This window comes from Typopeltis vanoorti, chromosome 6, assembly GCF_054136105.1.
Source record: "Typopeltis vanoorti isolate ZY-2024b chromosome 6, IOZ_Tvanoo_1.0, whole genome shotgun sequence".
Taxonomy (NCBI): domain Eukaryota; kingdom Metazoa; phylum Arthropoda; class Arachnida; order Uropygi; family Thelyphonidae; genus Typopeltis; species Typopeltis vanoorti.
In genome coordinates this window covers 142445044-142517132 of record NC_143554.1, presented here as the reverse complement: position 1 = coordinate 142517132, position 72089 = coordinate 142445044, and the positions used below count along the sequence as shown (strand labels likewise).

Sequence of the window (72089 nt, the reverse complement as noted above, 5' to 3'; positions counted from 1 at the left end):
AAGTTCAAAAGTCACGTAGCAAAAGTTTTGCAAATACAACTCAGAGGATAATTTCTATGCTGAAGCGAACCTTGACATGTAAGGATAAGGAGTTATTTTGCCTTTTTATAAGGCTCTTTGATAAGATCACACCTAGATTATTGTGCGCAGATTTGGTCTTCCGGATTCCAACGGGATAAAGAAACCGTGAAAAGGGTGCAAAAAAAAGTTACAAAGAATATATCCTGATTAAGGGATTTAGATTGAAGATAGATTGCGAGTATGTGAATTGCAGAATCTGGTTAACAGGGGAAAACGGAGTGATATGATAGAGGTCTATAAACTTTTAAATGGGTGTTATAGCATTTTCAAATTATGAAATTTTTCCTTATGTGGAAGGCGGGGAGAGAACACGGGGGCATCCATGGAAGTTATGTTTATTCACAGAAAGAGGTAAGAGCTAGGTTTTTCTCCCAGAGATCAATTGAGTGAGTGGAATAGTTTGCCTTTAGGGGTAGTGAGTGCATCTAGTGTGAATGAATTTAAGGGAAGGTATGATAGCGGGTTTGAGTGATTTATAGCCTCCCTCGATGAGTCCTTGACTCTTTGGAGGTTTCAGATAATAATAATAATATTATTATTATTTTTTATTTATTTATTTATTTTTTTTAACATTTTTATTATTTCTCAGATAAATTACATACATTATAGGAACACAATTATGCATAACAAATACTTTCTCGTAAATAAAGTTTTTTTAAATAATAATAATAACAATAACTTTTAGAACGTATATTATTATAATATTCATAATGGTGATTATTACAGATGTTTCTTTGCAATTTCTACACTCTCCATATACAATATCAATGGATATAATCACTCTATATTGCGTACTTTTGTTACAGTTATTACATACATTTGATTTAATAACTGTATTACATACAGTTATTACAAACATACATTAAAAGTGTCCGATGCCGATTTTTGCAAACGCATACAAAATTCAATCGCATAAAGCTGTTCCAAGGACGCTTCCATTTCGACGACTGGTCGCGGTTCGCAGGCGCGCGCAGAAACAAGCTTGCGTTTAGTCACGTGACACTCTGGCACATCAGCCCGTATACGCCACCTATCAACCTCTTTTGTTAATACAGACAGCAACATTTCTTTATTCCACAGAAATTAATACTGTGATGAGTGGTTTCGCGACAGTAAAATTAGTCTTATTACTTATTGAACAGCCCTCGTATATAAAGTCGTTATTTTCTCTTTGTTCCCAAAAGATCAGTTTTAATCATTTTGTACTGTAGTGACATTAATCTGTTTATTTGTAGGGTGCACAGAAAGCATACATTGTTATAGCGTATCTTAGTATATTTTGGCATAGTGCTTTGTATATTAGTGTTTTTAAGCATATGGGAACTATGTCTTTTAACCTGTAGAGTTTGCCACTTATTGTTCGGAGTTTGTTGTGTAGATGGTTTATGTGGCTATTCCAGTTCATATCTACATCGAAGTAAATTCCAAGGTATCGTATTGTTTCAAACTGAGTGATTGTAGTGGTTTTGCTGTTCTGTGTGTTTTTTATGTTGGAAAGTGGATGTTGGATGGTTATATATTTGTTATCAACTGGTCGAGTCAGTGGATTTCTGAATATCATTAATTTTGTCTTTTCTGAGTTTAGGTGTATGGAGTTTTTCATGAGCCAGTCTATGATCAGATTTATGTCATTTTGCATATTTGTTTGGGCTATGCTTGCGTTATTATCGATGGATATTATTGCTGTATCGTCTGCGTTTTGGAATAGCTTAGCTTTGAGTGGTAGCTGATTAATATCGTGCGTGTAAATGTTGAATAGAGTTGGGGAGAGTACAGCTCCCTGTGGTACTCCACAGGTTACTGGTAGCTCTCTGCTTCGATTTGATCCGATACGTGTGATATGCTTTCTATTTTGAATGTAGTTTGTAAACCACCTGTGAAAAGGCTTGTATATTCCAAAATGCCTCAGCTTTTCTAACAAGGTTTGATGTGTGAGTGTATCGAATGCTTTAGTTAGATCATTAAAGACTACCATGGCAATTTTGTTTTTGTCTAAGGCGGTATTAATTACGTCTGTAAAGTCTTCCAAGAGAGATGTTGTTCCCTTATTTTTCTGAAAACCATATTGTGTTTTGGGGATAATATGAAAGATCTCAGTGTATGCAGTGAGTTTCTTCAGTATGATCCGCTCCATAATTTGATTGATAATTGGTAATGTTGCTATGGGTTTGTAATTGCTGATTAAATTTCTTTTTCCTTGTTTGTATATGGGTGTGATTATGGCGGTCTTTAGCATACTTGGTATCTGTCCTGTTTTAAATATTTTATTTATTAGTTTTAGTAGGATAGGACTTAAACTAGTTGCATGTTGCTTTATATCTTTAGGTCTGATACCATCAATTAATGGGCCTTTGTTTGGTTTGATTTGATGTATTGCTGAGAGAAGTTTTGCTTCTTTTATGGTTAGGAACCATAATGTCTGTTTTGATTGTTGTCCAAGTGGAGGTTCACGTTTTGTGATTGGGGGAATATTTCTGTGCAGTTCTTGGATGGAGTCTGCAGAGTATTGGTTCAAGTCATTTGCTAGTTGTTAGATAGGTTTTGCGTCTTTCATGAAGCTGTGTTTTATGGTTTCGGAGGCGGTGGTGGTGGTGGGAACACAATCTAGCATCTCATTGATCAGATGCCAGGTTTGTTTTGTTTTGTTCACAGCTTATTTTGTCTCTGTAGTAGCTTCTTTTTGCATTTCTGATTTGTGTTGTAAGACGATTCCTTGTTATCTTATATTCAGTTTTTAAAAAAGTGTTTAATTCTTTCCATGAAGCGTCCTTTCTGTGTATTTATAGGATTAAGTTTTGTATTATCCAAGGATTTTGTGTTGTTTTTGAACGAATTCTGACTTTCTTTGTAACTTTCTTATATATTGCCTCCAGTGTGAGTTTAATGTTGTTGTATAAGATATCTACTGAATCTGATGCCAGGTGTTCCCAGTCTGTTTTTCTTATTTCGTGGTTGACTATTTCTTCGTCTATTATTGTTTTCTGTCGCTTTTCTTCTGTGGGACATTGCATGGATATTGTCTTGGTGTGCAGGTTTAGAACGGTGAAGTAATGTTCTGCTACTTTGCAATTTATGACTGATGCAGTGTAACTGTTTGGTGGTGCTCGGACGTTTATATGATCTAGACAGGAGGCAGTGATAGTATTTCCGAATATTTCTTCTCTAGTGCATGTTATTGTTGGTATTAGATTATACATGGATAGCGTGTCTAGGTTTTATATATAAATAATAATAATAATAATAATAATAATAATAATAATAATAATAATAATAATAATAATAATAATAATAATATATGGCTATGCTAGTCAAAGTGCTTTCCGTCACAGATAGGAATTAAACTGAAATTATTTGCACTAATAATCAGAGAGTGAGAGAGAATGGCGCAGTCATCGTATTACGAAGCACCACAGTCATGAAAAGAGACAAGGCAGGAAATTAATAAGTTAAAATTCCGTCTATTACATGAAGAAGTTTTGGAAGGTTTTTCGATTAAATATGAATCAGGTATGCAAAATCCTACTATCTCCGTACGAGTGTCAATGAGATGATGTTGGAGGTCATTTGACCATGATATTTTCAGAACTGGATGCTGTACGAACATTTGAAATTGCAGAGGGATTGACTATGGTGGCACAGTGCTTTTCCGCCTATGTTGGTCCAGACCTGATGGAGACGTGAATTCCTTATTGCAAATGTGACAGATATGCTGTTTCTATGAAAAAGGCTGCGATTGAGGTATGTTCATTCTAGGATTCATTGATGATCTAGTGTATGTTTCCTCATGGAGATGACAGGAGCTCATATGAAAACATTGCAGAGTCGTCGTCACCACTATCAAGAGGAATATTAGCCATATGGGGGGAGTATATATGATATTCCATAGTTCCTCCCTGACTAGGTGATCCTCATTTTGCTTATTTGAACTCGTAGCAGTGGAACAAACCTATGGGACTGCTATTCCTAGAAAATCCTTTTCATCGTCTATTGGAAGCAATCATTCGTTGAGGCAAATCACAGTTACCACCAATATTATTAAATATTGGTCAGAGATACTATTTATATTCTGATAAGCTCTCACTCTTAATGTTCGTAGCCATTTACCAGGTCAATAATTCCCTATTTAAAATGAAGTGCTAATCGTAGTAGCTAATGTCTCTGAGCTACAGGAGAATTCATAACATTTCTGATCTTGGCTTTCTTTATTGACTAACTTAAGATCGTGATTTGATTTTGTTTTGGGGAAGTCTACTCCTAGCGTTGTATTTTTGCTTCAAAGCCACACTTTGAAGCAGGTGATGCTTTGATGGTATTGACGAGTATGTTTTAAAACGCCATATACGTCAGACAAGACAACAACAGCCTTGGTTTGCTTGTAGGTAAATTGGGTGTGTTTTTGGTTGGTTTGCATGATAATGATAAAGGAAATAAGTTGCTGGAGTGGGAATCCGACAACCTTCGTATGAAACCGGACAATTCATCTTAAGTCGAAGAGGAAGAAATCTAAATTTCGCATATGAATTGCTAAGGTTTAGTTTCTTATTATATTAAATTATTACTAGTAGATTCATATCCAAACATGTGGGATATATATCCTTATATTTCTTTTACTATGGTCTACGGTCTCTGTGTGCAACAACTTTAGCAATCTCTGCTAAAGTTGTTGCACACTTTATCAAATTAGTTGAAGATAAATATCATCAACTAATTTTCAGTCCGAAAGACGATGATTTCCTCCTTAAATATTATAGGACTGAAAGAAAAAAAAGTTTGATCTCTAGAGTTAAGCTGATGTAGAGAGGGAGGATTGCTATTTGTGATGAGACTATCAATTATTTGACTTATTTCACTACATAAATAAATAATTTATTTAGTTTTCTAATGAAGGAGTATTCTAACTTTGAGGTTTAATAACGAGATGATTTCTAGGATTAAAAATTAAAAATAATTCAAAGGAAAAATATTATTGGAAGAAAAATTATTATTAAAAAGTATTAACTAATACTTTTACGATTGATTCAAATTAAACGGAATTATTTTGATGACTTCGCTTTATGAACAAATTCGAAAATATTATTAGGCTTCATCTTAAGAATGTATCATAATATGGTAAAAAAAACAAACACAAAATTAAGAATGTAGCAGTGTATTATGATCATTTCAAAATACTAGTGGTATTGAGAAGACAAGCAGTGCAAAGTTTATCATTAACTTCCCAAAATTTTAAAAATAATAATGATAAATAATAACTAATTAGTATAAACCGCATTTGTTGTTATAATATACAGTGTATTCTTGGTACACATTTTCAACGATTTTTTTCTCTTGTTTTTTAAAGCACTTTAACGAAGCCTATCAAAACAGGCTTCGGAAATAATTGCCGCCTAAACATGCAGGACTTTGATACATAAACGAATAACATTTCTGACTAGGTGGGTGAAGCAAAATCGCTTTTCATATTCCCCTTTGTCTGTAATGAAAGAACTTTGAATGGAGTGTTTGTGAGCTATGTGCTCGCCCTGTGAGGGCAGTGAAATTAGTTGTGTTCAGCTGAACTTAAGATAGACTTTGGTCTTTTATATTTGTAGCTTTCAGCTTCATTATATTCCGAAGCTTCCTTGATTAACGGGTTTGGATGGTTGCTTGTCTTGGTAAAGAACTTCTCAGCTAGATCTAGGAGAAGGGAAGAGATATAAGTGATATTACCTTCTCTATGGATCTGGGAGTTTCTAATAAACCAAGGGGCATCCAGAATCATCCTAAGGCAACTATTCTCTAATCTCTGAAGTTTTAGAATATTTGAATTTACGGCGTGGCTCCACGCTGGGGATGCGTAAGTGATGACCGGTCGAATTACTATCTTATAAATTGTTAATTGTGTTTGTGTATCCAGTTTACTTTGTCTGCTGATCATAGGGTAGAGCTGTACTAAGACTTTGGATGTCGTCGAGGTAATGCAACTTATATGTTTGCTGAATAGGAGTTTACTATCAAGAATCACTCCAAGATATTTAACTTCAGTCCGCCATGGAATCTTTACTCCCAATAAATAAATGTCCTCCATATTATGGATTTTCTTTCTTAAGCAGTATGGCTGAACTTTTCTGGGGGTTTTCCGAAGAAAAGCATTTACCGACAAAGCCCGTCACCGGCCGTGCTGAAAACAAATTTTTCCGAAGACTCAAATTGCTCCCTTAAGGCAAACACCTTAAGAGAGCGAACTCATATTAGCCCTCCCCCACCGGTTTCATCCCCTATTTTGAGGCCTCATCAGTGAGTAGATAGACTAAATAAATACCAAAGGGTATAGCGAAAAGAACTTATATACTCTGCTATACGAGTTGTCAAAAAGGTGCACCCATTAAGTTACTTAAATATAAAGAGCCAATAGGCTTCATTTCGGCGATATATAAACATTATTTAAATTACGGGGATATTAAATCCCACACAATCCCAATCAGAGAGTTTCATGCCGATTATAGTATAATAAATTATAAAAGTATCGGCGACTACTAGTGTGAGCTAATGCACGTACTCCAAGTACATAGTACAAACTCGGGCAACTCGCAGCAAAGGTGGTAAAGTTCTGATCGCTATTCTTGGTATTTTCCATAATGTAAAACACATTTCCTAGGAAATGTATGCTGTTATTACATTATGGTGGGAGGTCACTACACAGACCGGTTTCAGCCTTTATTGAGGCTTCATCAGTGAGTAGCTAGACCAAATTAATACCAAAGGGTATAGCGAAAAGAACTTAAATACTCTGCTATACGAGTTGTCAAAAAGGTGCACCCATTAAGTTACTTAAATATAAATAGTCAATAGGCTTCATTTCGGAAGGTGTAAGATATTTCAAATATCTTACACCTTCTTTTGAAATACCTGTGGTCTCAGCAATTTCACGCCTTTGACTCGCTGGTCATCCAGTCCCATACTGTGCACTGATCAATGATTTCTGGTGTTGTTACACTTTTTGAACGTCCTTCACGTGAATCATCATCAAGGCTGGTACGGCCAGGTTTAAACTCGGCAGCCCCTTTCTTAAATGTCGAAAACGAAGGAGAAGAGTGCCCATAAACTTTTATGAACTTCGAATGAATTTGTATTGGCGTTAAACCTACCTTTACAAAGAATGTTATAACCGCACGATACTCCCTTTTGTCCATTTCAAGGGATACAGACAACACGTTTGCTTCAGTTAGCTGTATAAAAGAAACTGCTTAATAGAATGACTTGCAATTTCACATGGATGCTCAGGACAGATGTACCAATTTGGAACAAGAATCTTGCCGATAGTGTTGCCGTATATGATCGAGAACTTTTCAGACGACCGTTGTATTACTATCTGAAGTATTTTCTCAAGAAGAAATACATTATCTTAGTTTTCCTAGTAAGGGCTCGGATGTTCACATAAGATTGTCATTATGTAGAGAGGCTGCATATCTCGAGAAGAGGCAAACAGTCGAAGAGTAAAAATTACAGTCATTAATTTAAAACAATAATCATTTGTTCGAATTCGAGCTATATATTTCAATAATACATGTTATTAACAAATACTTGGCAAGGAATAAAATTAAGGATACAAAAAAACTGCAGTTTAAGTTTTAGCTTTGCAAATGGAGCGTCTCCTGTGAATACTCGAATAACTAACAGGAATTAGTGTAGATGAAATCATTAACATATAATTTTGTAATAAAAATTCGTCTATTATCAGATATTCATCTCCTTCAAATAAATAAAACAAGATAAAATCAAGGTAAATACCGAACCTCATTCATCCACTCTTAACAGTACTTTACAATCAGTACAATACCAGAGCAGATATGCATTTAGAATATTTTTTCGGCACTGTCTAGAGTATATTTTTTTCCAGTCTTCTTAAGTGAGACTGACATAGAAATATATTTTTGAAATAATTCCTGTGGATTCAGTATCTATCTTTTATTCTCGTGATAGCATCAGTGAATGAACTCTGGTGTTTCACTTGATTTATTATAATGAACACTAATCATCGTTTGGGTCTGCAGTAAACGATATCTCTCTATATATATTATTTTACGTGACACCTCCAAGGAGTACAAAGGCTCATCGAGGCACGGCATCTACTCTCTCTCTCTCTCTCTCTCTCTCTCTCTCTCTCTCTCTCTCTCTCTCTCTCTCTCTCTCTCTCTCTCACCCCTCACAATCCACCAACTGCAAAGAACCGCAACTACACCAACGCCATATACCGCCCACTACTAGTATTTTCACAGGCAATCACAATATAGAATTAGGGCACTGGATCTGCCCGTAAATTACTGAAGGTACTAACATGATCTTCGATCAAATCTTCTCTTTATCCGTAATATGAGACAATGTAATTACAAGAAAAGCTGTAAACACCTCTGCACTTGTAAGGGTGCTGTTTTAACTTCATTTCATTGAGGGGGGGGGGAATCGCAGTTTAACTACAGGTGTGAATGTATTACTGATTTTATGCTTCTTAAGATTGTTTTCTTAGTCGTAATGGAACTGACGTACAGAGAGTGATATGCCCTTTGATCTCACAGTTAACATTTATTTTACCATCCTCGTGGATGAGACAGATGTCTTCGTTCAGATCGGTAAATATGCTTCAGAAATGGCATATTCGATTCCGTACCAAGGAATCGAACTTATCTAATTCTAACTGGTTTAATGAAACTGCGATCTCAGGCTTTTGTTATTTTTATGAGTCACCTTTTTTTTTTAATGTCATTAATTATGAATGACCTTGAAAGTATCTGTTAGTGTGTAATGGTTTCTGTGTATGCTGAAATTCTGGAAGTCAAAATCCTGGATAACTCCTTGAACCCATTGCATCCGTGATGAATATTCAGAAGTGAGCTTACTTTTCAATAGAAGCTGTTCGCATTAAAACAAAAAGGAAATCCGTTCTCTATAAATTACTATCCAAAATTCTCAAAGGAAATTCATTACTTTCGATAGAAACCTAAACAGCTTCTAATATAAAATATCAGTTCTATTCTCAGTGTGGTAGAACGCACTCGGTTCAGTCGTTTATGATTTTCTTTAACCATAAAATATTTGAACCTTTCCAACCTTGATTTGTTTAATCTTAACTTAACTTGGTGCTATTTAAATATATCAAGCGCATGTCTAGCAGTGGAAGTGGCATGTGCCGTCCATGGCGCTAGATCGCCCAAAGAAAGAGCGTCGTAAGTTCAATTATAGTTACCAACTACAGCAACTTTCACTAAGCCTTTTTTCGAATGGTTCCGTAGTTAGTCGATCTCTTGCAATGGTAAGAGTATTTCTTTTTCTCCCGGAAACTGGGGTTTTCCTTTCCGTCATTTTTAATTTATGGAAATGAGAGATAAAATTAAAAGAACAGTGGAAAAAGGTGGAGTGTTTTAATTTGAATTTGTTTCTTTTTTTACATAATTTATTGCGATCCTTTAATATTTTTATTCGTGTTATTTACTTTTATTTCATTCATGCATCTCATCATTCGATGTGTATGTTTTCTTTTTCTTTTTCTTATCTTAAAAATGATTTCCATACTATTCTTTTTGGCTCACTATCTAAATATATTGGACTAACTTTTATTTATTTATTTCATTTTTTTAAAAAAGGAGAAAAGATATTTTTTTTTATCTTTTCATGAGTTGTGAAAACCAAAACGAAGGAACTGTTTTACATACTAAGATTCATATAGCATCTTAGTATGCGTAACTAAGTGCTGGGTTTGAAACATAAGCAATTTAAACCTTAAGACAAAATAATTATATTATACAGACAAAAGAAGTGAGTGACACAACCTGCTTGTAATCATACTTTACTTCTATGTTTTTCGAACTGCATTATTAAAAAATAAAACCGAGATTGTTAAAAATTGATATTAACAGAAATCAAATGCTTCATTATTGATTTCATGGGTGTTCCAGAAAAAAGAACCATTATTGCTGATTTCTCTTCTTAAGTAATTGATAATTTACGTATATACGTATATGATAAACATTTACTTCACTCATCTAGCAAAAAAAAAAAAAAACATACAGATAACCTTGAATGCTTTTATTATTTGAAATAGATATTAGGTGTATGGTGTAAATTGTAAATTTTTAAGACTTTTAAGTTGTTTTCCATTTATATGAAAAATTCTAATAGCATTAAAAGGATAAATTATTTTTTATTAACTAGGTATCTGTTGCTAAATTTCTGGAAAGCTTTATACGTTTTGTTGTCACATTTCTCTATACTACTTGTGTTAAATAACAGTATCGGCAAATACTGACATGTTGTCATCAATTACATTCCATTGTTAGATTCACCATTCATTTTACTGTTTAAACAAGGAGACCTGCAAGAACACACACAAAAGACAATTGCCTCTGTAACACAGTTTGGAGAAGACAAGATTCTTGAAATCGAAAAGATACGAGTTCGATTCTCCTTATGAGGAGAGTAATCTTTTCATGATCTTTTTTAGATGAAAGTTTAGCCAATGTCATACTAGTATCTCCTGAAAACCAGAGTTTTCAAGAGAAAGAAAGTAGTTGGGAACCAAGTAGAGAAAACTTAGTTGTGTCTTCACACAACTACTGCCAGGAGGCAATCAGAATAAGGATAGTTCGTCCGAGCAGCACATGAAATACTACCCGCGATTTAGGTAGTTCTGGCAATAGTTGTGTGAAGATAGAGTATCCTTTTGCAATGAGTTCTTAGTATTACCAGGTAATAAAGATGATGATGATAGTATACTACTAATAATAGTACTCTTGACTTTGTGTCCTACAGTATGACTATAAGGAGATGGACGCTCATTTACCCGTCATGAAAGCAGACAGTTTGAGCATTTTCCAACTTGGTGTACACATAAAATAAAGTTTCCTTGATGTTTACGAAATACTCGTGCACATATGTTTATATATATATACACACCTATACATACACCTATACATATACATACATACAGGAGAAACAATAATAAATAATTTGTGAGTTCAACGTATCTCATCATTGGCCTGTGGAGTAAGATAGGCTGAGATTCAGCAGATAGTAGGAGAGGAAATAAAGATAGAGTGCATAGTAGTAGAGTAGATGAAAGAGGCCTCAACTAACCTGACCTGTTTTAGCTGTTGACCCCCCAGGGGTGCTTCTAAAACGGTCGTTGATTTTTCACTTTTAAAAAGGAAAAATCCTGAAAAGGAAAAAAAAGGAGAGACTAAGCAAATTTAACAAGTGTAAATAAATCTAAAGACTATGTGGAAGACAATTCTATAGAGGAATGAGTTTGCCGAGCAAACCTAGAACAGTATGTACAGTGAAAAATATTAATTATAACCTCACCAAAAATTCTATCACTATTTTATTTTATAAATAGCAGTCTTTTAAATAACAAATAGGTGTATAAGAAAAATTTAAAGTTCATCAATTTCCTTATAAACTTTTTAATTTGTTTGAATAATTTATATAACTTTCAGTAGATATCAAATCCTTTTATAGAAGTAATTTACTTATTTTAAAATGTATACTATTATTTACATAATAAACCTTTCAGTGTATTTCTCGAGTAAATATCATTTAGTTCAAATTGCTCGAACATATTTTTCTACATTTGTAGTTAAATCTACAGGGTGTTCGGGATAAATTTGACAGTTTCGTAAGGAAAAAGAAAATCTTCTTTGTATCTATTAAATTTAATGAATTGACAAAAAAACATTACAGGCAGAGTTAATTACAATACTATCAACAAGATTTACTCAAAATAACCACCATTAGCATCGATCACAGCTTCAATTCTGCTTCGGAACCTCGAACAAGCTGATGCTACAGTCTCCCTGGGAAGGGCCGCAAAAACTGTTTTAATTTTATCCATTAACTGGGCTTTTGTATTACTGGAAGTGCGATTGGTGTCTTTTTCAACTGCGCCCCATACAAAATAATCCATGGGGTTAAGGTCTGGGGAGTTTGGAGGCCAAACATTTGGACTGGTGAAGTCGTAGAAATTTTCAGACAACCATTTTTGACTTTTCCCAGAGGTGTGGCAAGGGGCCGAATCCTGCTGCCATACATACGGCCTACCATTGGCTACCCTTGTTATCCAGGGCTTGACTACAGTTAGCAACTCCACGAACAAAGCCCGAATTCCAATGCCAGGGTTCTTCAACACCTGTTCCTGCAGATTTGCGAGGAATTCTGCTGTACGAACGCAATCAGATCGTCTGCTAGGGATCTTTCTTCTTGCTACATCCTCGTAGTCACCATTGCAAGTCTCTAGTTCATGCCTGATTGTTTTTACTGTATTCAGGGAGCATTGGGCAGCAGTCGTAATATCCTTATTTTGATGGCCGGCACGAATCATCATGATACAAGTTATTCTCTTCCATGATTCAGGTGGGATCCAGCTATCCATCCTTTCTGACATCTTGTATATGAATGAATAAGGGTCCAAACTTTTAAATGAAGAGAAGTGTGTGTTAATACATGTAACTTACGGAAAAATATAATTAATTATAAATATGTCAAATTTATCCCGAACACCCTGTACATTGACTTTTGGAATTATCATTTTGTATTTTTACAAGTAACAATATAATCTAAAGTGAGAAGATGTTTATTTCTCGCATTTGAAAGTTAATGATGTGGTCACCATAACAATTTTTCTGGAAAAAACTCTGATTTTCAGTAAAAATATCTTCATAATTCATAGTTATACTGGCGCGAAATGTTGTTTTCAAGTTTTATTTTATGTAACTTCATCAGTGCAAATGGTCATTGAGACTTGTTCTGTACTATTTTAGAATATGCTGTAAGGTGTACTCACCACAACGAGCAATTTGTATATAAGATTTATTTTTTTGCCTATATTGGTTATTGTAAGTTGATTTCGTGCCTAATTTTCATTATATTTTATTTGCATGTAAATGAAATTTAATTAAAATGACAATATAATTACTTCTGATAAATATCTTCCCCGCCCCCCACATTGCAATAATGCGCAAATTGCAAAAGCTATAGCGCATTTTTACTACATGTGAAAAAGGTTTGCTGACAGCTGAAGACCTGCTTGGTTTTACTTAGGGTGTTTGTTCTACTCATCCTCATTTACCCAATCACAAAAAAGTAATAATATATCAAAAAAGGGATATAAACGTCAGACATGAAACTATCACCCATTGCCCTCACATCTGTACGGGTGAAATGGTTGTCCGCAGCTGTTTTTTTTATGTTGGTGAACAGCACCTCTTCGTTTGTGCCCAGATCGGGCTTTTCCAGTCAATGTTGTCAAAATGTTTTCAGTACAGCTTGTTTAGGCTGAGCTGAAGTACTCGAACTCCATCCGTTGCCATTTTTTTTTAAAAGTTTGCATATTGTGTAGTACCACTCTGGCTCCATCTCCGCACATGGTCCGGCGTGGCCAGTGGTCCCAAAGTAGGGTAGGAAAAACCCTAAGAAGTATTTAATCAGATTGCCTGAAGGGTGATTTGATGCCAGTGCTTTCCGTATAGTCTGAGAAGTGTTGGTTAGGTGGCAGTATTTGAAATTTGGCAGGGCGAATCCTCCTTGTGTGGGGGAGGGTGAGAAAGGCCCTGCGCACCTCGTGTTTTCTGTTGTTCCAGAAATAATTAGTGATCTGTTTGTGAATGGCGTCGTCTTGTGTGCCTGTGATGTTTGTGAGGTTAATGGTGTGCAGTAACATCGGTTTTAGGACTGTTTTGATAACTGTTGCTCTACCTTCGAATGATAGGTAGTTGGGACTGAAGGGTTTGAGTTTTTCGCGACATATTTCTATTACGTTTTGTGTTTGCAACACTGGGATCTCTAGGAAGGGAATTCCTAGTATTGTTAATGGGCCGGTTGTGGGTTTCAGACCATACGGAAGACTGGCAGGGCCGAATTTCCCATAAATTTTGATTCTTGTTTTTTCTGGGTTGGTGTGAAGACCACTGAGCACGCTGAACTCTCGCAGTATGCCGAAGAAGATGTAAATCGATTCGGAATCCCTAAAGGTTCCGACAATGTCATCGGCATATGCGACAGTTTTGCTCTGTTCGGAGCCTAAGGGTAGCAGTATTCCTCTTACTGCGCGCGTCTCATCAATTTTTTTTTAGAAGAGGCTCTAGTACTAAAGAGAAAAGAAGGGTCTAAGGGGGCAGCCTTGCCGAACCCCTCTGCCTATGGGAATGGGTTCTGAAAGAAACCCATTAATCGCAATGTGCGTTATTATTTTACCGTACATGCTTTTGATTGCTTCCCTTACGCAGGCCGCCACTCCGACTTGCTCTAGGATATAGTGCAGGAAGTTATGCTTTGCACTATCGAACGATTTATCTAAGTCTACTGATACGAGTGCAAGTGGGAGTTCCTTGTTTGTCACAAAGCGATGAAGGTCTCTTATCAGGAAGAGGTTGAGCGCCATCGATCTTCCCGGAACTCCGTATACTTGTGTGCTGGTTAGCACATTCGCAATGCCCAACTTCAGACGGATACACATCACGCTTGCGAATAATTTGTAGTCTGTGTTAGTCAAGGAAATGGGCCTCCAGCCACCCATGCTATTCATGTCTCTCCCTTTCTTTGGTATGAAAATTGTGTACCCGCTAACGAAGTCAGCAGGCACGTCACCAGTGAATAGGAATCCGTTGAATAATGAGACCAGGATAGGCAAAATGAAGTTCCAGGCTGAGCGATAGAGCTCAACGCCCAGCCCATCCAGGCCAGGAGTTTTCCGTAGCTTAAGCTGTTTATAGGCTCGAGTAACCTCTTCCGAAGTGATTGGTCTCTTTTGAAGAGTTCTGAGGTGTTCAGGCATGTTGTCAATGTTCCACACTCCGAAGTCGCCTGTCTCCTCAGCTTCGTCGGAAAAGGTTCTCGCGTAATGCTGGGAAAATTGCCGCAGGATGTCTCCCTTGGTTGTGAGTGTTTGCCCGTTAGCATGAATTTGCCGAACTGCTTTCTCGTCTTGTGCTGCTATGCGCTGCAGGTTATAAAAAGCGGCCGAAGGTGTTTCCGCCTGCGGGAGAAACAGTCTGGTGCGAAAATCGAGCTCGGCGACTTTTTTTCGTCTAAGTGCCTCGAGTTCGATTTCCACGGCTTTAATAAGCGAATCGCTAGGAATACCGTTTCTCTGATTAGCGCTGTACCACCCTAGCTCTCGATACAGCTCTCTCATTTTTTTCCTTTGCGCGTGAGCTCTTTCTCTGGAGATGTTTTGGAAGAGCTCTTTTGCCTCTGTTTTGTACTGGGCCCACGCGTCCCAGGCCCAGTGGGCCCTTTTCTTTCCTTCGCATAGCAGCTGCAAATCCTTGCTATAAATTTTGTGGAAGCTTGGAGGCATTTCCCAGGGTCCTCTCGATGTTTCTACGAAGTCGAGTAGTTCGATGTTGATCAGAACCATTTTATGGTCTCTGTTATCGAGCTACCAACCGCTATAAGCCTGACCGAGATTACTCGTGGCCCTAGGTTCCTGGAGATATAAAGGCGGTCTAGTCGGGACTCCTCCTCTCGCCCTTGTGGTACCCACTGTGTCTGGATTATGTTCCCTCCAGATGTCGATGAGGTCGACATTATCACAGCAGAGTTGCAGTTCCCTAGAGCCACCGGTACCGTTGTTGATGTTGCCACCAACTTTGTCAAATATTACATCAGCGATGCAGTTCCAGTCCCCCCCCCCCCGGCAATGATATACTGAACCCCGTGTAAATAGGGTTCTAGGGACATGAAGAACCCGCTTCGCTGGTGGGCGTTGTTGGGGGCATATACATTAAGGAAGCGGATGACTCTACCTCCAAATTTCCAGTCTATAGAGACTAGACGTCCTGCAGCATCTTTCTGTACATTGAAAAACCCGCCTAGAATAGGCTGACGAACAAGGATTCCCACCCCCCTCGCACAGCGCTCTCCGAAACACCAGAAACTCTGAACGGGGATGCTTCTGGAGAAGTTTTCTATGTCCCAGTACTGATAAAAATGCGTCTCCTTAAGAAAGAGTACATGAACCTCGTGCAGTAAGAATAGGCTCCAAACAGCGCGTTGTGCGTTGACGGAGCGCAGACCGTTAATGTTGAGAGTGGCGACGCGAAATTTGTTGTTCATGTTAACAGTTGAGTTTTAGAAGGTACGGTTGAGGTTTAGTACCCCCCCCCCCCCAGTTAGCTATTTCAATTACTGCTTGGTGTAATGATGTTATGTCACTTTCATGTAAGCCCAGATTACTGGCTACGATGGAGTTCCTGAAGGAGTCCTGTTATTCGCTAAGAATGTCAGCCACGACGAAGTTTCCCCATTCCAGATTAACACAGTGTTTGGATGCACCCTCCTGGTGATGGGTAAAGAAACGTGGCTCGCCGCCCCTTTCTATAGCGGTGACAAACCTTTCATGACCTTCTTGGTCTGTTTGAACGAGTTGGAGAATGGCAGCTCCCCCTTTTATTATTCTGGGAAATGGGCGGGGTTTTGTTCCTGTGTCAGTTGTGGGGGGGTGATTGGATTTCCCCGAATGGGTAGTCTTTTGCATGTAGCCTGCTCCTCTTCCGCATGCTCCCTCTGGCCTTTGACAGTAGAGGTTTCCATTTCCTCTATCTGTGTATCTTCGGCTGCGTCTCTGTTTGTGGTGGGGTTCTTGTATTCTGCTTTTCCTTGGCATTTGGGCTTGTTTCTTGGCACCGGTATGGTCTGTTTGAAATTCTCCTGTTCTTCCCCTTTAGATTTGGACCCTGTTGTGGGTAGAGGAGGACAAGCGGAGGTGCATTCTATGTGTGTTTCCGTATTGTCTGTATCAAACCCCCCGCACGTTCTGCTAATGATCTATGTGTACAGGTGTTGAACCTGTGGTCTGCCTGGTGGCATTTTTTGCAAGGGTTATTGCATTGTTGTAGGGAATGCCCAGAATCACCACAATTACTACATTTTGCCTTACCGCATTCTGCTCCCAGGTGCTCATAGGAACCACACCTAAAACATTGCCTCTTCACACCTGGGTAATTACCCATAACTCTAGCTGAGCCAATAGTGACAAAGGTCGGAACGGGCGTCTTCATCTCTATTGTGAAGGTGACGTCTCCTGATTTCCATTCCGGTTTGTCGGGATCGATTCCCAGTTTTATATTCTTGACCGTTCCCCATTTAGAGAACACCTTGTGAATGACATCATCACTTTTTTCGATGTATTCAAGGGGGAATAATAATAATAATTTGTGAGTTCAACATATCTTCATCATCGGCCTATAGAGTAAGATAGGCTGAGAGTCAGAAGATAGTAGGAGAGGAAATAAAGATAGAGTGCATAGTGGTAGAGTAGGTTAAAGAGGCCTCAGTTGACCTGTTTTAGCTGTTTGCCCATCAGGGGCGTTTCTAAAACGGTCGTTGATATTTCACTTTACAAAAAAGGAAAAATCCTAAAAAGGAAACATGTAACAAAACAAACAAACAAAAAAAGTACACAGAAAAGCAAAAATTGAAAGTTAAACTTAGAGGTGGAGGAAGGATCTGGCCCGAGTGATGCAGCTCACAATCAAATGCACCGCCTCGCTGTAAGCCTTCGCTGCTCGGGTTCTCAGGTCGTTCCCCACCTGTGATAGCTGAAACCGGTGAAGCTGTGTACAGAAACCCCACAAGCTGTTACTGTTCCTTTCTTTTGTTGTGAGCAGTTATTATTCTTTTGGCCACCTCACTTCCCTTGGCCATGTCTAGTTTGCAGAGAGCTATGAAGAACGCCGAAGCTGCCTCCTCGTCTAAATCCTGGGCTACCTCTACCTGCTCAGGGGTGACTTTGCTGATATCATCAACAAAAATGTCACCCCATTTTGCGCTGACGATGTCAGATCCATGTTCCCCTGTGAGGAGGAGTTCAGGTTCTCCTATTTTTTTCATTGCTTCATTGAATTTTTCCGCCATCCCTGGGATACCTCTGACGAGATGGCTGAGAGTCTCCCCTGCTTTCGCGTGAGGGACTTCTGGGTGGGCGGTCTCAGGTCTTTTGCTGTTTTGGGCGTTACCAACTCTTCTTCGTGTGGGCTTAATGGCCGATTGGAGGTGTTGGTGTTCACCTCCATCTTTCCTTCTTTCATATCTATATCTATATCTGTATTAGTATCTATATTGGTATTGATGGTTTCAATAACGACTGTTTCTTCTTGTTGGATTTTACTGCTTGTGGAAGTTTTTTTCTCCTTACGGTGTTTCTTAGTCGTGGAGGTATGGGTTTCTGTTATATCAGGAGCACCCTCGAAAGGAGGAGAAGCTTCCTGTGTTGGCGTGATTGCACCACCCATCCTCTCAGCAAGGGTTCTGGATGGGCATGTGTCCACTTTGTGGTCAATTACCCCACATTACAGGCAAGCTGACTCACAGTTTTCTTGGTTGTGGCCTGCTTTAAGGCAGTTTTTACATTTCACTCTAGGACAGTCCGCCCCCAGGTGAGTGAAGGCACCACATCTAAACCATTGTTTTTTTACACCAGGGTAGTTTATCATTACTCTAGCAGATCCAATAATAATGAAGTTGGGAACGGGCGTTTTCATCTCGAGGGAGATGTGGACTTCACCCGACTTCCATGTGGGGTTTTCTGCGTCATTTAGGACTTCCACCTTATGTAGAACGCCCCATTTCCCGAATATTTCGTGGATGATCTTTACATCAGTTTCAATATATTCTAAAGGGAATCTGGGGATTCTAAGTAGTTTGGTAATGCTCCCTACCAAAAATGGAACTATTGTTTTTCCATTACATTCGAATCCTGCAAGTAGTTTGTCTCTTGTTTGTTCACTCCTTACTACTACTTGGAAGCGGCCACCACCAAAGAGAGTAAAACCAAAAATTTGCTCGCCGCCGACGCTTTCGATGAGGGCTTTGGCCAAACATCGAGGTCGTAGGTCAGCTTCAACTTCGATTCCAAGGGTCCGCGTACGCGGCAAAACCATGGCTCGTGAGGGGACTAAGCTATTTCCACCACCGAGTGTGTTGTTCTTGCCCCAGTCCGCGGTTTATTCTGTATCTGCTGCTGTAGTTGATTATCAAGTGCCTCTATGAGACGCTTTGTCGATAATAACCGTGCTAACATATACTATACTACAATTTGCGCTTAGCTAAACAATTTGCTAATCAGCTATGAGAAATGTTCACAAAAATGAACGCTAACCACACTACTGAAATGATCCTGTGAAGTATGATACATATACAGAAATGATCCTGTGAAGTATGATACATATACAGAAATGATCCTGTGAAGTATGATATATATATATATATATACCTTATCGGCATTAGTTATTCATTAAGGAGATAGAATGGGAGTTCATATCATCTCATCATTGGCCTTTTAAGAGTAAAAAGTTGTGCTGAGAGCCAGCTTGATAATAAGAGAGGAGTAGATAGGTAGAGTTGATAGTGGTAGTTAGGTACAGAGGCCTCAGTCGATCTACTTGGTCTCACTCAGGAGTGAGAAACCAAGCAGATCTCCGACATTTCCTCCCTCCATCCGTTCTTTTTCCCAGCCCTCCCCGGCCAGTCACCTCTTCAGGTGGCTGTCCGGGGAAGGTGAGTGGAAAACAAATGAATAGAGGACTCTTACATACACATACATACATTTACACACACATACATACATACACATACCAGGCTCGGGTTCTCAGAACTTCCCTTCCCTATGTGAACTAGATATATGGACCTTTTTTTTTTTTTTTTTTTTTTTACAGAACCGTCCTTATTTCTTCTTTGAGAATTTTCTGACATATTCATTCAGTTTTAGGTGGCATTGTACTAGAGCTGGTGCAGCCTTAGTGATGTCAGCAAAATAGAGTTCTCCCCATTTGAATCCCGTGCTATTCTTAAAGAATATGACCGATGGTTCCCCATCTGTACTCATTTTTTTGAACAGTTTGTCCTTTACATACTGGGGTTGCTTGGAATGTTTCAAGATTACAGAACCGTTCGTGACCGATTTTTCGGTTGGTTCTGTTTCCTTATTCCGTTGTTTGCTTCTTCTTCTGAGTCGGATTCCTCGTTTGATGGGGTTTCTTCTATTACGTCACTAGTATCTGCTGTTTCCTTAGATATTGACATACTTCTCTAGTATGTCAAATATTTGTCTGGGTGACATGTTTAACTTATCTGTCTGTCCGCTGCAAAACAATTCGTCTAAGATTTCTGGGTCTATGGGGGTAGGTTCAATATGGCCGTTTCCATATTTTCTGTTCCATTTTCTTCAGCTGGTTCTGTTTGAGGTGATATATTGTCCGACTCTTCTAGGGTCTGAATAACTTCTTGTTCTCTGTTGTTGCTATTTCTTCCTTGGGTCTCTGGTGGTGGCTGCGTGACTGGTGTGATGGTGCCTCCCATCTTTTCTGCGTAGGTTGTCGAAGGGCAGGCGTTAATCTTGTGCTCCTTAGTGCCGCATTTTAAGCATGATGCTTGGCACTGTTCAATGGTGTGGCCTGTTGATAAACAATTCCTGCATTTCGATCTGGGACAGTTTGCTCCCAGATGCTCGAAAGCTCCACATCTGAAGCACTGTTTCTTTACCCCGGGATAGTTGATCATAACCCGGGCAGATCCGATGAAAACGAAATTCGGAACTTCGGACTTCATCTCAAGAGAGATGGTCACCTCTTCCGACTTCCATCCGGGGTTATAGGCATCGTTATGTACGTGGATCTCTCGTACCACGCCCCATTTTGAGAAAAAGCTGCGGATGATTTCCTCATTTTCCACGTACTCTAATGGGAATCTCTGGATCTTGAGCGTCTTTATGATGCTCCCAACAAGGAAGGGAGATATTTTTGTTTCTCCGCAGTAAAAGCCTAGGAGTAACTTATCTTTGGACTCCATATTTCTCACTACCACCTGGTATCTTCCATAAGGTGTAAACCCAAAAACGTTTTGGGTTTACACCTTTTGAGGGTAAACCTGACGGTCAAATCCCTCGCAGTCAACTGTGTAGACATTATACTAGTGGAGAGTGGGGGCCTAGCCCTACTCCCTACCCCCAAGTGTTTTATCTCTTGCCCCGGTCCGGGGTTTGCTGTAGATCTGTGCTCGACGCTTAGATATCAAGGTTCCTGACGGGACCCTTACTGATGTCAAGCGTCTACGAACAGATACTACGTTTTGCTCGTAGCCTAGAGCTCTCGTTTAGGTGCGCGTGATTAAGCTTATCCAAAAGGACAAGAGGCGATCTTCGTTAATAATAATAATTTGTGAGTTCAACGTATCTCATCATTGGCCTGTGGAGAAGATAGGCTGAGATTCAGCAGATAGTAGTAGAGGAAATAAAGATAGAGTGCATAGTAGTAGAGGAAATAACGATAGAGTGCATAGTAGTAGAGTAGATGAATGAGGCCTCAGCTGACTTGTTTTAGCCGTTGACCCCCCAGGGGTGCTTCTAAAACGGTCGTTGATTTTTCACTTTAAAAAAGGAAAAATCCTGAAAAGGAAAAAAAAGGAGAGACTAAGCAAATTTAACAAGTGTAAATAAATCTAAAGACTATGTGGAAGACAATTCTATCGAGGAATGAGTTTGCCGAGCAAACCCAGAACAGTATAACCAGGAAAAGAAGGGAGATGACCTGGCCCGGAAGACCCCGCCCTGAAAAGGGCTTGGGACCACCTCGATGTTGGCCTTCGCAGTCCGGGTTTGTTCAGGTCAACCCCAACCTGGGGGACAGAAAAACTTTCAACTGCGAAAGGACTAGACATACCTGTGGGTTAAACGCTGATCGGGAAGGTAGATCGAGATAGCGTCAACACCTACAACTTGAAGGTGTTATAGGAGCAGACACAACCGGATTCCCCCTGTATGATCTGGAAGATGGTTGGTGGGTCGCACCATCTCTTCAGGAACCGCTCCTCACCACGTAAGCACCTTTCCTGCTCCAGGAAGCTGCGGAGGTAGGCTGAGAGGCAGTTCCTAACACGGAGATAGATGCGATCCTCCTCGTTAAGAAGGTGTTTTTTCCTGATTTTCCAAATGTGGTGTTTGATCACATTTATTACGAAAATCAGGTGTTTCTTGTTTTTGGTTACTGGGGGAGGAAACTGTAGAAAGACTACTTCGGCGAATATGAGCGCTGGGATCGCAAGCACCTCAGCCAGTCTGTGCCAAACACGCTGTGCTGGCGGGCAGTGAAAGAAGAGGTGCTCTACCGTTTCTATCGCACCGCAGACGTCGCAGAAGGGGTTGCATGGTCGCGGGCTGTAGGCTGATATTACCAGTTTCACCGGGAGTCTGCCGTAAGCGATTCTCCAGGCTAAGTCCCTGTGAAATGGTTGCCCCCAGCTGTTTTTTATGTTGGTGAACAGCACCTCTTCGTTTGTGCCCAGATCGGGTTTTTCCCAGTCAAAGCTGTCAAAAATTTTCCAGTACAGCTTGTTTGGGCTGAGCTGAAGCACTCGAACTCCATCCGCTGCCAATTTTTTAAAAAGTTTGCATATTGTGTAGTACCACTCAGGCACCGTCTCCGCACATGGTCCGGCGTGGCCAGTGATCCCGAAGTATTTATTCAGATTGCCGGAAGGGTGATTTGATGCCAGTGCTTTCCGTATGGTCTGAGCAGTGTTGGTTAGGTGGCAGTATTCGATGATTGGCAGGGCGAATCCCCCTTGTGTGGGGGGAAGATGGAGAAATGCCCTGCGCACCTCGTGTTTCCTGTTGTTCCAGAAAAAATTAGTGATATGTTTGTGAATGGCGTTGTCTTGTGTGTCTGTGATGTTTGTGAGGTTAATCGTTTGCAGTAACATCGGTTTTAGGACTGTTTTGATAACTGTTGCTCTACCTTCGAATGATAGGTAGTTGGGACTGAAGGGTTTGAGTTTTTCGCGACACATTTCTATTAAGTGTTGTGTTTGCAACACTGGGGTCTCTAGCAAGGGAATTCCTATTATTGTTAACAGGCCAGTTGTGGGTTTCAGACCATACGGAAGACTGGCAGGGCCGAATTTCCCATAAATTTTGATTCTTGTTTTTTCTGGGTTAGTGTGAAGACCACTGAGCACGCTGAACTCTCGCTGTATGCTGAAGAAGATGTAAATCGATTCGGAATCCCTAAGGGTTCCGACAATGTTATCGGCATATGCGACAGTTTTGCTCTGTTTGGAGTCTAAGGGTAGCGGTATTCCTCTTACTGTGCGGGTCTCATCAATTTTTTTAGAAGAGGCTCTAGTACTAAAGAGAAAAGAAGATGGCTAAGGGGGCAGCCTTGCCGAACCCCTCTGCGTATGGGAATGGGTTCTGAAAGAAACCCATTAATCGCTATGTGCGTTGTTGTTTTATCGTACATGCTTTTGATTGCTTCCCTTACGCAGGCCGCTACTCCGACTAGCTCTAGAATATAGTGCAGGAAGTTGTGCTTTGCACTATCGAACGCTTTATCTAAGTCTACTGATACGAGTGCAAGTGGGAGTTCCTTGTTCGTCACAAAGCGAAGAAGGTCTCTTATCAGGAAGAGGTTGAGCGCCATCGATCTTCCCGGAACTCCGTATACTTGAGTGCTGGTTAGCACATTCCCAATGCCCAACTTTAGACGGTTACAAATCAGTCTTGCGAATAATTTGTAGTCCCATGTTAGTCAAGGAAATGGGCCTCCAGCTACCCATGCTATTCAGGTCTCTCCCTTTCTTGGGGATGAAAATTGTGTACCCGCTAACGAAGTCAGCAGGCACCTCATCAGTGAATAGGAAGCTGTTGTATGGTGAGACCAGGATAGGCAAGATGAAGTTCCAGGCTGAGCGTAGAGCTCAACGCCTAGCCCATCCAGGCCAGAGGTTTTCCGTAGCTTAAGCTGTTTATAGGCTCGAGTAATCTCCTCCGAAATGATTGGTCTCTTTTTATGAGTTCTGAATGATCTTCTAAGGATGTGGAATGAGGATAACTTTTTATGCCCTGACAGAAATCTGCTGGGGAACAATTTATATCAATATTAGTTATGTATAAAATAAAAGGGTGTCTCAATTAATAGCTGTTACGCAACTTTTTATCAATAAAGAATTGAACAATAATATTTGCATTTATTAAATTATTATGTGTTTATATAATATTATAAATGAATATTCTGAAAATCAAGTGGAAGCTCTTTTCAATTCTGATATTCTAATTGTACATCTTCATCCATTTGATCAACTCCTCGAGGTTTAGCAATATCTACACTCAAATAGGAGCAAAGTTCTCCATCTACTAAATTCGATATTATATTATTTAATGTACGCACATCATCGTTATGGCAAGTTAATATGATTCTATCCGATAAACCAACGTTTAATGAAATAGTCTCATTGTAAATATCTTGAATTATGTCTGAAGATTTCCAGTTATCTGGAATTTCTAAAGTCTCGATGATGCCGTTGCCGACGTCTAATAACCAGTTTGCATATTCAACATCAGACGATCTCATATTTTTTGTTAAATTGAATCGAGTACCATGTGGCCATATTGATGTTGATTTTAAAGTGGATTTAGCTATTATCTCTGGTGAAGCATATTTAATAACAGGTAAAACCTCACGAAATTCTGCACCGAAAATGATGAAATTACCACCAAAAGGCTTACTGTCATCACAGATATCTTGAAGTAATTCATCGACCATTTCAACTGCTCTACTTAGAATCATTGAAGCTTCGTCCCAGAATTATTTCGTCTGTTTCATATAACTTAAGTTTATCTTTTGCATTTTTTAAATAGCAATTTGCACTCGTGTCTATTTTTATTGGCAATTTAAATACACACGATGCGATGTTGTTCCACTTGGAAGCAATATTGAAGCAATACCTGTCCACGCAACAGTGATGATTTTTTTTGTTATGTGTACGCAGAAAATGGATTAGACAATTATATACATAAGTTTAACCGGTTCCTTCAGGTCCATCCAAAATGTAGATTCTGTCATTCGTTTCTGTCAGTACCGAAGAGAGTAACCAATTCAGTATGAGAAGTTGATGCGTATTACAATTTTCTTTCATTTCAACAGCTTTTTTTAATTCATTTTCTATCATCATTTTACTTTCACCCTCAGTTTCAACGAATCGCTAATCTACATCATGCTCAGGTAGATTAAAGTATTTTCATGTTAAATTTTCCCCTTCTATAATGGACAATATATGCTGTAAAGCCAGGTCTTCATGAATGTCTCGAAATCCTTCACAGAAGTGTTTTTTTATGTTTTTCCCAAATATTCAAAGCGGTGGCTGGTTGTTCACCTGTAAGGTAGGTGGCGTAAAATAACACTGGCCAACAGAATTTTTTTTTTCTGCTGATTATGATCTGACACCTGTTTTTTTACTAATTTGTGTGCGCTGATTTCAAATATCAAACCCATTTTTCTCTATCACGTCAGATTTTTCCTCTATGGCATTTTCTTTTTTGCTAATTTGTAAATTTTTGATATTTTTAAGGAGGCAGTACTATTTAGAGGATCAAAAAATCGATTTTTTAATATTATTTTCTGAAAGTATGTACTTTTAAAAATCTGTTCCTAACTTTTTATCATGAAATTCGAAAAATACCCGAAGATATAGCTTATTATTCAAAGCGGTGCGAAGAGCAGAAATGGAGCGCTCACCGCTCTCGCTTGTTAGTAAACGTATAAGTGCCTAAGAACTTGCAACGGTACGTACTGGCGCATTGAATGCGAGGGAGGCCGATAATTAGATACATACTTTTCTAAAATTTCCGTTATTTCACCAATGTAACGGTGTAAGCTAGTACCTGATCAGAAATTTGTTCTATAACGCACAGCAACATCAGATCCATACATATAAATCTTACCACAATACGATTTATTAGTTGCATGTGATCCATAGAGAGATGTTGGAGTAATATGATGTACCTGTTCCTGTACTCTCAGAATCGGCAGCCGTCTGTCTGAGGTTACATCTGCTTGAAACGTAGCAAAAGCAAACATCGAGTTGAATATACGAATATCATTTCTAAAGCTTCCAACACGAAATATTTGTTATAATTCAATAGGGAATGGAGATAATTCTGACAACCTCACTTTACTATTATGACAGCAACTCTTCTTTGCAAAATTAATCTTTCCAAAATGTTGCATTAAAATTTTGGCACTTTTCAATCATATCCCCGACATCGTGAGCTGCTACTGAATCGAGGTTTGTAGTCTGACCTGATGACTGTCGTTCCCTGCTTTCTCTCTTACGTTCAGCAGGTGTTTCGCTAGCTGTTTGTATGGCGGACGATTGTCATCCGAACTATGATTACGTTTTCTTCTTATCAGATAAGGCATCATTATTATTTTAAGAAAAATTAATTATTAAAGGTTAAGTAATGCGTCGTCTGTAATATACGTCTGTAATGCGGGTATCCTTTTTCATTGATTTCTGTTTGATGTATGAACCTTTTACGAAACGTTTTAGAACATTCCCCGTTTTCGCTTAAACACGATGAATCATCTTCATGCGTGTGGTTTAGTTATTAAATATATGTAACGCGTGTAATATGTATTTAATAACTTTCTCTAGTCAAAATCACGAAATAAAAATACGTTAGTAATGAATACTGACTTTGAATTGATTTGACAATCAAACTCACTGTTCTAATGGTCGATAACGAGTTTGATTGTTGTATTACTGAAGCTGAAGTTATAAAATACATGTTACACGGACCGCACACAGATGATTCATCGTGTTTAAGCGAAAACGGGGAATATTCTAAAAGGTTTCGTAAAAGGTTCATACATCAAACAGAAATCAATGAAAAAGGATACCCGCATTACAGACGGTATCAGAATACGCCCCCGTGTAATGAAATCAGTTTCACCACCCTGGCGCCTACGTCGCCGACCCCCCCGTCTTCCGGACTGGTAGGCCGGTTCTCCTTGAATTCTGATGACTCGAATTGTGAAGATTCGGAAGGGAGTTCCGCCCCTTCGAGTATGACTCCGGCTAAATCACCGAATGAGATCAAATAAATATTCCTCACGTCATGGACGGCAATGGAACCCAGGTCTTTCTGATCAAAGGGATTCTTCTGTACGGACTGACCCGCAGAGGCTGGATTGTACGACGGTCAAAATATTATTAATATTCATATCTGTTATTTTCTTATAACCGCGGTTCGAACTGTTTCCAAGAAATCAAAATCATTTTTTTAAATTAAATATTGGAGTAAAAATGAAAACTGGAAAGACCTAATTTTCATGACAGCTATTTTACAGATTTTCGTTATTACAATGAGACTGTTTAGTTTTTCTTAATAATTCCAACAAAGGCAAAAATTCAACTACCCGTTCCCGCCCCATCCCCGCCATCTCTATGTTTAAGTTGATGTGATTTAGCACACACAGCTATCCGGTAATTAAAACTAAAGATATGTATAGGAACGTATAATATTTATAATTTGATTTATAATTTTTCATTATTTTTCATATATATTTTTTGTTTTTTATTAAAATAATTAGAAATTAATTATAGTGTTCTAAAAATGAAGTAATTTTTATGGTTTTTTAATTTTGTTAAATACTTTCCAAAATTATAATACACCATTATAAAGTTTACGTAAGTCCCCATAAATAAAATATCTATTAATAATAAGTGTCTGGTTAATTCTGCAACCTATTTCGACTTTTACAACAAACTTTAAAAGTGAGAAGCATTTTTCAAGTGAAGACGAAAATATTTTATGAGGAATCAAGAATAATGGCTGGCTTTTCTTTTAAAAGAGCTAGCAAACACATAGACAGGAATGATGAAAAATCAAATTAGTTATTGATTTGTAAGGAGTCAAGTGCTGTCAGATTACATTTTTGGTTTTCTAAGACACTTATAACTACATCAATCTACCAGGGCCTCAATCGTGCTATGGGTATCTTACTTGTCATCTTTGCAACTCCTGTTCATTTATCCTTTCGTCTCTCATCCTGTTTCAATGACAATACCATCTTAGATTAGCTCCGCTGAGCTACACTGCTTGGAAAGAATCAACCAAACATCATAATATGTAGAACAATTAGACATGACGCCCACCTTAATAAGATGTAGGACCTTCTTTCGCTGCGATGACCGCAGCGTTATTATCCTATCCTCTCATGTAGTCCTTAATGGACCGTTGACCCATTCATGGCGCTGAGCCATGAATGGGCCAACGCTTTTATTTAAATAGCTTTTATTCTAATAGCATCAACGCTTTTATTCTAATAGCATTAAAAGGATAAATTAATTTTTATTAACTAGGTATCTGTTGCTAAATTTCTGGAAAGCTTTATACGTTTTGTTGTCACATTTCTCTATACTACTTGTGTTAAATAACAGTATCGGCAAATACTGACATATTGTCATCAATTACATTCTATTGTTAGATTCGCTATTCATTTTACTGTTCAAACAAGGAGATCTGCAAGAACGCACAAAAAAGTCAATTGCCTCTGTAACGCAGTTTGGAGAAGACAAGATTCTTGAAATCGAAAGATACGAGTTCGATTCTCCTTATGAGGAGAGTAATCTTTTCATGATCTTTTTTAGATGAAAGTTTAGCCAATGTCATACTAGTATCTCCTGAAAACCAGAGTTCTCAAGAGAAACAAAGTAGTTGTGAACAAAGTAGAGAAAACGTAGTTGTGTCTTCACACAACTACTGCCAGGAGGAAATCAGAATAAGGATAGTTCGTCCGAGCAGCACATGAAATACTAACCGCGAATTAGGTAGTTCTGGCAATAGTTGTGTGAAGTTGCAATGAGTTCTTAGTATTACCAGGTAATAAAGATGATGATGATAGTATACTACTACTACTAATAATAATACTCTTGACTTTGTGTCCAACAGTATGTCTATAAGGAGATGGTCGCTCATTTACCCATCATGAAAGCAGACAGTTTCAGCATTTTCCAACTTGGTGTACATATAAAATCAAGTTTTCATGATGTTTACGAAATACACGTGCACATATGTTTATATATACATTACATACAGGAGAAACAATGATAGTACAGTGAAAACATAATACTTATAACCTCACCAAACTTATAGTCCTTATAAGGACTGGCTTAAAGGGGCGAAGCAGGATTGCTTTTCATATTCCCCGTTGTCTGTAGAGGAGAGTGTAAGGATAAGGTGTTATTGAGCTATAAAACTCTGATCATGGCAAGAGGGTAACAGCAATAGCCGAGCCTCAGTTAGAACTTCATTGGCTACAACATTGCGATCCATTACCCTCAAAGGGTACCAATTTTAGTCACCTCGTACGACATGCATTAGCTATATTGGTGCTATTCTTAACCCGGCAACCACACGGGTTCCTCACCAAACTTATATCCTTATAAGGACTGGTTTAAAGAGGCGAAGCAAGAATGCTTTTCATATTCCCCGTTATCTGTAGAGGACAGTGTAGGGATAAAGTGTTATTGAGCAATTAAAGCTCTGATCATGGCAGGAGGGTAACAACAATAGCCGAGCCTCAGTTAGATCTTCATTGGCTACAGCATTGCCATCAATTACCCTCAAAGGGTATTGGATTGAATGAACCAATCACCGACTATGTAAGTAAAGGTGAAATCTCCAAAATACGGACGATCTATAGGCCACTCCATAGCGGGCGAAAGGCCGTCCTAATCTCAGCGTTGGTTCCACTCAGTGACGGGCTCCCCGAGCAGAACCGCTCAAATTCCGAGGAAAATAATTCACCGACAAAGCCCCTCAGCGGGCCGTGCCGGAGAACACTTTCCCCGGAGACGCAAAGTGCTCCCTTAAGGCAAAAACCTTAAGAGAGCGAACTCAAAAAACTCATCGCCCAATGGGGCAACAGCAACAGCCGAACCTCAGTTAAACTTCATTGGTATATTGGTACAGCATTGCATTGTTGCCATCCATCACCCCCAAGGGCATTAATGAACCAATCGACTATGTAAGTAAAGGTTCAATCTCAAAAATATCGGACGATCTCTATCTCTATCTCTAGGCCACTCATTCGTGGGTGAAAGACCGTCCAAATCTCCGCGTTGGTTCTACTCAGTGAAACTCGATTACCGAGCAGAACCGCTCAAATTCCGAGGAAAATAATTCACCGACAATGCCCCTCAGCGGGCCGTGCCGGAGAACACTTTCCCCGGAGACTCAAAGTGCTCCGTTAAGGCAAAAACCTTAAGAGAGCGAACTGAAAAACTCATCGCCCAAGGGGGTAACAGCAACAGCCGAACCTCAGTTAAACTTCATTGGTAGAGCATTGCATTGTTGCCAGCCGTTACCCCCAAGGGCATTAATGAACCAATCGACCGACTATGTAAGTAAAGGTGATATCTCAAAAATACGGACGATCTCTAGGCCACTCCATAGTGGGCGAAAGACCGTCCTAATCTCAGCGTTGGTTCTACTCAGTGACGGGCTCCCCGACCACTGAGCAGAACCGCTCAAATTCCGAGGGAAATAATTCACCGACAAAGCCCCTCAGCGGGCCGTGCCAGAGAACACTCTCCCCGGAGACTCAAAGTGCTCCCTTAAGGCAAAAACTTTAAGAGAGCGAACTCAAAAACTCATCGCCCAAGGGAGTAACAGCAACAGCCGAACCTCAGTTAAACTTCATTGGTACAGCATTGCATTGTTGCCATCCGTTACCCCCAAGGGCATTAATGAACCAATCGACTATGTAAGTAAAGGTTCTATCTCAAAAATACGGACGATCTCTAGGCCACTCCATAGTGGGCGAAAGACCGTCCTAATCTCAGCGTTGGTTCTACTCAGTGACGGGCTCCCCGACCACTGAGCAGAACCGCTCAAATTCCGAGGAAAATAATTCACCGACAAAGCCCCTCAGCGGGCCGTGCCAGAGAACACTTTCACCGGAGACTCAAAGAGCTCCCTTAAGGCAAAAACCTTAAGAGAGCTAACTCAAAAACTCGTCGCCCAAGGGGGTAACAGCAACAGCCGAACCTCAGTTAAACTTCATTGGCACAGCATAGCATTGTTGCCATCCGTTACCCCCAAGGGCATTAATGAATCAGCCCACCGCATCTCACGGTCGATTTGAGTCATTCAGATCCAATCTCACCAAACTTCCTTATAGTCCTTATAAGGACTGGCTTAAAGGGGCGAAGCAATATTGCTTTTCATATTCCCCGTTGTCTGTAGAGGACAGTGTAAGGAGAAGGTGTTATTCAGCTATGTAGAGGACAGTGTAAGGAGAAGGTGTTATTCAGCTATAAAGCTGTGATCATGGCAAGAGGGTAACAGCATTAGCAGAGCCTCAGTTAGAACTTCATTGGCTACAGCATTGCCATACATTACCCTCCAAGGGTACCAATTTTAGTCGCCTCGTACGACATGCATTAGCTACATTGGTGCTATTCTTATCCCGGCAACCACACGGGATGTCACCAAACTTCTATCACTATTTTATTTTATAAATAGCAGTCTTTTAAATAATAAATAGGTGTGTAAGAAAAATTTAAAATTCATCAATTTCATTTTATACTTTTTAATTTGTGTGAATAATTTATATAACCTTTAGTAGATTTTAAATCTTTTTATAGAAGTAACTTACTTCTTTTAAAATTTATACTATTATTTAAATAATAAACCTTTTAGTGTATTTCTCGAGTAAATGTCCTTCAGTTCAAATTTCTCTAACATATTTTACTACATTTTCAGTTAAATCTACATTGACATTTGGAATGATAATTTTGTGTTTTTACAAGTAACAATATAATCTAAAGTGAGAATATGTTTATTTCTCGCATTTGAAAGTTAATGATGTGGTCACCATAACAATTTTTCTGGAAAAAACACAGTGATTTTCAGTGAAAATGTCTCCATAATACATAGTTATATTGGCGCAAAATGTTGGTTTTAAGTTTTATTTTACGTAACTTCATCAGTGCAAATGGTCATCAAGACTTGTTCTGTACTATTTTAGAATATGCTGTAAGATGTACTCACCACGACGAGTAATTTGTATATAAGATTTATTTTTTTTGCCTATATTGGTAATTGTAAGTTGATTTCGTGCCTAATTTTCATTATATATTATTTGCATGTAAATGAAATTTAATTAAAATGACAATATAATTACTTCTGATAAATATCCTCCCCTCCCCCCACAATACAATAATACACAAATAAAAAAACCTATAGCGCATTTTTACTACGTGTGAAAAAGGTTTGCTGACAGCTGAAGACCTGCTTGGTTTTACTTGGGGTGTTTGTTCTACTCATCCTCATTTACCCAATGACAAAAAAGTAATAATATATCTAAAAAGGGTGATAAAAGTGAGGCATGAAAATATCACCCATTGCCCTCACATTTGTATGGGTGAAATGGTTGTCCCCAGCTGTTTTTTATGTTGGTGAACAGCACGTCTTCGTTTGCGCCCAGATCGGGCTTTTCCAAGTCAACGTTGTCGAAGATAATAATAATAATAATAATAATTTGTGAGTTCAACAAATCTTCATCATCGGCCTGTAGAGTAAGATAGGCTGAGAGTCAGCAGATAGCAGGAGAGGAAATAAAGATACAGTGCATAGTGGTAGAGTAGGTTAAAGAGGCCTCAGTTGACCTGTTTGCCCCCCAGGGATGTTTCTAAAACGGTCGTTGATTTTTCACTTTACAAAAAAGGAAAAATCCTAAAAAGGAAACATGTAACAAAACAAACAACAAAAAAGTACGGAGAAAAGCAAAAATTGAAAGTTAAACTTAGAGGTGGAGGAAGGATCTGGCCCGAGTGATGCAGCTCACAAGGAACTGCACTGCCTCGCTGTAAGCCTTCGCCGCTCGGGTTCTCAGGTCCTCCCCCACCTGTGATAGCTGAAAACGGTGAAGCTGTGTACAGAAACCCCACAAGGTGGTTACTGTGTCTTTCTTTTGTTGTGGGCAGTTATTATTCTTTTGGCCACCTCACTTCCCTTGGCCATGTCTAGTTTGCAGAGAGCTATGAAGAACGCCGAAGCTGCCTCCTCGTCTAAATCCTGGGATACCTCTACTTGCTCAGGGGTGATTTTGCTGATGTCATCAACGAAAATGTCACCCCATTTTGCGCTGACGATATCAGATCCATGTTCCCCTGTGAGGAGGAGTTCAGGTTCTCCTATTTTTTTCATCGCTTCTTTGAATTTTTCCGCCATGGGATATCTCTGATGAGATGGCGGAGAGTCTCCCCTGCTTTCGCGTGAGGGACTTCTGGGTGGGCGGTCTCAGATACGTTTGCTGTTTTGGGCGTTACCAACTCTTCTTCCTGTGGGATTAATGGCCGTTTGGAGGTGTTGGTGTTCACCTCCATCTTTCCTTCTTCCCTGTCTATGTCTGTATTAGTATCTATATTGGTATTGATGGTTTCAATAGCGACTGTTTCTTCTTGTTGGATTTTACTGCTGGTGGAAGTTTTTTTCCCCTTACGGTTTTTCTTAGACGTGGAGGTATGGATTTCTGTTATATCAGGAGCAGCCTCGGAAGGAGGAGAAGCTTCCTGTGCTGTGTCATTTCCAATGCTTGGTGGAGTTGCTGGCGTGATTGCACCACCCATCCTCTCAGCAAGGGTTCTGGATGGGCATGTGTCCACTTTGTGATCAATTACCCCACATTTCAGGCAAGCTGACTCACAGTTTTCTTGGTTGTGGCCTGCTTTGAGGCAGGTTTTACATTTCACTCTAGGACAGTCTGCCCCAAGGTGAGTGAAGGCACCATATCTAAAACATTGTTTTTTTACACCTGGGTAATTTATCATTACTCTAGCGGATCCAATAATAATGAAGTTGGGAACACGCGTTTTCATCTCGAGGGAGATGTGGACTTCACCCGACTTCCATTTGGGGTTTTCTGCGTCATTTAGGACTTTCACCTTGTGTATAACGCCCCATTTTCCGAATATTTCGTGAATGATCTTTACATCGGTTTCAATATATAAAGGGAATCTGGGGATTCGAAGTAGTTTGGTAATGCTCCCTACCAAAAATGGAACTATTGTTTTTCCATTACACTCGAATCCTGCAAGTAGTTTGTCTCTTGCTTGCTCACTCCTTACTACTACTTGGAAGCGGCCACCACCAAAGGGAGTAAACCCAAAAATCTGCTCAGCGCCGACGCTTTCGATGAGGGCTTTGGCCAAACATCGAGGTCGTAGATCAGCTTCCACTTCGATTCCAAGGGTCCGCGTAGGCGGCAAAGCCATGCTGGTGAGGGGGGCCTAGGCTATTCCCACCACCGAGTGTGTTGTTCTTGCCCCAGTCTGGGGTTTATTCTGTATCTGTATCTCTGCTGCTGTAGTTTATTATCAAGTGCCTCTATGAGACGCTTTGCCGATAATAACTGAGCTAACATATATACATATACATACATACAGCTAAACAATTTGCTAATCACTTATGGGAAAAGTTCACAAAAATGAACGCTAATCACACTACAGATATCATCCTGTGATCGAAGAAAGAGGACTCCTTGACTCAAGAGCGAAGAAAATGGGTAGAGGATAACTTTTTATTCCCTGACAGAAATCTGCGGGGAACAAACTATATCAATATTAGTTATGCATAAAATAAAAGGGTGTCTCAATTAACAGCTGTAGTGCAACTTTTTCTCAATAAAGAATTAAGCAATAATATTTGCGTTTATTAAATTATTATGTATTATTATAATATTATAAATGAATATTCTGAAAATCATGGGGATTCTCCTCTTATCATATGGAAACAACTTCTTCATACACTGAAAATGCCAACTGGCGCAAAGTACTTTCTAGTTAGTCATAGAAATCATTTTGAACATAACCTTATCGTTCAAATACGAATAAAGAAAAGGAAGTTGAAGACAAATGAAAAAAAAAAACCGCTGATACTCGTATAATCAATTCGAAAAAAAAAACATATACAAATGTAATGTCTTCTTTATACAATCCAAACACAATTCAAAATACACTGGTCTCCAAAATCTAAGGACGAACCATATTTTACCTATGCTATAGTCCTCCCCAGTTTCAGTTAATGCGGTCAACATCGGTCCAAAGATAATAAATGGAAAATTCCAGAAATAAGCAATTGATAATTAAATAGGAAAATGCATATTAAAGATCCAACATTATTTCAAAACCGAATATTTGGAGAAACAATGAAAGTTTCGTAAGTTGACCTGAGATCTTACGAAAATACAATCATTCCCGAGTTGCCTTAGATGCTGAAATCAAATATGTAGTGCAGTCGAGGATTTGATGGTTGTATTCTCGTAAGCTCTCAGGTTAACTTACGAAACTTAAGTAGATTCTAAACATTCTGCTTTGAAATAATGTTGGATCTGATATCTTCTTTGCCTCAGTAATTTTACATCGTCGAATGAAGCCGTATGGCTCGTTCTTTTAGTAATAGACAACTCGACTGATCCCGGAGGTAGTTCAACACCAGGGCAACTCCTTGCAAAGGTGGAAAAAGCTACAAGCAATATATTTCCTACGTCTAGGAAATCAAGAATATCTTGAATTGCGCTCCGTCCTGAGTAGTTCTCGGTTATCAGTTCGACTGTTGCGATATCGCACTGCTTAAGTGTTCAAGTAACACTTATTTTACTAATGGCCCAAAAGTGCAAGAATAGTGATGCTGGCAATTCGGATATTCCAAAGAGAAGCCTAAAAAAAAGTGCTCAGATTCCTAAGTTTACATTTACATTCAGATAACTTTATTACAATATGTTGTTATAATTGTTCTATTATATTATAAGTTATTGTAATTAATCTCTTACTATGTGTAATTTACATAGGTATGCATGTATGTATAGGAACAAACATAGTATTTATAAGCTACGGAACAATCCGCGGGATGTCTTGGAACGTATTCCTCTCAAATAAGGTGGATCTACTGCATATGAAAAAATTTTCATGACTACAGCCAAATGTGGACATACATTTATTGTGAGCATACTAATAAATTATATCACACAAGAACGCGTTATAAATTTCCTAAAGAAGTAGTTAAGGAATTGATGTACAGTATTTATAGAAAAGTAAGCGGAGAGACATTTCAGTATGGAATAGGTCCACCTCCCCCAAACTGCGATGCAGCTCTCACAAGGTCGTTCCATGCTTAGCACCAAGTGATTCAGAGTCTTTGTGGCAAACTGGCCCACTCCTTCTTCAGAGCAAGGATAAGGCCTTGTTTGTTATGTGCAGGGGAATTTCGAAAAGCAGTGTGTCTCCGTATTGCTTCCCAAACGTGTTCTACGAGGTTTAGATATAGGGCGCGTACTGGCCCCCTCGATTCGATTAATATCCTTGGTCTCCAGATGTATCTCCACTGCTCGTGTACGATGTTGTGTGCCATTGTCATCTGTAAAAATGAATTCCGCTCCTACATCACCACTGAACAGTTGAACGTGATGTTGAAGTTGCAATACCGTTCGTCACTCATAGTTCCTTTTTCCAGCACTTTTATCTCGGTGAGTTCATTAGGCACAATGCCTCCCCTTGTCACAGACGTCTTGTCACAGTTTGTCTTGATATCAGTGTACCGGTGATTGAATTGAGCCGACTTGCAAGCTGACCTGTGATGCATCGAATACATTTTGCTGTTACAATCAAAAATCTGTCTTCGTGCCCCATGGTAAAGCGATGACGACCTGTTAGTAGACAGCTGAAACACATTCCATTGGTTTGAAACGCTGCCCAGTCCATGGATACAAAACTATGTGAGATTCCGAACTCTCTGGCGATATCATAAATCTGGCCTTCTTCAAGTTTTCCAATAATTCATCCACGTGAAATCATTTAGATGATGTCTTTCAGACATTACAAAACATCAAAGTTTCCAACTTTATTCCCTCCAGAAAAGAGCTTCCTTCAAACACAGTTTGCTTAGCAGCAATTTGCCTTTTATACTGTTAAGAGCGATCACGTGACCTCTTTTCGCTCGATTGGAAATTTTGAATGTGTAACCGCTTTCTACTCGAAATTGTCAGTTAAACAAATTTACAAAAGCTGATTCGTCTGAATTTGCAGTTGTCATCTTTAGAAATAGTGTTTGTCCTTAGGATTTAGACACAGCAAAGAAATTTACAGTGTCTCCCTTTGCATGTCATTTCTGGGATCTTGATAATGGAGAAAGATAAAAAAACACAATGTCTTATGGAAAAGTCTTTATTTATAAAACTTCTTTCCATACAATATTTTTAATACTTTTAGAACTTTCAATCTTTACACCTGCTTTCGAACGACATCTTGACAATGCAACATATAACTGTCCATTGCTGAATAAAGGTCTATCGATGCATATTCCAACACGATCAAAACTCTGCCCTTGAAACTTATTAATAGTTATAGCAAAAGCTAAAACTATAGGTAATTATCGTCTGTGTAGTACAAATGGTAACCTGCTTGCACTGGTACAATCTATCCAATTGAATGCGTGGAGGGAATAGAACTTCTCCGGCATGATCACTTGTCAGAATTTTACCGGCAATTAATTGTTTATGCAATTTAACAATTTGTAAGCGTGTACCATTGCAGAGGCCATAGTTAAATTTCGAATAAACATAACAACTGATCCTACTTTCAATTGTAATTTATGCACAGGGAATCCAGGAAAGTCCAATGAATTCAAATATTAAATTCTGACATTCTAATTGTACATCTTCATCCATTTGATCAACTCCTCGAGGTTTAGCAATGTCTACACTCAAATAGGAGCGAACTTCGCCATCTACTAAATTCGATATTATATTATTTAATGTACGCACATAATCGTTATGGCAAGCTAATATGATTCTATCCGATAAACCAACGTTTAATAAGATAGACTCATTGTAAATATCTTGAATTATGTCTGAAGATTTCCAATTATCTGGAATTTCTAAAGTCTCGATGATGCCGTTGCCGACGTCTGATAACCAGTTCGCATATTCAACATCAGACGATCTCATATTTTTTGTTAAATTGAATCGAGTACCATGTGGCCATATTGATGTTAATTTTAAAGTGGATTTAGCTATTATCTCTGGTGAAGCATACTTAATAACCAGTAAAACCTGACAAACATCTGCACCGAAAATGATGAATTTACCACCAAAAGGCTTACTGTCATTACAGATATCTTGAAGTAATTCATCGACCATTTCAACTGCTCTACTTGGAATCATTGAAGCTTCGTCCCAAATTATTACGTCTGTTTCATATAACTTAAGTTTATCTTTTGCATTTTTTAAATAGCAATTTGCACACGTGTCTATTTTTATTGGCAATTTAAACACACGATGCGGTGTTGTTCCACTTGGAAGCAATATTGAAGCAATACCTGTCCACGCAACAGTGATGATTTTTTTTGTTATGTGCACGCAGAAAAAGGATCAGACAATTATATACATAAGTTTTACCGGTTCCTTCAGGTCCATCCAAAATGAAGATTCTGTCATTCGTTTCTGTCAGTACCGAAGAGAGTAACAAATTCAGTATGAGCAGTTGATCCGTCTTACAATTTTCTTTCATTTCAACAGCTTTTTTTAATTCATTTTCTATCATCATTTTACGTTCACTCTCAGTTTCAACGAATCGCTAATCTACATCACGCTCAGGTAGATTAAAGTATTTTCATGTTAAGTTTTCCCCTTCTAAAATGGACAATATATGCTGTAAAGCCAGGTCTTCATGAATGTCACGAAATCCTTCACAGAAGTGTTTTTTTATATTTTTACCAAATATTCAAATCGGTTGCTCGTTGTTCACCTGTAAGGTAGGTGGCGTAAAATAATCGTACTTGACTGGGCATGATAATTTCAACAGCCTCATCGAATATTTCAAACAATATCCCCAGTGTGTAGTAATTGTCTTGCTATTGCAACTTCCCAAAAAGACCCATATTGTTTCACTTCATAAAGTTTCAAGTTACCATAACACGTGGCACCTGGAACGAAATTCAATAAAAATTTTAGATGAAATCTTTCAGAATCTTTTGGGCTAACGGAACAGACTCTTCCAATGACTTTTATCTCCCTTTTACGTTTAATCCATCTTTTCTTAGCATCCAAACATTAGTGTTCAGGTATATTATTGTAACGGATATTTCCAGCAGCAGGATCACTTTCATTCAAATTTAAATCTGCTGTCAAGGCTGTCTCATTTTTTTCTAAAGCTGCTTCCTCATCTCCTTCTTGGTAAAGAATATTATGTTGCAGATTACATCTGCAACGTAATCGAATCGAACCTAGGGCACTCCTTCCCCAGGCATATCGTTGCGAAGCGCACAGCCACTAGGCTATCCGCGCGGGTGCAGCGATCCTACGGAGTGTAATTTCCACAAGCGTATGATAGCTATCATTGGGAAACTTAGACCATTCTTCCTGTAGGAATATAATGAGTTGTCAAAATGTTGTGGAACAGACGTCCCTTGACCTCCGCCAATTCTGAGGATGTTTGTAATAACGGAAATATAATCATGTTGTGTTTTCGTACTATTAAATACATTCCCTTAGGTATATTTGTATATCAGCAATTAATTTGATGCTGGTGATAAATTCAAATGCGAGTATGGATTTTTGCGAACATCTTTAGGTTGTAGATTACTTTTCATCAGCCAGTATGAAGCTACTATTGTATATAATGGAAATGGCTGATGTCGGATAAAAAGTTGCATTTTTGATCAATACAGTCTATACAGCAAATGTTTTAGATTATCTAACCTTGGCTCACTTTACACCAATCCACTAAGCTTTTCCACCTCTCATTGGCTGGTTTCGGAGAAAAACAAAGTTACACTCTTGTTGTCCTCTCGTGTATCCCCCATTTAAAATACTTGTTGATCTCTGGAGTGGGGAGGACAATTCTTTTTTTTTTCTCCTGGAAACTCTGGTTTGTCGTCTCGTAAACTCAACAAACTTAACCGTAGAATGCATACTATTTCAAACAATAACTATAATGTTAGAATTAGGGATCACGAGATGGCAGCACGTGACAACCCTTTCTAAGCATTAGTAGTCTTGTGCATAAACAAGTTTGCTAAAGGACATAAACAATATGCCTTTAGCATCCCAAAACACCGATACCATGACCTTTCCTGCTAATGGCACCGACTTTGTATTTTTTGGTGCTGAACAACCGGCTTCTGTCCACTGTTTTCACTGCTGCTTGGATTCTGATGTGTAATACTGAATCCAAATCTCATTCCTTAGTAATAAATCAACGCACAAAATCAGTTTTATTATTGTTCATATGCTCCATGCACTGTTCTGAGATTTTCATGCGAGTGCGGCACCCATCTTCGCAAATCTTTTTCATTTGCAATTCTTCTGCAAAATATATCTTACACCTTCTTTTGAAATACATGTGGTCTTAGCAATTTCACGCCTTTGACTCGCAGGTCATCCAATACGATATCGTGTACTTGATCAAAGATTTCTGGTGTTGTTACACTTTTTGAACGTCCTTCACATGAATCATCATCAAGGCTGCTACGGCCAATTTTAATTTTCGAATACGAAGCCAATTCCTCGGCAGCCAATTTCTTAATTGTCGAAAACGAACGAGAAGAGTGCTCATAAAATTTATGAACTTCGAATGAATTTCGTTTCGCGTTAAACCTTCCTTTACAAAGAATTTTAGAACGGCACGATACTCACTTTTATCCATTTCAAGGGATACAACAACACGTTTGCTTCAGTCAGCTGTATAAAACAAACTGCTTGATAGAATCACTTGCAATTTCATTTCACATGGATGCTCATGACAGATGTACCAACTTAAAAAAAAATCTTGCCGATAGTGTTGCCTTATATGATCGACACCGAGAACTTTTCAGACAACCGTTGTGTTACTGTCTGAAGTAGTTTCTCAAGAAGAAATACATTATCTTAGTTTTCCTAGTAAGGGCTCGGATGTTCACATAAGATTGTCATTACGTAGGGAGGCCGCATATCTCGAGGAGAGGCAAACAGTCAAAGAATCAAAATTATAGTCATTAATTTAAAACAATAATCATTTGTTCGAATTCGAGCTATATAACTCAATAAGACATGTTATTAACAAATACTTGGCAAGTGATAAAATTAAGGATACAAAAAAAAAATGCAGTTTAAGTTTTAGCTTTGCAAATAGAGCGTCTCCTGTGAATACTCGAATAACTAACAGGAATTATTGTAGATGAAATCGTTAACATATAATTTTGTAATAAAAATTCGTCTATTATCAGATATTCATCTCCTTCAAATAAATGAAACAAGATAAAATCAAGGTAAATACCGAACCTCATTCATCCACTCTTAACAATACTTTACAATCAGTACAATACTAGACAATACCAGAGCAGATATGCATTTAGAATATTTTTTTCGGCACTATCTACAGTATTAGTTTTTTCCAGTCTTCTTAGATGAGACTGACATAAAAATATATTTTTGAAATAATTCCTGTGGATCAGTATCTATCTTTTATTCTCGTGATAGCATCAGTGAAAGAAATCTGGTGTTCCATTTGACTTATAATAATGAACACTAATCATCGTTTGGTTCTGCAGTAGACAATATCTCTCTATATATATTATATTACGTGACACCTCCAAGGAGTCCAAGGATCATTCAAGCACGGCATCTACTCTCTCTCTCTCTCTCTCTCTCTCTCTCTCTCACCATTCAAAATCCACCAACTACAACGAACCGCAACTACACCAACGCCATATATCGCCCACTACTAGTATTTTCACAGGCAATCACAATATAGAATTAGGGCACTGTAACTGCCCCTAAATTACTGAAGGTACTGACGTGATCTTCGAACCAATTTTCTCTCTATCCCTAATATGAGACAATGTAATTAAAAGAAAAGCTGAAAACACCCATGCACTTGTAAGGGTGCTGTTTTAACTTCATTTCATTGAGGGGGGGGGGATTGGCAGTTTAAATACAAGTGTGAATGAATTACTGATTTCATGCTTCTTAAGATTGTTTTCTTAGTTGTAATGGAACTGACGTACAGAGAGTGATATGCCCTTCGATCTCAAAATTAACATTTTTTACCATCCTTTTGGATGAGACAGAAGTCTGGAAATATGCCTTCGTTCAGATCGTTAAATATGCTTCAGGAATGGAGTACCAAGGAATCGAACTTACCTAATTCTACCTCGTTTAATGAAACTGCGATCTCAGGCTTTTATTATTTTTATGAATCAGAGTTTTTTTTAATGTCATTAATTATGAATGACCTTGAAAGGATGTTAGTGTGTAGTGGTTTCTGTGTATGCTGTAATTTTAGCCGCTCATTTCAAAATATGTATTTCATAAACATACCTATTAAAACCATAATTTGTAAAAGGTACAATAATATTTTTTTAAAATAAATCCTGGAGAAATTTTAAATCATCTGACTAATCAGCTTCTTGAAGTCAAAATCCTGGATAACTTCAACAATCCATTGCATCCGTGATAAATATTCAGAAGTGAGCTTACTTTTCAATAGACGCTGTTAGCATTAAAACAAAAAGGAAATCAGTTCTCTATAAATTACCATCCAAAATTCTCAAAGGAATTTTATTATTTTCGATAGAAACCTAAAAAGCTTCTAACATAAAATATCAGTTCTATTCTCAGTGTGGTAGAATGCATGCGGTTCAGTCGTTTATGATTTTCTTTAACCATAAAATATTTGAACCTTTCAAACATTGATTTGTTTAATATTAATTTAATTTGATGCTATTTAAATATATCAAGCGAATGTCTAGCAGTGGAAATTGTGTGTGCCGCCCATGGCGCTAGATCGCCAAAAGAAAGAGCATCGTAAGTTTAATTATAGTTACTAACTACAGCAACTTTCACTAAACCTTTTTTCGAATAGTTCCCTAGTTTGTCGATCTCTTGCAATTGTAAGAGGATTTCTTTTTCTCCCAGAAACTGGGTTTTTCTTTCCGTCACTTCTTTTCATTTATGGAAATGAGAGATAAAAAGAGAAGAACTGTGAAAATAGGCAGAGTGTTTTAATTTTAATTTGTTTCTTTTTTTTACATAATTTATTGCGATCCTTTGATATTTTTCTTCATGTTAATCTTTTATTTCATTCATCCATCTCATCATTCGATGTGTATGTTTTCTTTTTCTTTTTCTGTATTTCTTATCTTTAAAATGATTTCCATACTACTCCTTTGGCTCACTATCTAAATATATTGGACTAACTTTTATTTATTAATTTATTTTTTAAAACAAGGAGTTTTTTTTATCTTTTCATGAGCTGTGAAAACCAAAAAGAAGGACATATAATTTTACATACTTAGATTCATATAGCATCTTAGTAAGCATTGTGTAAATGAGTACTGGGTTTGAAACATAAGCAATTTAAACTTTAAGACAAAATAATTATATTGTACAGACAAAGAAGCGAGTGACACATCCTGCTTGTAATCATACTTTACTTCTATGTTTCCAGAACTGCATTATTAAAAAATAAAACCGAAATCGTTAAAAATTAATAATAACAGAAATCAAGTGCTTTATTATTGATTTCGTGGGTGTTCCGGAAAAAAGAACCATTATTCCTGATTTGTCTTCTTAAGTAATGGATAATTTACGAATATACGTATATGATAAACATTTACTTCACACATCAAGGGAAAAAAAAAAAAACATACAATAACCTTGAATTCCCTTTATTAGGTGTATGATGTAAATTGTAAAATTTTAAGACTTTTAAGTTGTTTTCCATTTATATGAAAAATTCTAATAGCATTAAAAGGATAAATTATTTTTTATTAACGTGGTATCTGTTGCAAAATTTTTAGAAAGCTTTATACGTTTTGTTGTCATATTTCTCTATACTACTTGTGTTAAAAACAGTATCGGCAAATACTGATATGTTGTCATAAATTACATTCCATTGTTAGATTCACCATTCATTTTACTGTTCAAACAAGGAGACCTGCAAGAACACACACAAAAGACAATTGCCTCTGTAACGCAGTTTGGAGAAGACAAGATTCTTGAAATCGAAAAGATACGAGTTCGATTCTCCTTATGAGGAGAGTAATCTTTTCATGATCTTTTTTAGATGAACGTTTAGCCAATGTCAAACTATGTATCCCCTGAAAACTCTGGTTTTCAGGAGAAACAAAGTAGTTGTGAACAAAGTTGAAAAAACGTAGTTGTGTCTTCACACAACTACTGCCAGGAGGAAATCAGAATAAGGATAGTTCGTCCGAGCAGCACATGAAATACTAACCGCGAATTAGGTAGTTCTGGCAATAGTTGTGTGAAGATAGAGTATCCTTTTGCAATGAGTTCTTAGTATTACCAGGTAATAAAGATGATGATGATAGTATGCTAATAATAATAATAATAATACTCTTGACTTGTACCGTACAGTATAACTATAAGGAGATGGACTCTCATTTACCCGTCATGAAAGCAGACAGTTTGAGCATTTTCCAACTTGGTATACGTATAAAATAAAGTTGTCATGATGTTTATGAAATACTCGTGCATATAAATAAAATCAAATTTTCATGATGTTTACGAAATACTCGTGCACATATGTTTATATATACATACATACAGAAGAAACAACAAAAAAAAAATTGTGAGTTCAACGTATCTCATCATTGGCCTGTAGAGTAAGATAGGCTGAGATTCAGCAGATAGTAGGAGAGGAAATAAAGATAGAGTGCATAGTAGTAGAATAGATGAATGAGGCCTCAGATTACCTGTTTTAGCTGTTGACCCCCCAGGGGTGCTTCTAAAAAGGTCGTTGATTTTTCACTTTTGAAAAGGAAAGACTATGCAAATTTAATAAGTGTAAATATATCTATATCTAAAGACTTATGTGGAAGACAATTCTATAGAGGAATGAGTTTGCCGAGCAAACCCAGAACAGTATAACCAGGAAAAGAAGGGAGATGACCTGGCTCGGAAGACCTCGCCCTGAAAAGGGCTTGGGATTACCTCAATGTTGGCCTTCGCAGTCCGGGTTTGTTCAGGTCAAACCCAACCTGGGGACAGAAGAACTTTCAACAAACGCTGATCAGGATCAGGAAGGAAGATCGGTAAAAACATTACTTATAACCTCACCAAATTTCTATATTTTTGTTTTATAAATAGCAGACTTTTAAATAATAAATAGGTGTATAAAAAAAATTTAAAATTCATCAATTTAATTAAATACTTTTTAATACATTTAAATAATTTATATAACATTCAGTAGATATCAAATCTATTATAGAAGAAATTTACTTATTTTAAAATTTATACTATTATTTAATTAATAAACCTTTCAGTGTATTTCTCGAGTAAATATCCTTTAGTTCAAATTTCTCTAACAAATTTTTAATAATAATAAAAATAAAGATTTAATAATAAAAATAATTTGTGAGTTCAACAAATCTTCATCATCGGCCTGTAGAGTAAGCGAGGCTGAGAGTCAGCAGATAGTAGGCGAGGAAATAAAGATAGAGTGCATAGCGGTAGAGTAGGTTAAAGAGACCTCAGTTGACCTGTTTGCCCCCCCAGGGGCGTTTCTAAAACGGTCGTTGATTTTTCACTTAACAAAAAGGAAAAATCCTAAAAAGGAAACATGTAACAAGACAAACAAAAAAAAAAGTACAGAGAAAAGCAGAAATTGAAAGGTGAACTAAGAGGTGGAGGAAGGATCTTGCCCGAGTGAAGCAGCTCACAAGGAACTGCACCGCCTCGCAGTAAGCCATCGCCGCTCGGGTTCTCAGTTCCTCCCCCACCTTTGGGAGCTAAAAACCAGTGAAGCTGAGTACAGAAATTCACAATGTGGTTACTGTTCCTTTATTTTGTTGTGGGCAGTTATTATTCTTTTGGCCACCTCACTTCCCTTGGCCATGTCTAGTTTGCAGAGAGCAATGTAGAACGCCGAAGTTGCCACCTCGTCTAAATCCTGTGCTACCTCTACCTGCTCAGGGGTGACTTTGCTAATGTCATCAACGAAGATGTCACCCTATTTTGCGCTGACGATGTCAGATCCATGTTCCCCTGTGAGGAGGAGTTCAGGTTCTCCTATTTTTTTTCATTGCTGCGTTGAATTTTTCTGCCATCCCTGGGATGCCTCTGATGAGATGGCTGAAAGTCTCCCCTGCTTTCGCGTGAGAGACTTCTGGGTGGGCGGTCTCAGATACTTTTGCTGTTTTGGGCATTACCAACTCTTCTTCCTGTGGGCTTAATGGCCGTTTGGAGGATATATTTGTATCTGTATTAGTATCTATATTGGTATTGATGGTTTCAATAACGACTGTTTCTTCTTGTTGGATTTTACTGCTGGTGGAAGTTTTTTTCCCCTTACGGTTTTTCTTAGACGTGGAGGTATGGATTTCTGTTATATCAGGAGCAGCCTCGGAAGGAGGAGAAGCTTCCTGTGCTGTGTCATTTCCAATGCTTGGTGGAGTTGCTGGCGTGATTGCACCACCAATCCTCTCAGCAAGGGTTCTGGATGGGCATGTGTCCACTTTGTGATCAATTACCCCACATTTGAGGCAAGCTGACTCACAGTTTTCTTGGTTGTGGCCTGCTTTGAGGCAGGTTTTACATTTCACTCTAGGACAGTCTGCCCCAAGGTGAGTGAAGGCACCATATCTAAAACATTGTTTTTTTACACCTGGGTAATTTATCATTACTCTAGCGGATCCAATAATAATGAAGTTGGGAACAAGCGTTTTCATCTCGAGGGAGATGTGGACATCACCCGACTCAATTTGGGGTTTTCTGCGTCATTTAGGACTTCCACCTTGTGTACAACGTCCCATTTCCCGAATATTTCGTGGATGATCTTTACATCGGTTTCAATATATAAAGGGAATCTGGGGATTCGAAGTAGTTTGGTAATGCTCCCTACCAAAAATGGAACTATTGTTTTTCCATTACACTTGAATCCTGTCTCTTGTTTGTTCACTCCTTACTACTACTTGGAAGCGGCCACCACCAAAGGGAGTAAAACCAAAATTCTGCTCAGCGCCAACGCTTTCGATGAGGGCGTTGGCCAAACATCGAGGTCGTAGGTCAGCTTCCACTTCGATTCCAAGGGTCCGCGTACGCGGTAAAGCCATGGCTGGTGAGGGGGGCTAGGCTATTCCCACCACCGAGTGTGTTATTCCTGCCCCAGTCCGGTGCTTATTCTGTATCTGCTGCTGTAGTTTATTATCAAATGCCTCTAAGAGACGCTTTATCGATAACAACTGAGCTAACATTTTACTACAATTTGCGCTTAGCTAAACAATTTGCTAATCACCTATGAAGTAGTTCACAAAAATGAATGCTGACCACACTACAGAAATGATTCTGTGAAGTATGATCTTCAAAAACGATGATAATACGGTAAAAACATATTACTTATAATATAATACGGTAAAAACAAATTACTTATAACTTCACCAAATTTCTATTGACAATCGAAATTTATGTATTTAGGTGTAAAAAGCAAGATGCTTTTCATATTGCCCGCTATCTGTTGTTCTATTACTCTTTTTTTTGTTTTATAAACAACAGACTTTTAAATAATAAATAGGTGTATGAGAAAAATTTTAAATTCATCAATTAAATAAAATTTATTTAAATAATTTATATAACATTTAGTAGATATCAAATTATTTTATAGAAGTAACTTACTTATTTTAAAATTTATACTATTATATAAATAATAAACCTTTCAGTGTATTTCTCGAGTAAATATCCTTTAGTTCAAATTTCTTTAACATTTTTTCTACATTTGTAGTTAAATCTACATTGACTTTTGGAATTATCATTTTGTGTTTTTACAAGTAACAATATAATCTAAAGTGAGAATATGTTTATTTCTCTCATTTGAAAGTTAATGATGTGGTCACCATAACAATTTTTCTGGAAAAAAATCAGTGATTTTCAGTGAAAATGTCTTCATAATTCAGTGATATTGTTATATTGGCGCGAAATGTTGTTTTCAAGTTTTATTTTACGTAACTTCATCAGTGCGTATGGTCATCGAGACTTGTTCTGTTCTATTTTAGAATATGCTGTAAGGTGTACTCACAAGAACGAGCAATTTGTTTATAAGATTTATTTTTTTGCCTATATTGAATATTGTAAGTTGATTTCGTGCCTAATTTTCATTATATTTTATTTGCATGTAAATGAAATTTAATTAAAATCACAATATAATTACTTCTGATAAATATCCTCCCCTCCCCCCACATTGCAATAATGCGCAAATTGCAAAACCTATAGAGCATTTTTACTACGTGTGAAAAAGGTTTGCTGACAGCTGAAGACCTGCTTGGTTTTACTTGGGGTGTTTGTTCGACTCATCCTCATTTACCCAATGAAAAAAAAGTAATAATATATCTAAAAAGGGATATAAAAGTCAGACATGAAACTATCACCCATTGCCCTCACATCTGTACGGGTGAAATGGTTGACCTCAGCTGTTTTTTATGTTGGTGAACAGCACCTCTTCGTTTTTGCCCAGATCGAGCCTTTCCAGTCAAAGTTGTCAAAATTTTTCAGTACAGCTTGTTTGAGCTGAGCTGAAGTACTTGAACTCTATCCGTTGCCAGTTTTTTGAAAAGTTTGCATATTATGTAGTACCACTCTGGCACCGTCTCCGCACATGCTCCGGCGTGGCCAGTGGTCCAAAAGTAGGGTAGGAAAAATCCTATGAAGTATTTAATCAGATTGCCTGAAGGGTGATTTGATGCCAGTGTTTTCCGTATGGTCTGAGCAATGTTGGTTAGGTGGCAGTATTTGAGGATTGGCAGTGCGAATCCTCCTTGTGTGTGTGGGGGGGGGGGAAAGGCCCTGCACACCTCGTGTTTTCTGTTGTTCCAGAAATAATTAGTGATCTGTTTGTGAATGGCGTTGTCTTCTGTGCCTGTGATGTTTGTGAGGTTAATGGTGTGCAGTAACATCGGTTTTAGGACTGTTTTGATAATTGTTGCTCTACCTTCGAATGATAGGTAGTTGAGACTGAAGGGTTTGAGTTTTTCGCGACATATTTCTATTAAGTGTTGCGTTTGCAACACTGGGGTCTCTAGGAAGGGAATTCCTAGTATTATTAATGGACCGGTTGTGGGTGTAAGACCACACGGAAGGCAGGGCAGAATTTCTAATAAATTTTGATTTTTGTTTTTTCGGGATTAGTGTGAAGACCACTGAGCACGCTGAACTCTCGCAGTATACAGAAGGAGATGTAAATCGAGTCGGAATCCCGAAGGATTCCGACAATGTCATCGGCATATACGACAGTCTTGCTCTGTTTGGAGCTTAAGGGCAGCAGTAGTCCTTTTACTGCGCACTTCTCATCAATTTTTTTTAGAAGTTCTAGTACTAAAGAGAAAAGAAGGGGGCTAAGGGGGCAGCCGTGCCGAATCCCTCTGTGTATGGGAAAGGATTCTGAAAGAAACCCATTAATCGCAATGTGCGTTGTCGTTTTACCGTACATGCTTTTGATTGCTTCCCTTACGGAGGCCGCCACTCGGACTTTCTTTAGGATATAGTGCAGGAAGTTGTGCTTTGCACTATCGAACGCGTTTTCTAAGTCTACTGATACGAGTGCAAGTGGGGGTTCCGTGTTCGTCACAAGGCGAAGAAGGTCTCTTATCAGGAAGATGGTTGAGCTCCATCGAACTGCCCGGAACTCCGTATACTTGAGTGCTGGTTAGCACATTCCCAATGCCCAACTTCAGACGATTACAAATCACTATTTCGAATAATTTGTAGTCAGTGTTGGTCAAGAAAATATGGACTCCAGCTACCCCTGTTATTCAGGTCTCTCCTATTCCTGGAGATGAAAATTGTGTACCCACTAACGAAGTCAGTAGGCACGTCAACGGTGAATAGGAATTCGTTGAATAGTGAGACCAGGATAGGCAAGATGAAGTTCCAGGCTGAGCGATAGAGCTGAATGCCTAGCCCATCTAGGCCAGGGATTTTCCGTAGCTTAAGCTGTTTATAGGCTCGAATAACCTCTTCCGACGTGATCGGTCTAATTTGAAGAGTTCTCAGGTGTTCAGGCATGTTGTGAATGTTCCACACTGCAAAGTCGCCTGTCTCCTCATCTTCGTCGGAATAGGTTCTCGTGTAGTGCTGGAAAAATTGCTGCAGGATGTCTTCCGTAGTTGTGAGTGTTTGCCCGTTAGCGTGAATTTGCCGAACCGTTTTCTTGTCTTGTTCTGCTATGCGCTGCCGGTTGTAAAAGGCGGCCGACGGTGTTTCCGCCTACCGGAGAAACAGTCTGTTGCAAAAATCGAGCTCGGCGATTTTTTTTCCGTCGAAGTGCTTCGAGTTCAATTTCCACGGCTTTAATAAGCGAATCGCTAGGAATACCGTTTCCCTGATTAGCGCGGCACCATCCTAACTCTCGATACAGCTCTCTCATTTTTTTCCTTTACTCGTGAGCTCGTTCTATGGAGATGTTTTGGAAGAGCTCTTTTGCCTCGGTTTTGAACTGGGCCCACGCGTCCCAGTCGGCCTTTTTCCTTCCTTCGCATAACAGCTGCAGTAATAATAATTTTGTGAAATTCAACGTATCTCATCATTGGCCTGTAGAGTAAGATAGGCTGAGATTCAGCAGATAGTAGGAGAGGAAACAAAGATACAGTGCATAGTAGTAGTAGTAGAGTAGATGAATGAGGCCTCAGCTGACCTGTTTTGGCAGTTGACCCCCCAGGGGTGCTTCTAAAACGGTCGTTGATTTTTCGCTTTTCAAAAGGAAAAATCCTGAAAAGGAAAGACTGTGTAAATTTAGCAAGTGTAAATATATCTAAAGATTATGTGGAAGAAAATTCTATAGAGGAATGAGTTTGCAGAGCAAAACAAGAACAGTATAACCAGGAAAAGAAGGGAGATGAGCTGGCCCGGAAGACCCTGCCATGAAAAGGGTTTGGGACCACCTCGATGTTTGCCTTCGCAGTTCGGGTTTGTTCAGTTCAACCCCAACCTGTGGACAGAAGAACATTCAACTGCGAAAGGACTAGACATAACTGTGGGTTAAACGCTGATCAGGAAGGAAGATCGAAATAGCGTCAACACCTACAACCTAAATAAGTGCAGACACAACCGGATTACCCCCCCCCCCCCTGTATGATTTGTCAGATGGTTGGTGGGTCGCACCATATCCTCAGGAACCGCTCTTCACCCTGCATGTAACTCTCCTGCTCCAGGAAGCGGCGGAGGTAGGCTGAGAGACAGTTCCTAACACGGAGATAGATGCGATCCCCATCGTTAAGAAGGTGTTTTTTCTTGATTTTCCAAATGTGGTGTTTAATCACATTTATTTTCAAAATCAGGTGTTTCTTGTTTTTGGTTACTGGGGAAGGAAACTGTAGAAAGACTACTTCGGCGAATGTGAGCGCTGGGATCGCAAGTACCTCAGCCAGTCTGTGCCAAACACGCTGTACTGGCGGGCATTGAAAGAAGAAGTGCCCTACGGATTCTTCCGCTTTGCAGACGTCGCACGGTCATGAGCTTTAGGCTGATTTTACCAGTTTCACCAAGTGTATGCCGCAGGCGATTCTCCATTCTAAATCCCGATGAAATGGTTGCCCCCAGCTGTGTTTTATGTTGGTGAACAGCACCTCTTCCTTTGTGCCCAGATCGGGCTTTTCTCAGTCAAAGTTGTCGAAGATTTTCCAGCACAACTTGTTTGGGGTGAGCTGAAGTACTCGAACTCCATCCGTTTCCATTTTTTTGAAAAGTTTGCATATTGTGTAGTACCACTCCGGCCCCGTCTCCGCATATGGTACGGCGTGGCCATTAGTCCCGAAGTAGGGTAGAAAAAATCCTAAGAATTATTTAATCAGTAAACGTTGATGCAGTATATATTTTGTGAGTTCAACAAATTTCATCATTGGCCTGTAGAGTAAGATAGGCTAAGAGTCAGCAGATAGTAGGAGAGGAAATAAAGATAGAGTGCATAGTGGTAGAGTAGTTTAAAGAGGCCTCATCTGACCTGTTTTAGCTGTTTGTCCCCCAGGGGCGCTTCTAAAACGGTAGTTGATTTTTCACTTCAAAAAAAAGGTAAAATCCTAAAAAGGAAACATGTAACAAAACAAAGAGAGAATAAATCTGGAGAAGGAATGGAAAGGTAAACTTCGAGGTGGAGGAAGGATCTGGCCCGAGTGATGCAGCTCACAAGGAACTGCACCCCCTCGCTGTAAACCTTCGCCGCTCGGGTTCTCAGGTCCTCCCCCACCTGTGGGAGCTAAAAACCAGTGAATCTGAGTAAAGAAATCCACAAAGTGGTTACTGTTCCTTTCTTTTGTTGTGGGCTGTTATGATTCTTTTGGCCACCTCACTTCCCTTGGCCATGTCTAGTTGCAAAGAGCAATGTAGAATGCCGAAGCTGCCTCCTCGTCTATATCCAGGGCTACCTCTACTTGCTCAGGGGTGATTTTGCTGATGTCATCAACGAAGAGGTCACCCCATTTTGCACTGACGACGTTGGGTCCATATTTGAATGTGAGAAGGAGTTCAGGTTCTCCTACTTTATCTATTGCCTCTTTAAACTTTTCTGCCACTCCGGGCATACCTCTAAGGAGATGTTTTAGAGTCTCCCCTGCTTTTTCATGAGGGACCTCTGGGTGTTCAGTTTCAGATACTTTTGCTGTTTTGAGATTTGTTAGCTCTTCTTCCTGCGGACTTAATGGCCGTTTGGAAGTTTTGGTGTTCGTCTCCATCTCTACTTCAGCTTCTTCTACTGTATCTGAATTGGTGATGTCTATATTGGCAGTGGAGCTCCGCTTTCTTCCGTGGGAGTTACCATGATGGTTTTTGAATTGTCAGTCTCTTCCGCTGGGATCGTATTGCTGGTTTCTGCAATTCTAGTAGGTTTCCCTCCCTTGTGGGACCTTTTCATTGGTTTAGATATGGCGGCATGATCAGGAGTGGCCTCAAGAGGTGGAAATTCTTCCTGTGTTGTGATTTTTCATTACTTGATTTTGTTGCTGATGTGATTGCACCACCGATCCTCTCTGCAAGGATTCTGGATGGGTAGGTGTCGACTTTGTGGTCAGTGACCCCACATTTCAAACAAGCTGCCTCACATTTTTCTTGGTTGTGGCCAATTTTTAGGCAGTTCTTGCATTTTATGCGAGGGCAGTCTGCCCCAAGATGATTGAAGGCACCACATCTAAAGCACTGCTTTTTGACGCCTGAGTAATTTACCATTACCGGGGCAGATCTTATGAGGACAAAGTTAGGAACTTCGGTCCTCATTTCAAGCGAGATGGTAACCTCCCCTCACTTCCACTCAGGATTGTCTGAGTCATTATGAACCTGGATTTCCCGTACAACCTCCCACTTAGAGAATACGCTATGAATTATATCGTTGTTGTCTGCATATTCTAGGGGAAATCGTGGTATCTTAAGGGTTCTCAGGATGCTCCCAACCATGAAGGGAGATATTTTTATTTTACCACAGTCAAACCCTTGAAGAAACCTTTCTCTTGTCTCCATATTTTTGGTCACTACCTGGTATCTTCCATCCCCGTAAGGGATAAATCCAAAAATGTGTTCTGCCCCGACACAGTCTATGATATGATATGATATGATATGATATGATATGATATGATATGATATGATATGATAGCTATCGCCATTGCCGGTATTGTGGCGTCAACCTGAATTCCGAGGGTACGCACACGCGGCAGAATGGATGGCATGATCAGATGGGGAGAGCCTAACTATTCCCACCACCAAGTGTTTGATATTTCCCCAGTCCGGGGTTTACGAAATTCTGTAAATTTCTGGTTTATATCGTGAAACCCGATGGGACTCGTACCGATATTAACGGTTAAGAACAGAAAACTACACCCCTGATCTAAGCCAAAAGGCCGAGAAGTTTAAGAAGATAGAATGGGAGTTCATATCATCTCATCATTGGCCTTTTAAGAGTAAAACGTTGTGCTGAAAGTCAGCTTGATAGTAAGAGAGGAGTAGATAGGTAGAGTTGATAGTGGTAGTTAGGTACAGAGGCCTCAGTGGATCTACTTGGCCTCACTCAAGAGTGAGAAACCAAGCAGATCTCCGACATTTCCTCCCTGCATCCGTTCTTTTTCTCAGCCCTCCCCGGCCAGTCACCTCTTCAGGTGGCTGTCCGGGGAAGGTGAGTGGAAAACAAATGAATGGAGGACTCTTACATACACATACATACATTTACACACTAACATACACAAACAAGACTGAACATATTAGGAACTGAAAAAAGGAGAGGGGAAAGAGCCTGGCCCGAGTGATACAGCCCACAAGGAGCTGCACCGCCTCGATGTAAGCCTTCGCCGCTTGGGTTCTCAGGTCTTCCCCTTCCTATGTGAACAAGATATATGGACTAGATTTTTTTTTTTTTAATTAAATATTTATAAGTTTAAACCTGGATGGTTTGTGGTCCTTCATTGATTGTCCTATCGTCTTCAGTGATTCCTGTAGGATTATTTTTTCCGTGCTCTCTAGCTCGTGGAATGCTTTCATGTGCTCTTGGGAGGTTTTAGTTACATCTTCCATATGTCTCTCATTACTGAAGAATTCTACCGTCTTTGTTTTTTCTTTTTCTGTTACAAGGAACCAAGCGTGCTTTAATTTGTTTAATATCCTCAATATTTTGCCTTGGAATTCTGGTGCACTGTCATAGACAGTTCTTACTATAGTCCTACTTGACCATTCGGAGACGACTTGCCTTCCTGTTTTGGGGCTTTTTCCCACTATCTTTTTGATTTCTTCTGATATTTCTGTTATTTCTGATTCAGCTGGGGTATTGAGAGTGACAACTAAATCTTTGGTTTTCTTAGACCGGGTAGTAACCCCTTCTGTTTCCTGTTGGCTCTGCTGTTTGTCCCCTTTGCCGATAGTGGCGGCATGTTCCGAGTTTACGCCCTTGTCTTTTTTCTTCTCTTTTTCTTCTTTTTCTTCCTTCTTCTTGGCATTTTCTGGGTTTTTCGCTGGTGATTTCTTGAAATTGTCTGTTGTTAGTTTCTTGCTTTCCTGACTGCCTGCTTCCTATTCTTCCTCACTTGATGTGTCATCACTTTCACTAAACCATTTTCTGTGAGGCCCATTGAGGAGGGCTTCAGTGTCTGTTGCAGTTTTATCTATAACGTGAGCCTCATTCACAGTTTTCTCTGGCATAGGGGTGTCTCTCTCTCTGTAGGTTCTGGATTATTTGCAGCAGGAATATTAGCTGGGATTGGCAATATGGTGCCTCCTGCTCTCTCTGCCGCTGTTCTTTTAGAGCAAGCGGTGATCTTGTGGGTAGCATCCCTACACTTCAGGCAGGGTGCTTTACAGTGGGCTGTTTCGTGACCCGCCTTCATGCACTTTTTACATCTGTTTTTATTGCAATCTGCGGGCAGTTGCTCGAGAGACCCGCACCGAAAACACTGTCTCTTCATGCCAGGATAATTTACCATCACCCTGGCTGAGCCGATCACAATCAAGTTGGGAATTTCCTTATCCATCATGATGGAGAAAGACACTTCTCCCGATTTCCACTGAGGGAAATCGGCGTCTGTGCCGATTTTCACATTGCGAACTGACCCAAATTGTGAAAAAACCTTAGCTATTATATTGTCGTCGTACTCTAGATATTCGATCGGGAATCTATCTGTTTTCACTATTTTGAATGTCCTTCCCACTACAAACGGAAGAAAACTTTTCCCTTCGCATTCAATACCATTTAGTAGTTTATCTCTTGTATCAGCGGTTTTGCAGACGACCTGAAACTTGCCGCCCCCGTACGTTGTAAAACCGGATATATTTTCTGCCCCTACATTCTTACTGATAGTTTTAGCAAACACCCTCTTATAAATTGTCTCGTCTATTTCAAAGCCAAGGGTTCTCACCCTCGGTAAGGCCGAAGACATTGCTCAAGAAATATGGGAGGGCCCTATCTTAATACATTGCTCAAGAAATATGGGAGGGCCCTATCTTAATATGTTAAAATAGTAAAGTTCCCATAGATTCCTACTTAAATTCGAGCAGACAAAGAGCGTAAACCAGACTAAGGAAACAATAATAATAATTTGTGAGTTCAACGTATCTCATCATTGGCCTGTGGAGTAAGATAGGCTGAGATTCAGCAGATAGTAGGAGAGGAACTAAAGATAGCGTACATAGTAGTAGAGTAGATGAAAGAGGCCTCAGCTGACCTGTTTTAGCTGTTGACCCCTCAGTGGTGCTTCTAAAACGGTCGTTGATTTTTCACTTTTAAAAAGGAAAAATCCTGAAAAGGAAAAACAAAGGAGAGACTAAGCAAATTTAACAAGTGTAAATAAATCTAAAGACTATGTGGAAGACAATTCTATAGAGGAATGAGTTTGCCGAGCAAACCCAGAACAGTATAACCAGGAAAAGAAGGGAGGTGACCTGGCCCGGAAGACCCCTCCCTGAAAAGGGCTTGGGACCACCTTGATGTTGGCCTTCGCAGTCTGGGTTTGTTCAGGTCAACCCCAACCTGGGGACAGAAAAACTTTCAACTGTGAAAGGACTAGACATACCTGTGGGTTAAACGCTGATCAGGAAGGAAGATCGAGATAGCGTCAACACCTACAACTTGAAGGTGTTATAGGAGCAGACACAACCGGATTCCCCCCTGTATGATCTGGCAGATGGTTTGTGGGTCGCACCATCTCCTCAGGAACCGTTCCTCACCACGTAAGTACCTTTCCTGCTCCAGGAAGCGGCGGAGGTAGGCTGAGAGACAGTTCTTAACATGGAGATAGATGCGATCCCACTCGTTAAGAAGGTGTTTTTTCCTGATTTTCCAAATGTGGTGCTTAATCACATTTATTACGAAAATCAGGTGTTTCTTGTTTTTGGTTACTGGGAGAGGAAACTGTAGAAAGACTATTTCGGCGAATGTGAGCGCTAGGATCGCAAGCACCTCAGCCAGTCTGTGCCAAACACGCTTTGGTGGTGGGCAGTGAAAGAAGAGGTGCTCTACGGTTTCTATCGCACCGAAGACGTCGCAGAGGGGGTTGCATGGTCGCGGGTTGTAGCCTGATTTTACCAGTATCACCGGGAGTCTGCCGTAGGCGATTCTCCAGACTAAGTCCCTGTGAAATGGTTGTCCCCAGCTGTTTTTATGTTGGTGAACAGCACCTCTTCGTTTGTGCCCAGATCGGGTGTTTCCCAGTCAAAGCTTTCAAAGATTTTCCAGTACAGCTTCTTTGGGCTGAGCTGAAGCACTCGAAATCCATCCGTTGCCAATTTTTTAAAAACTTTACATATTGTGTAGTAGCACTCAGGCACCGTCTCCGCACATGGTCCGGCGTGGCCAGTGATCCTGAAGTAGGGTAGGAAAAATCCTGACAAGTATTTAAACAGAGTGCCGGAAGGGTGATTTGATGCCAGTGTTTTTCCGTATGGTCTGAGCAGTGTTGGTTAGGTGGCAGTATTTGAGGATTGGCAGGGCGAATCCCCCTTGTGTGGGGGAAGACGAAGAAATGCCCTGCACACCTCGTGTTTTCTGTTGTTCCAGAAAAAATTAGTGATATGTTTGTGAATGGCGTTGTCTTGTGTGTCTGTGATGTTTGTGAGGTTAATGGTGTGCAGTAACATCGGTTTTAGGACTGTTTTGATAACTGTTGCTCTACCTTCGAATGATAGGTAGTTGGGACTGAAGGGTTTGAGTTTTTCGCGACACATTTCTATTAAGTGTTGTGCTTGCAACACTGGGGTCTCTAGGAAGGGAATACCTAGTGTTGTTAATGGGCCGGTTGTGGGTTTCAGACCATATGGAAGATTGGCAGGGTCGAATTTCCCATAAATTTTGATTCATGTTTTTTCTGGGTTGGTGTGAAGACCACTGAGCACGCTGAACTCTCGCAGTATGCCGAAGAAGATGTAAATCGATTCGGAATCCCTAAGGGTTCCGACAATGTCATCGGCATATGCGATAGTTTTGCTCTGTTTGGAGCCTAAGGGTAGAGGTATTCCTCTTACTGGGCGCGTCTCATCAATTTTTTTTAGAAGAGGCTCTAGTACTAAAGAGAAAAGAAGGGGGCTAAGGGGCAGCCTTGCCGAACCCCTCTGCTTATGGTAATCGGTTCTGAAAGAAACCCATTAATCGCAATGTCCCTTGTTGTTTTACCGTACATGCTTTTGATTGCTTCCCTTACGCAGGCCGCCACTCCGACTTGCTCTAGGATATAGTGCAGGAAGTTGTGCTTTGCACTATCGAACGCTTTATCTAAGTCTACTGATACGAGTGCAAGTGGGAGTTCCTTGTTCGTCACAAAGCGAAGAAGGTCTCTTATCAGGAAGAGGTTGAGCGCCATCGATCTTCCCGGAACTCCGTATACTTGCGTGCTGGTTAGCACATTCCCAATGCCAAAATTCAGACGGTTACAAATCACTCTTGCGAATAATTTGTAGTCTGTGTTAGTCAAGGAAATGGGCCTCCAGCTACCCATGCTATTCAGGTCTCTCCCTTTCCTGGGGATGACTATTGTGTACCCCCTAACGAAGTCAGCAGGCACGTCACCAGTGAATAGGAAGCTGTTGAATAGTGAGACCAGGATAGGCAAGATGAAGTTCCAGGATGAGCGATAGAGCTCAACGCCTAGCCCATCTAGGCCAGGGGTCTTCCGTAGTTTAAGCTGTTTATAGGCTCGGGTAACCTCTTCCGAAGTGATTGGTCTCTTTTGAAGAGTTCTGAATTGTTCAGACATGTTGTCAATGTTCCACACTCCAAAGTCGCCTGTCTCCTCAGCTTCGTCGGAATAGGTTCTCGTGTAATGCTGGGAAAATTGCCGCAGGATGTCTCCCGTGGTTGTGAATGTTTGCCGGTTAGCATGAATTTGCCGAATCGCTTTCCCGTCTTGTGCTGCTATGCGCTGCCGGTTATAAAAAGCGGCCAAAGGTGTTTCCGCCTGCCGGAGAAACAGTCTGGTGCGGAAATCGAGCTCGGCGACTTTTTTTCGTCGAAGTGCCTCGAGTTCGATTTCCACGGCTTTAATAAGCGAATCGCTAGGAATACCGTTTCTCTGGTTAGTCCGGTACCACCCTAGCTCTCGATACAGCTCTCTCATTTTTTTCCTTTGCGCGTGAGCCCTTTCTCTGCAGATGTTTTAGAAGAGCTCTTTTGCCTCGGTTTTGAACTGGGCCCACGCGTCCCAGCCCCAGTTGGCCCTTTTCCTTCTTTGGCATAGCAGCTGCAAATCCTTGCTATAAATTTTGGGGAAGCTTGGAGGCATTTTCCAGGGTCCTCTCGATGTTTCTACGACCTCGGGTAGTTCGATGTTCATCAGAACCATTTTATGGTCTGTTATCGAGCTACCAACCGCTATATGCCTGACCGAGATAACTTGTGGCCCAAGGTTCCTGGAAATATAAAGGCGGTCTAGTCGCGTTGCGACTCCTCCGCTCGCCCATGTGGTGCCCACTGTGTCTGGATTATGTTCCCTCCAGATGTCGATGAGGTCGACATTATCACAGCAGAGTTGCAGTTCCCTAGAGCCACCGGTACCGGAGTTGATGTTGCCACCAACTTTGTCAAGTCTTACGTCAGCGATGCAGTTCCATTCCCCCCCCGGCGATGGTATACTGAGCCCCGTGTAAATAGGGTTCTAGGGACATGAAGAACCCGCTTCGCTGGTGGGCGTTGTTGGAGGCATATACATAAAGGAAGCGGATGACTCTACCTCCAAACTTCCAGTCTATAGAGACTAGACGTCCTGCAGCATCTTTCGGTACCTTGAAAAACCCGCCTAGAATAGGCTGACGAATAAGGATTCCCACCCCCCTCGCCCAGCGCTCTCCGAAACACCAGACGCTCTGAACGGGGAAGCTTCTGGAGAAGTTTTCTATGTCCCAGTACTGATAAAAGTGCGTCTCCTGAAGAAAGAGTACATGAACCTCATGCAGTAAGAGTAGGCTCCAAACAGCGCGTTGTGCGGAGACGGAGCGCACACCGTTAATGTTGAGAGTGGCGACGCGAAATTTGTTGTTCATGTTAATAGTTGAGTTTTAGAAGGTACGGTTGAGGTTTAGTACCTCCCCGTTTGCTATTTCAATTACTGCTTGGTGTAGTGATGTTATGTCACTTTCGTGTAAGCCCAGATTACTGGCTACGATGGTGTTCCTGAAGGAGTCCTGTTGTTCGCTAAGAATGTCAGGCACGACGAAGTTTCCCCATTCCAGATTAACAAAGGGTTTGGATGCACCCTCCTGGTAGTGGGTTAAGAAACGTGGCTCGCCGCCCCTTTCTATAGCGGTGACAAACCTTTCATGACCTTCTTGGTATGTTTGAAAGAGTTGGAGAATGGCAGCTCCCCCTTTTATTATTCTGGGAAATGGTCGGGGTTTGCTTCTGTGTCAGTTGTGGGGGGGTGAACTGATTTCCCCCAATGGGCAGTCTTTTGCATGTAGCCTGCTCCTCTTCCGCATGCTCCCTCTGGCGTTTGACAGTAGAGGTTTCCATTTCCTCTATCTGTGTGTCTTCGGCTGCGTCTCTGTTTGTGGGACGTTTTTTGTTTTCTGTTTTTCTTTGGCTTTTGGGATTGTTTCTTGGCACCAGTATGGTCTGTTTGAAATTCTCCTGTTTCCCCCCTTTAGATTTGGACCCTGTTGTGAGTAGAGGAGGAAAAACGGAGGTGCATTCTATGGGTGTTTCCGTATTGTCTGGGATTGGGGGAGGGGTGAGGAGCGGTTGTATCGCACCCCCCGCACGTTCTGCTAATGATCTCTGTGTACAGGTGTTGAACCTGTGGTCTGCTTGGTGGCATTTTTTGCAAGGGTTATTGCATTTTTGTAGGGAATGCCCAGAATCACCGCAGTTACTACATTTTGCCTTACCGCATTCTGCTCCCAGGTGCTCATAGGAACCACACCTAAAACATTGCCTCTTCACACCTGGGTAGTTAACCATAACTCTAGTTGAGCCAATAGTGACAAAGTTCGGAACGGGCGTCTTCATCTCTATTGTGAAGGTGACGTCTCCTGATTTCCATTCCGGTTTGTCGGGATCGATTCCCAGTTTTATGTTCTTGACCGTTCCCCATTTAGAGAACACCTTGTGAATGACATCATTGTGAATGACAATGGCTTGGGTTCGGTATCGAACCCAAGCGTTCTAACCCTAGGAAGTAGATATGTCATAGCTAGTCCTAGGAATAAGTTAAAGGATGAAGAAACGTAGGGGACTGTGACAGTAGAGTAGATAGAGAAAATCCCGTAGGAAGAGGTCCTACCAGCAAATAAAAAAAAAAAAAAAGACTAAACGCCTACTAGCAAAGGAACATAGAATCGCCAAAAGTTCCCCTTTAGCAGAAATCTCCGACTGGGCAAGCTAGAGGCGAGCTTACTAAACTCACGAAAAAAAAAGGATCTTACCAACCACGACTTGGAAACAGCAGCTTTCATCTACGGGCGCGTCGACTGGATTCACACTGGCTAACCACACTACAGAAATTATCCTGTTGAGTATATAGACCTTTCTCAGATAGAGGATAACTTTTCATCCCCTTACAGAAATCCTGATAACCTGATAACCTGATTTGGCTAGATGGATTACAGTCCCGTGGACTTCGATCCCTTAATCTGTATGAGTAGTCATGAATTAAGTGTTAGCGAGCACCTGGCTCACCCTATTTATGGTTGTATGGAGGTACCAGAATCGATAAGCAAAGCAGCTTTCGGGCGCTTGTGTTTCCACCTGTCGTGTTCGTCATAATTTGATGACTCTTGAATGAGTTGATTTGGATGAACAGCTGCTTTGGCGAAATAAGCAGTAGCACTGTTTTGGAGGAAAGTTGGAATATCTAGAATATCGGCATCTCGATGTAAGAGAGTATTTCGGACAAACCACGGAGCGTTGAAGATCATACGGAGGCACTTGTTTTGTATAACTTGTAGCTTGTTGATGTTTGTGGGGGAAGTGTGCCCCCAGGCTGGTGATCCGTAAGTTAACGATGGTCTGATAATTGTTTTGTAGATCCTTAGTTGTTATCAGTGCTGACTTGACTTCTTCTATTGAGGAGAGAATAGAGTTGTGCAATTGCAGAGTTTGCTTTTTTGCATGCATAAACTATGTGGGAGTTAAAGTTTAAACGGTTATCTAGTTGAATGCCCAGATATTTGGTGCTAGATCTCCATGGGATGGCTGTGTTAAAAAGTTTAACTTCTCCAACATGAGATGCTTGTCTTCTTGTGAAAAGAATGGCAGTGCTTTTATCGGCATTTACAGATATTCTCCATTTTTTGAACCAGTCTTCTAAATTTGTTGCTGCAGTTTGTAATCGCTGAGTAGCTATATTAGGCCTGAGAGATCTGCTGAGAATAGCCATATCATCCGCATAGCTAGCTATAGTGGTTAGTGATGTGCTAGGAACATCAGAAACAAAGATGTTAAAAAGCAGCGGTGAGAGCAGCGAGCCTTGAGGGACACCAGCAGTGATTTTTTTCAGTGAGGATCTAATTCCACGCAACTTAACCTGAATTTTACGGTCCTGTAGAAAGGAGTTAATAATTTTGGTAAGATAAAGAGGGATGTTGGCTGCAATTAATTTGTAGATGAGACCTTTGTGCCAGACTGTATCGAAAGCTTTTGCAACATCTAAAAAGATAGCTCCTGTGTGCTGTTTCCAGTTAAAGCCTGTAGTGATGAACTCAGTCAGTCTGTGAATTTGATGTGTAGTGCTATGTCCAGTACGGAAACCAAATTGTTCTTTCGGAATGATGTTATTTTTAATCACCTCCTCATTAAGTCGGTTGAGAATGACTCTTTCTGCTATTTTTCCTAGGCATGATAGAAGACTGATGGGTCTATAGCTCTGTGGCATCTGAGGCGCTTTACCAGGCTTGAGAATAAGGAAAATATCGGCTTGTTTCCATCTTGAGGGGAAATAATTAATTCTCAGAATTGCATTGATAATCGCTACTAAATGCATGACAGCTTTGTGTGGGAGGGCCTTGATTGTTTTGTTGGTAATTTCGTCTGGACCAGGGGCTTTTTTGTTTTTGAGCTTCTTGATGATTGAATAGACCTCTTTAGGTGAGGTGGGGCAGATATTTTCACAGCTACAAGGTCTTCGAAGCACAGAGCGTACCTTACGGTGTATTTTTTCTATGAAGACTAGATCCGCTTGTGCATAATTAGGACGGCACTGAAGTTGGAGCGATTGAACGAGTGCTTCTGCTTTTTCGTCATCTCTGTAAACAAGACCACTTTCTCCGTGAATGGGCTGGATGTTAGAGCGATCTGTACGGAGAGCTTTAGTCAACTTCCACAGAGAATTATCTTCGGTTTTGAGAGAACAGAGTTTTCTTTCCCATTGCTGGTTTCTGTGATCTTTTAGAGCGTAACGGACGAGGTTGGACGCTCTGTTTAGTTCTTGACGGTTTTGCGGAGATAGCGTGTTGTGATAGCGGCGTCTGAGCCTATTTTTGTTCCTTATCAGAGCAAGGATTTCTGCAGGAAGTAAGTTTACTTGAGCTGGGGTAGAAGTAGAGCAAGCTGCAGATAAGCCAGCCTGTATTTTGCATTCAAGATTGTTGACTGCCGCGTCGATTTCTTCCCGGGTGGAAATAGTCGGTACTGAGTCTATAATAGTGTTCATTTTAGTCTTGAATTTTGCAAAGTTTGTGTGGGATTGGCTGGGAATGAGCTCTGGTTCCTCCCCTAGACTTAAGAGTACTGGATTGTGATCTGAGCTTAGCTCGTCAACCACTTGAAGTCGGAATTGATGAGAAATATTGTTAAAAATAGCAATATCCAAAACATCAGGTCTGCCGGTCGCTCCGTAATGTGTTGGCTCAATCGGGCCTGCAATAACGATATTTCTCTGCAAGGCAAAGTTGTAGAGGATCATTCCGTTGTTGTTACAGCTTTTGCTGTTCCATAAAGGGTGCTTGGAATTGAGGTCTCCTGCTACTATTACTGCTTCATTTGTATCCAGTAGCTGAGAGAGATCAGAGGGGAGTAGAGGTTTGCCGGGGGGGTTGTATACAGAATACATCTTTAAGCTGCCTGCATTGTTGGTAAGAATTTCTATGCCTGTCACCTCGAGGTTAGATGTAGTAATCTTCTTAGTCTCATTATAGCGAATGTTTCTTCTGACAAAGATGGCAGTGCCACCACCTCTGGCATTTAGTCTGTCATTTCTAAGTAACGAGTAGTTTCTGAGTTTGGGATTATCGCAGGGACGTAGGTGCGTCTCGTTAATGAGGAGAATATCAATTTGCAAATGATCTGTAAGCTCCTGTAATTCCAAAATTTTGCTGTTTAGACCGTTTGCATTCCAGAATATTATCTGCATAGAATTTGATGTTAAAGCCGGGTTAGTCATTAATCATGGAGAAGATGGCTTGAATATTCCTAAGGAATTTGCTGGTGTCGGCCTGGCTTGGATTTGTTTTGCTGAAGGCCATTAGCATCTCCCCAAGTGAGGCAGCGAGTATTGCTGAGGAATTTTGACAGCTGGTTGCAGGGAGTACCTTAATGTTACTCGAGGAAACCACAGAAGCATATGATTTATCTGGTGTGACTTTTTGCACTTGGATTTCAGGCACAGATCTCACAATATTTTTCTGAGTGGGCTGGGTTAATTCCTGTCTAGGCTTTTGAAGGTTTGATGGGTGGAGAGAGCAACCCTTGTAGTTTGCAGGATGTGGGCCACTGCAGTTCGCACATTTAGCAGGTGTGGTCTTTGGCTTGACGCAAGTGTGCGAGGGATGTTTGCCACCGCACTTCACACACTTATAGTCTGCTCTGCATAACATTTGTGCATGCCCAAATTTTTGGCAGCGATGGCATTGACCAGCCGATGCCTTTCTTCGTAGTGGCTCGGTCTTGATGACCAAGTTGCAGACTATTTTAAGATCATAAATTTCCCTCTGGTCTTTACTGATCTCTACTAAGACCAGAGGCATGGGGCGCTTGTCTGCGCGATACATTCGCGAAATCTTGACTGGCTCCAAGCCTTGTAATCTGAGGTCAGTAGCTATTTCTTCTGTTGTTATATTTTCTACTAATCCTCTGATCACTACCTTGAGGTTCTTTTCACTTTTAAGTTGGTAAGTATGGTACGGGATTTTATGATCGTCCATAAGTCTGGTGAGCTGGCGGTAGTCCGTTGTTCCTTCGGGCTGTATGCGTACTCCGTCATCTGTGTTTTTGGCTGACGAGAACTTTATGTTGCTTTTCTTCATCGTTTCTGCGAGTAACAACCATTTTTCCTTCGATCGCAGGACTACTGGCGGGATCCGCTCTTTGGACTGTGTTGGTATATTTGTCTCAGTGCTTGCACTAGATTGTGCTGATGTGTCCATTTCAGGTGCAGATTCAGGTTCTGCAGCAAGAGACCCTTTCTTTCTCTTCTTTCTGCTGACTTCTTGGTAATCCTTAGAATCTGTTTCTGCAGCGGAGGAATTGACGCTGTCATGTGTGAGGCTAGGAGAAATTTCGGAGGTTTGAGGGTCTTCTGTCTCGACCTCCATAATCTGATGAACTTCTATCTTTCCTGGCCATTTGGTGTGTAGGATGTTACCAATTTGCCGAAAGATAGCTAGAAGTTCTTTGAAGGTGAGATCTTCATATGGTGAATCCATAATCTAGACTTGATGTGGGGGAAGGACCTGCCTTGTCCCTTCAACAACGAGTGCTGCACAGGGCTGGGAACAGTAGAGGGTCTGGAAAATGTTTTTGAAGATAAAATAAAATAAAAGTCTTACCTGCTCTGATGATCGAGCACGCTGTTGACGCATCAAATAATCACTATTTAATTTCAGTGTTGAAATAACTCTGAATTAAACATTAAAAACAAAACTTAACTTCACTGCTGTACTACTACAAGGAGCGCTGATAAACACGTCTGAACTCACTGAAAAACAACAACCACCGCCTCCTATCGTAATCCAATGGGCCTCTCGCCTCCAAAACCTTGAACTGCTGCGTGAAGTTCACAATAAACGGCCTCTCACAATAAACGGCCTCAACACAATAAACGGCCCTTACAGAAATCTGTGGGGAACAAACTATATCAATACTAGTTATGTATAAAATAAAAGGGTGTCTCAATTAATAGCTGTAGCGCAACTTTATCTCAATAAAGAACTGAGCAATAATATTTGCATTTATTAAATTATTATGTACTATTATAATATTATAAATGAATATTCTGAAAGTCAAGGGGAAGCTCCTTCTTATCCTATGGAAACAACTTCTTCATACACTGAAAATGCCAACTGGCGCAAAGTTCTTTCTTGTTAGTCATATAGAAATCATTTTGTACATAAACCTATCGTTCAAATACGAATAAAGAAAAGGAAGGTGAAGACAAATGAAAAAAAAAAAAAAACTCTGATACTCGTATAATCAATTCGAAAAAAAACACATATACAAATATAATGTCTTCTTTATACAAACCAAACAAAATTCAAAATACACTGGTCTCCAAAATCTAAGGACGAACCATATTTTACCTATGCTATAGTCCTGCTCATCCCTAATCCGCAGTTTCAGTTAATGCGGTCAACATCGGTCCAAAGATAATAAATGGAAATTTCCAGAAATAAACAATTTATAATTAAATAGGAAAATGTATATTATAGATCCAACATTATTTCAAAACCGAATATTTGGAGAAACAATGAAAGTTTCGTAAGCTGACCTGAGATGTTATGAAAATACAATCATTCCCGTGTTGCTTTAGATGCTGAAATCAAATATGTAGTGCAGTCGAGGATTTGAAGGTTGTATTCTCGTAAGCTCTCAGGTTAACTTACGAAACTTAAGTAGATTCTAAACATTCGGTTTGAAATAACGTTGGATCTGATATCTTCTTTGCCTCAGTAATTTTACATCGTCGAATGAAGCCGTATAGCTCGTTCCTTTAGTAATAGACAATTCGACTGATCCCAGAGGTAGTCCAACACCAGGGCAACTCATTGCAAAGGTGGAAAAAGCTACACGCATAATATACGTCTAGGAAAATCAAGAATATCTTGAATTACGCGCCGTTCTGAGTAGTTCTCGGTTATCAGTTCGACTGTTGCGATATCGTAGTGCTTGTGTTCAAGTAACACTTATTTTACAAATAGCCCAAAAGTGCAAGAATAGTGATGCTGGCAATTCGGATATTCCAAGAGAAGCCTAACAAAAAATGTGCTGAGGTTCCTAAGATTCCATTTACATTCAGATAACTTTATTACAATATGTTATTACAACTGTTCTATTATATTATAAGGTATTGTAATTAATCTCTTACTATGTGTAATTTACATAGCTGTGTATGTATGTATAGGAACAAACATAGTATTTATAAGCTACGGAACAATCCGCGGGAAGTCTTGGAACGTATTATTCTCAAATAAGGTGGATCTACTGCATATGAAAAAATTTTCATGATTACAGCCAAATGTGGACATAAATTTATTGTGAGCATACTAATAAATTATATCACACAAGAATGCGTTATAAATTTCCTAAAGAAGTAGTTAAGGAATTGATGTACATTATTTATAGAAAAGTAAGCGGAGAGACATTTCAGTATGGAATAGGTCCACCTCCCCCAAACTGCGATGCAGCTCTCACAATGTCGTTCCACGCTTAGCACCAAGTGATTCAGAGTCTTTGGGGCAAACTGGCCCACTCCTTCTTCAGAGCAAGGATAAGGCCTTGTTTGTTATGTGCAGGGGAATTTCGAAAAGCAGTGTGTCTCCGTATTGCTTCCCAAACGTGTTCTACGAGGTTTAGATCTAGAGCGCGTACTGGCCCCCCTCCATTCGATTAATATCCTTGGTCTCCAGATGTATCTCCACTGCTCGTGTACGATGTTGTGTGCCATTGTCATCTATAAAAATGAATTCCGCTCCTACAGCACCACGGAACAGTTGACCGTGATGTTGAAATTGCAATACCGTTCGCCACTCATAGTCCCTTTTTCCAGCACTTTTAACTCGGTGAGTCCATCAGGCACATGCCTCCCCTTGTCTCAGACGTCTTGTCAGAGTTTTTTTTGATATCAGTGTACCGGTCTTTGAATTGAGCCGACTTGCAAGCTGACCTGTGATGCATCGAATACATTTTGCTGTTACACTCAAAAATCTGTCTTCGTGCCCCATGGTAAAGCGAGGGCAACCTGTTAGTAGACAGCTGAAACACATTCCATTGGTTTGAAACGCTGCCCAGTCCCTGTATACAACACTATGTGAGATTCCGAACTCTCTGGCTATATCATCTGGCCTTCTTCAAGTTTTCCAATAATTCATCCACGTGAAATCATTTAGATGATGTCTTTCAGATATTACAAGACATCAAAGTTTCCAACTTTATTCCGTCAAGAAAAGAGCTTCCTTCAAACACAGTTTGCTTAGCAGCAATTTGCCTTTTATATTGTTAAGAGCTATCACGTGACCTCTTTTTTCCTCGATTTGTAATTTTGAATGTGTAACCGCTTTCTACTCGAAATTGTCAGTTATACAAACTTCCAAAAGTGTCTAAATCCTAAGGATTTAGACACAGCAAAGAAATTTACAATGTCTAATTTATATTAGAACTAGAGGGGTTGGGGGGTTACCGCGCCCAATCCGCCGTGTTCCGGACTGGTAGGTAAGTTTTCCTTGAATTCTAATGACTAGAATTTTGAAGACTCGACACTCAGGGGGCTACCTATGCATGTCATTCCTGGGATCTTGATAATGGAGAAAGATAAAAAAAAATACAATGTCTTATGGAAAAGTCTTTATTTATAAAAATTCTTTCCATACAATATTTTTAATACTTTTAGAACTTTGAATCTTTACACCTACTTTCGAACGACATCTTGACAATGCAACATGTAACTGTCCATGGCTGAATAAAGGTCTATCGATGCATATTCCAACACGTTTCAAAACTCTGCCCTTGAAACGTATTAATAGTTATAGCAAAAGCTAAAACTATAGGTAATTATCGTCTGTGTAGTACAAATGGTTACCTGCTTGCACTGGTACAATCTATCCAATTGAATGCGTGGAAGGAACAGAACTTCTCCGGCATGTTTCCCAGTCAGAATTTTTCCGGCAATTAATTGTTTATGCAATTTAACAATTTGTAAGCGTATACCATTGCAGAAACCATACTTAAATTTCGAATAATCATAACAACTGATCCTATTTTCAATTGTAATTTATGCACAGGGAATCCCGGAAATTTCAATGAATTCAAATATTAAATTCTGATATTCTAATTGTACATCTTCATCCATTTGATCAAATCATCGAGGTTTAGAAATATCTACACTCAAATAGGAGCGAAGTTCTCCATCTACTAAATTCGATATTATATTATTTAATGTACGCACATCATCGTTATGGCAAGCTAATATGATTCTATCCGATAAATCAACGTTTAATGAAATAGATTCAGTGTAAATATCTTGAATTATGTCTGAAGATTTCCAGTTATCTGGAGGTTCTAAAGTCTCGATGATGCCGTTGTCGACGTCTAATAACCAGTTCGCATATTCAACATCAGACGATCTCATATTTTTTGTTAAATTGAATCGAGTACCATATGGCCATATTGATTTTAAAGTGGATTTAGCTATTATCTCAGGTGAAGAATATTTAATAACAAGTAAAACCTGACGAATATCTGTACCGAAAATGATGAATTTACCACCAAAAGGCTTATTGTCATCATAGATATCTTGAAGTAATTCATCGACCATTTCAACTGCTCTACTTAGGATCATTGAAGCTTCGTCCCAAAATTATTACGTCTGTTTCATATAACTTAAGTTTATCTTTTGCATTTTTAAAATAACAATTTGCACACGTGTCTATTTTTATTGGCAATTTAAATACACGATGCGATGTTGTTCCACTTGGAAGCAATATTGAAGCAATACCTGTCCACGCAACAGTGATGATTTTTTTTTGTTATGTGCACGCAGGAAATGGATTAGACAATTATATACATAAGTTTTACCGGTTCCGTCAGGTCCATCCAAAATGAAGATTCTGTCATTCGTTTCTGTCAGTACCGAAGCAAGTAACCAATTCAGTATGAGCAGTTGATCCGTATTACAATTTTCTTTCATTTCAACAGCTTTTTTTAATTTTTTTCTATCATCATTTTACGTTCACTCTCAATTTCAATGAATCGCTAATCTAGATCACGCTCAGGTAGATTAAAGTATTTTCATGTTAAGTTTTCCCATTATAAAATGGACAATATATGCTGTAAAGCCAGGTCTTCATGAATGTCGCGAAATCCTTCACAGAAGTGTTTTTTTATGTTTTTTCCCAAATATTCAAATCGGTTGCTTTTTGTTCACCTGTAAGGTAGGTGGCGTAAAATAATCGTACTTGACTGGGCATGATAATTTCAACAGCCTCATCGAATATTTCAAACAATATCCTCAGTGTGTAGTAATTGTCTTGCTATTGCAACTTCCCTAAAAGACCCATATTGTTTCACTTCGTAAAGTTTCAAGTTATCATAACACCTGGAACGAAATTCAATAAAAATTTTAGATGAAATCTTTCAGAATCTTTTGGGATAACGGAACAGACTCTTCCAATGACTTTTATCTCCCTTTTACGTTTAATCCATCTTTTCTTAGCATCCAAATAGTAGTGTTCAGGTATATTATTGTAATGGATATTTCTAGCAGCAGGATCACTTTCATTCAATTTAAAATATGCTGTCAAGGCTGTGTCATTTTTTCTAAAGCTGCTTCCTCATCTCCTTGTTGGTAAAGAATATTATGTTGCAGATTACATCTGCAACATAATATTGTTGTAGATGTAATCTGAAACAATATTAGTTGCCCACGTATCAATTGTCAACAAATGATGTAATTTCATCATGAATTTCCTCTTCGATTATTTCATTAGTGTTTACAGTTTCTTTAAGCTGACTCTAGCTCTATCGTGTCCTTTGTGAATGAATTTGTAAATGTACTCAGTGGCCGCTGCTGACGTACAATATATTCCACATTAATATGACAATTGAATTTTATTAAAAGCTAAGGATTGTAAAGAACCACCATTGAATTGTCCACTGCTACCAACTGTCCGTTCGCTTTTGCATTGTAACTGTTTGCTGCAGCTCTGTTATCTCGACGTCTGTAATGCGGGTATCCTTTTTCATTCATTTCTGTTTGATGTATGAACCTTTTAGGAAACTTTTTAGAACATTCCCCGTTTTGGCTTAAACATAATGAATCATCTGTGTGCGGTCCGACTAACATGTGCTTAATAACTTTCGCTTTCAAAGGACCTTCCTCTGGTATTTCTACCGATATGCACTTATCAATCTGTTCTGGGATTCTCATATTGTCATCGTGTTTTATTGTAAAAAGCATATGTGCATGAGGTAACCCACGTTTTTGAAATTCTATCGTATACATGTATGCAATGATAGTTCCAAATAATTTCCCTTTTAATATTTCTTTCAGCAGAACTTTTAATTTTAAATCAAATATCCTTACAATAAGTAATGGGGTGTCATACGATTCAATTTTAACGTACTTAAAATTTTTCAACGCTCGCTTTATTTCAGGCCAACCCTGATTACAGATCACAGTTATAAAAAGATCGGGTCTTCCGTGCTTTCTCACAAAGGCTATTGCATCTTGATATAATTGTTGCATATGTCGTAGGCTTCCTATAAACGAAGAAGGTAAAACAAATAATTGCCTAATCTCGCTTGATTTTTATATTCATTATTTAATGCACTTCTTGATACATGATCCATTAATCCTTGATAGCACTCGATTCTCAGTTTATTTTGATTATATAAAAATTAATTAAGATGTTGATTTTCTATTCGAATGTATGCATGGATAACGTATTGCTGATGTAACCGGCCTCCATAATAAATAGGATTCAACTGATCTATGTTTCTGTACATCAAACGGCAAGCATAGTACTGTAGCACTGATATCTATTTTGATGTAACCTCTCCTATCTGCATTATACTTGGTGTCCAACCTAAATCTCCACTTGGAAATAATAGTGGAAAAATCATGGGATGTACATGCGTAGACAGTTTTGGTAGCAGAACACCTTCGTCACTGGATTTACGATAAACACGTAAATCAAAGTCTGGAACTATACCATCCTTTGAAACTATTATCGCAACACATTCAGACGTTACTGGTTTATTATATACTCTTTTGTCAGGCCCTCTTGTAGAGTATAAGAAATATTCCTGTTGGTTTTCTTCTATTACATTTTTCAATGCTC

General features: G+C 39.5%; 2 protein-coding genes and 1 pseudogene across 2 annotated transcripts; all 3 read right to left on the bottom strand.

Annotated features, from left to right (window-relative positions):
• Positions 1-37535: 37535 nt before the first annotated feature.
• LOC150106000 (uncharacterized) lies at positions 37536-38108 on the bottom strand. The gene has a single exon (XM_090394612.1). The coding sequence runs from the start codon at positions 38106-38108 to the stop codon at positions 37536-37538; it is 573 nt and encodes a 190-aa protein (XP_090250738.1).
• Positions 38109-53643: 15535 nt separating this feature from the next.
• On the bottom strand, positions 53644-53767 carry LOC150105999 (U2 spliceosomal RNA; annotated as a pseudogene).
• A 15342-nt stretch (positions 53768-69109) lies between these two features.
• Positions 69110-69565, bottom strand: LOC150105998 (uncharacterized). Its single transcript, XM_090394611.1, has one exon. It carries the CDS (start codon positions 69563-69565, stop codon positions 69110-69112), a length of 456 nt encoding a protein of 151 aa, XP_090250737.1.
• Between the last annotated feature and the right edge of the window lie 2524 nt (positions 69566-72089).

What these genes read in the sequence shown, in the direction of transcription:
- LOC150105998 (XM_090394611.1), bottom strand. Translation starts at nt 69,565, where the DNA reads ATGGTCGATGAATTACTTCAAGATATCTATGATGACAATAAGCCTTTT.
- LOC150106000 (XM_090394612.1), bottom strand. Translation starts at nt 38,108, where the DNA reads ATGATTCCAAGTAGAGCAGTTGAAATGGTCGATGAATTACTTCAAGAT.